This window comes from Papaver somniferum, unplaced genomic scaffold (genome assembly GCF_003573695.1).
Source record: "Papaver somniferum cultivar HN1 unplaced genomic scaffold, ASM357369v1 unplaced-scaffold_21, whole genome shotgun sequence".
Taxonomy (NCBI): Eukaryota; Viridiplantae; Streptophyta; class Magnoliopsida; order Ranunculales; family Papaveraceae; genus Papaver; species Papaver somniferum.
Window position 1 is genome coordinate 144098 of NW_020631041.1, and position 72089 is coordinate 216186.

The following is a 72089-nucleotide window of genomic DNA, read 5'->3' on the forward strand; positions in this document are numbered from 1 at the left end:
TAAAGGCTAGTTATTGGTTGCATTAAGTAAAATTCACGAGGATGGACGTGTTATCACGTCATGTATATATGAAGCAATGAACTCTTACCTCCTAACAGTTTCCTGTCTAGCTAGAGACTAGAAGTTTATTTATAATTTTTCTACAGAGTTGGAGTTTGTCCCTGTTGCATCAGCCATTCTTTAAAAGCTGAATGTGTTCTTGAGAGATCTGTCTGCACAAATGATGCATGGAATGTCAGAGTGGCAAGCCCGTATGGTCTCACACCACCACTTCGCATATACTTTTGCTAAATACCAGCAATTTAACAACGGGTGATATATTCACCGGTTACAAGATCCTCAACTGTGAGTTTATGGTTTTGATACTAAATTATATTCTTCCCATGCATGTTATATCAAAACACGTCCAACTTCTATAAGCATAGAACACGCCTAAGCAGTGTCACGTAAAATCTTGATGCGTGGCAGTAGATTTCTCCGTGACACCAGGAGAAACCTCCACGATATGATAGAGGAATTGCGGTGGGAGTCCAAACTCCAACCTCATAAGTTTGTTAATTAGCAATTCCATTATGTATTCTTTCTTTATTAGTCCCACATTGTATGGAAAATTAAGATCCTGCAGTTTATAATCTTTTAGGGCCTCTCCACTCATTGCCAATTGGGATGCACGAATTCTAACACTGACTCTATCGTATTGTTGTGTTCTAGTAATGCTTTTTTTATGTTTTTTGATCGTATTGTTGTTGGATCTCCAATTTACTGCTCTAGTTGACAATGAAAACACAATCGCGGATACAAGGTCAATATGGCCAAGATCCTAAACAACCAGAACTGCTCAAAGAAAGGAAGAACCTCTATTAACGGTGAGAGCTACTACCTATTAACTACAATAGCCCAGTTATAATGCAGACTCTGATAAGTAATGTCTCTAAAAGATATTGTTTTAGATGTCAAGTACAATGAGAGAGCCTTAATCTTCCTACTCAAATTTTCTTGAGAGTATTATGAATCTTGAAAAATGCACTTATTTCTCTATTTCCACACTCCCCAAACGAAAGCAAAAGGTAGTAACTCCCAAAGAGTCCTGCCATTCTCAGTGAGCCCGCGAGCCGTTTGCTTGATAAACAAGTTTGTAGCGTTTTCGCTGATAACCCAATCCCTATGAAATTCCTTCATGAAGAACATCCAGATGTCATACATTTTTGGGAAGTGAATGAAAAGATGGTCGATCGTTTTTCATTTAACTTACAGAAAATACACCTATTTGCTAACTTCCATCCCTTCTTCTTTAGATTATTTTGAGTTAAAATAGCATCATGATGAATTAACCACATAAAGAAAGAAACTTTAGTTGGTACTAAGCGTTTCCAAATTTGTGTCGAAGGGAATATGATACCTGAGTTCTTCGCCAGTCCTTTGTAGCACGACTTCACCGAAAAGACTCCGCTTGTCTCCCGTCTCCACCTTCTAGAATCTTCCCCATTGCTTAACACGATTCAGAGTGGCAAGCCCGTATGGTCTCACACCACCACTTCGCATATACTTTTGCTAAATACCAGCAATTTAACATCGGGTGATATATTCACCGGTTACAAGATCCTCAACTGTGAGTTTATGGTTTTGATACTAAATTATATTCTATAACTGGAGTTTCGTTCTTTTAATAAGCAGTTTCCTTGTTTGCAATGGTTTCCTATAACTGGAGTTTCGTTCTTTTAATATGAATCATGAATCCCAAATAGACTACGACTTAGCAAGAGAATAGAAGTCAAATAAAATTAGGATTAATAAAACCGAAATAGACTAAGTTTCCATTATACAAAGAGACTTGGACATCAATAAATTTCTACCTATATATAACTAGAGTCAGGGCCAACACAACCTATAATAATTCTTTTTAACGAAAAGAGAAGGAGAGATTTATTGTAAGAGCTAGAGAGGCTCAAGCTAAGAAAGGTATGGTCATAACCTTATAAATCTCTTCTTTGGCTATAATCTGAGTCTCTCTTAGGTCGTATAATCTGAGTTGCATGTTCACTAAACTAAATCATATGTCTCGAAGGTTATATGTCTAAACTAAATCATATTCTTGCAACTTTATTTCAGGATACAATATATTTAGATAAAAGTATTGAATTTGATATGGCACTGGTTGATGAAAAATTTGACTCAATGAACGAGTTATATGCTTCCTTGTTCGGTGATGAAAGTGATGATGAACGTGCGGAAGAGATTATAGAAAAAGTATTTGGTAAAAGTGATGACGATATGGAAGAACTTAAGGTTGAAGAAATAAAGATTCCATCAAAATTTGAGAAAGGACAACAGGTTTATAATGACTTTTCTGAGTCGAAACTTGAAGCTGCCGCTGCCAAGCTACGTGAGAAATATCAAAACCTAGACAAAGGTAACTAATTCAATTATTTATGAATGTAAAGACTAACTACTCTTTTTTGTTGATTCTTATGTTCTCTTGTGCTAATTATTTTTCCTATTTATACACACAGCCAAAAAGCAAAGAAAAATTCAAGTTGTTGAAGATTCTCTTTTCTTTCGCCGGCTACAAAAACCAGAGAAAGTAATCTCTAAAAGACATCCTAAATTCGGGCTTCGTCGAATTGCAATATTCTAGCGGAAGAATCAAGCTCGAGATTATTATTATAAGATTTAATTCGTGATTGAATTTTCTTTAGTAAAAAGGGAACAATATTGAGTTGTAAAGTAGCAAAACTATAAAGAACTATGTCAGTTTTCTTCGATTCTATGCATATATTGGACCATCTCTCTTATAAATTGCGAGTTTGAACAATCTTATGTATTAGAATCATAAGAAAAAAAGAATGACAATTGTTTTGCAAGTAGAAACCAAGCTACAGAAGCTTTCGGAATTATCCAATTAAAAAGCAAAGAAACCAAAAGAGAAGCAAGACTCGAATACAATTGAAAGGCGTGCGTTTATATCTTGTATACATATTCTTCGCTGTTTTGACGCACGTTGCAACGGTTTAGCACTAGTACCTAAGCGACCACAACAAATTTGGGAGCCATACATTGCATCCATGCCTACTACGCACCGCCAGACTAACTAAAACAGCAAATTGAAGTTCTGTCAGAAGTTCTTCTTCTCAAAGTCATGTGCTCTACCACGGAGCTAAGTCGGCTATTCCTGTTAGAAGTTACAATTGCATTCATTCCACATTTATTAGGTAGCTCATCTTAGATAGTGGTAATGCAAGTTTGAAATATAGCAAAGTTCTGTGTTATTTTGTGAAGCGCTTTTCTTATTCACTTGAGGTGGGTCTACTTTGTAATGACTAACAAGGCTAACAAGAGAAATCAATGGACATAGGTGATTAACATACGCAAGCACCTATTAATTAAGTATTTGAACCCCTTCAGCTAGCATCCTAGATTGGGATTTTAATATTGCAAATTTAGAGATGAATTCAAATTGGCTGGATAATCAGAAAATACAAAGAAGAGTAGAAGAGGTCAGCGGAAACCCCAGTCGCAAAGAGGTCAATGTTGTTTCTGATTTAGAAATGGTGGATTTTGTTGTGGTTCTTCTAGATCAACTAGGTTTGAGCCGAGTTACAGTCTGGAAAAAAAAGAAGAAACAATGCAAGCTAACATTTTTTTACTCGGTCAGTTCTGAATCCACCTTTGTTGTTTTTAAAGTCTAGCTGCTCAATACCTAAAATTTGAATCAAGATTATGAAGCTAAGTCTGTAACTTTCTCAATTGGAAATAGATACCCAAATCGTTTTTAACAAGTTATTAGGTATTTTTGACCATCCTAAGATGAGATCTATGTGTAGGTCGGAGAATGCAAGATCTCATTCAAAGATGAAAAAGCCTTTGTTTGAGGATGATGATTACTTGGGAGACTTTGACACCGAATCTTACTATAATGAGCAAATTGATGATGTCAAAAATGGTTCAGGATGAAAATGAGGATTTAGAAATATGGGTTTCTTTTATTTTATGGAGAACTTAGTTTCTTTGGAGAACTGTTGTATGTTTTATGTTTTGTTTTTTTTCAAGGTTTATGAGTTGCTCCCTATTTTCTTTTCCTTTCTCTCTCTTTTTTTTTGTAACCTTGGTGTCATTCTCGTAGTTAGTAAGTTCACGAATGATAGAAGAGATTTGAAGGTGAAGGTGAGAGAGATCTCAAACTCACTAACCAAGCATCTAAACGACTATACCACGTCCTCTTGGACGACTAATGTTGTATATTATTAATACCATCATATTAAGTTTTTTTTTCTTTAAATAACTCACACATATGCATAAAAATTAAGCTATGACCTAATAAATACTAATTATTAATCATATATAGATACTGATTTTTTAGAGCCGAACTCACATTTATAATCGAATTATACACGTACGTATGCCGTTCCGAATTACTGACGAATCACGTCCTGTTGACCGAATTTGATTTTTAAAAAACGTATAATAATCGTACGTTTGTCATTCCATACGTTTGCCGAATTTCGAATTACTAACTAGGATCACTCTCACCTATATCTTTGTCTTTTTAATTAAAGTTGGGTTTAAAAAAGAATGAATATACAGAAACGACAATATTTACCAGAAGAAGCGAAAAAAGATGAAAGAAAAGACTACCAAAACAAAAAAAGTTGTTTCCCTCTAAAACAGAATGAAGAAATTGATATGTAAAGAATGACTCGCAGCTTTTGTCCAAGTAACTAAGTTCTAGCTTCCTAAGCCACATCTCCATCAGTTTTAAAGTATAATCCTTCTCAAATATAAGCTTATTGTAATGGCAAAATCTGACAGTAGCGTTGTTTGAATAAGGTTAACTCCACTCTTTGGTACTCATGTGCCTCCTTGACGCTTTGTTATCAATTTTAACCCTACGCCGTCTTTGGGTAACTAGAGATAGCTCTAGTTGTATGAAGGGTTACATGCATAATTCAATAGAAGATTTGCGCATGCTAAACTATTTTAGAGTTGGACATAGAAGACATACAACAAACTCTACTCATGTGAGTGTACTTCGGAAGATCCGGAAATTGGTGAGCTGAAGATTTGTTGGGATGGTGGAGCTTTGGGCAATACAGGCCAAGCTGGTTAAGCGGTGATTGCCAGGGATGCTACCTGTCCCATTTTAAGGACGCTGTGTGTTATCACTGGCTAAATATTTAATCACATGGTAGATTTAGGCCAATTTTGGGGTCACGAAGTACGATAGCATATCATAAGTCACCATAAAAATTTGGGTTATAATGATATAGATTAGTTCATATTGTGTAATTTCTGGGTTTTAAACTTTTAATACCGGTTACTAGAATTACGTGTATAAAGATCAATCAATCTTTTCTTTTTCAATAAATAAACCAGGGGCTAACTCTAAAAGTTATAACAAGGACAAAACAATAACATACATGACGTGACTTACAGTGATTTCCATAAGTGACCAGAATCTTGCGTAACCAGAATCTCGAGTAACCAGAATCCATAACCAGAATCCAATATTAGTGACCAATCCATAAAACAGTAGCAGTAAAACTAAACCTAATAGTAACACCCCGCATACCTACGGGTGAGCTTGGATCGTTGAAGCGTGATCCACAACTCGGTGATATTTTTTTTGACGATTTGATGAAACTTTCTTCCACAAGGAAAATATGCTGGAAGGCAAACTCTGATCCACGTCTTCCACAACTCGCTGGAAAAATCATCGGGATTTTTCGACTCGTCGGGAAAATATTGATCACACATGGGGTACCAATTCTTCTGACGAAGATCGTCACCGTTCTTAGGACATACAATCACCAGATCCGTAACCGTAACCCATTGAATCACACATACCGAAACGATTATAGGATTAGATGAATCATTTACCCTAGTTGGTAGAGTAAAAACCCATTTTGCAAAGAAATCAAGAATCTTCCAGAGATAACAACAACTGATTACCCAACAACCAGTCTCCCTAGTTGAAGAAGCATGATTTTGCGTTTCTTCAAAGTCAGCCCCCTTCCGGAGAAACTCGCCGTGAATCTTCTGGTCACTGCAAACCACATTTATTACATCCCTACTGACACAACATACTAAGATAGAAGAACCAGTGAAAACCCACACCAAATAGCCGGACAAGCCATTCACAGTATGAGAAACTAGATCGAGACTTTTACAAACTAAACTAGAACAAACGAAATACATGAAACTAAGTACAATACTACAACAAAAATGGAAACTATCAACTGCAAGAGCAAAAAAAGAAAGAGATCTTCCCAGATCTTCTCCAAAAGGAGCCGATCCGAGCAGATGAAGAAGCGCCGGGGAGGGTTTTTTCGTTGAGAGAAAAGAGAAGAGAGAGGGAGGAGAGAGCCGGGGAGGGTGTATAATGATCAATCAAGTAATATTAATCTAACAACTGTTCTGCATACTACTTATGAGTAACAGTTAGGAAAAATCTGAACAGAAGAAACATTAAACAGCTAAAATAGTGTATGGATTGAGTCGGATTTGCCTCATGCCCCTGATTGCTGCTTGATGTAACTATAAAGCTGTTGGTGGAAGGCGTGATCCAAGGAGAAACAGTCGTCCATACTGGCTAAGGAACGCCCTTCTTTTCTACAAAAATGTGGGAGTGATTCATAGTCCATGACTTTCAACAACTCTTCTTTCCCATTACCTTTGAGCACCTGAATTTTCCTCTGCGTCTCTTCCCGCAGTAGTTTCTTCACAATCTTCCATAATTTTGAAAATGCATATGGGGTATTAACAACGTAGTATGTCACGGCTATTTCTGGATAATTGAGGTCATCGATAGTAGCTATTGTGGTCAGTAGCTTTATCTGGCTGATCGCAGAAAGCTTTAAACAAGTCATATCGAAAACTTTGACACAAGTCCCAATATAGCGTCCATATTTCTTTGTTGGCTGAGGAAACACAACTAGGTCACGATATTCATTGATCTGGATATGTGACTGGACATAATAATCGACCGGACCTTTGTCGTATGTACTTTTTCCAACGCCAATGGCAAAAACAGGAAGGCCTTCTTTTGTGTAACCTGACAATCCTAATAATTGGGAGTCTCGCACAGCTTTGTATAATTCAGTGAGAGCTATCGGTCTCATTAATATCTTATCAATCTTGTTTTCCATCCTCCAATTTATACAATCAATTAACATCTGATGTGCTTTGGGAACATTCCAAGCTCTAGCCTTAAGAAACCGCACCAAAGTTTCAGCTGGATATCCTTGGTGCATATTCCGAAAACTTTGCTTTAGAGGTTCTTCAAGTTTTTCTGCTAAATCAAACAACTGTTTGATCGCTTCTTCTTGAGAAACCATCGCTGTAGTTTTTTTCTCTAATCAATTTTTTTTTCTACATAAACCTAACCTAACTTTAACCGTAGAGACGAAGAAATCTTTTCGACTTAATTCTCTTGATCTTTTTGTATTTCTAGGAGAGGTAATACCTATATATATTTTTTCTTGAAGCCTACCTATATTTTTTTTTCCCGTGCTTTTCTGTTTCAAAATCTATGATGGACTATAAAATTCTATTTTGGAGATTACTTTGTTCTCGAGTAAAGTATATTTTGGAGTTTCTTTGTTTGCAATGGTTTCCAATAAGCGGAGTTTGTTTTTTTTTATAGAGGTTATGGTTTGCTTGATGGTCAAGTTATTTCTAGTCCGGCATCAGAAGCAGCTGTCTATAAATAAACACCTTGTCTCTTGCCTATGATATTTCAATCCAAAGATTCAAATTAACCTCGCTCTTAGTCCTTCAACTTTACTGTACATGAAATATGTCGAGCATTCCAGTGGATCTCTATTATGATCCTTTTAAGGTTACCGACAAAATCATTACTTATTTGCAAATCTCTCTGCAAGTATTGGTATGCCCTCATCTCTAACCCTAGTTTTGCTAATATGCACCTTAATTTTATTTTCCAACGAGACAATTTCATAAGTCTAACGCCTAATTATAAGGAAAAAATTAGATGCGAATACGTAGTGCATTCAACAGGTTATGAACATTATTCAGGGAAAGTCATCAAAAAAGTGTTGATGACATGTTGTTTAAAGGTTGTTCAATCTTTTCGTCAGCAGCTCATACTATTGAGTTGTGGTGTTCTTGTAATGGTTTGGTTTGCTTACACTTTCGGGCTGTTAATAAACAATGGATTTGTCTTTGGAACCCTGCCACAAGATAATACAAGAAACTACCCAAAGCGCCAACTAGGCCAGGTTTCCTTGTTGAATTTAGTCAATCTGCTTTGGGTTATGATCATAAAATTAAAGATTACAAGTTTGTAACTATAGTTTGTTTGGGCAACTTCATTCATGAAACACCCTAGTATATACATTAGGATCAAATTCTTGGAAGAAAATTCAAGATACCCCTGACGGAAACCTTTATCAAAGGCAATCTGGGGTGCTTGTCAATGGAGCTTTCCATTGGTTAGGTGCAGGAAACAAAGAGAGTACTCTTTCCGATTTTATAATTTCTTTTGATATCAGCAATGAGAGTTCCAGTGATATACAACTACCCGGCATGGAAGATTTGAATGATGGGTGATGTGTTCGCGTGGGGGTGTTGGAAGGGTGCCTTTGTGTTATTATTGTCGATTATTATTTTGATCAACATCTTTGTGAGCGTCGACCTCAAGTTATAATATGGGTAATGCAAGAGTATGGAGTTCGAGAATCTTGGAGTAAGCGTTTTGTTATTAACCGTGGTTATATGGGCAGCCCTTACGATTTAAGCCTTTTGTGGTATTTTAAGATGGAAAGATTCTTTTTTCTGGTGTTTATCAACTATATATATATGACCTGAAACATGGAGGTACTAGATCACCAAATCTTCCTGATTCGCGCACAACTAATGTTGTAAGTTACTTTGAAACCTTAGCTTCACTAAACTTTGGAATGTACGTAAGGGAAAATGGAGAAATAGAGTTGTCAATTATTGAAGAAGAAGAAGGAGAAGAGGAATCCATTTAATTCAGGTGCATGTATATGTTATTCTTAGTCCTTGTTTCTCTTTTGAATGATTATTAGTCCGTGTTATAATAGATGAAGGTTAGATTTGCTATTTTTATTTTTCTAATCAAGAGCGTTAACCGATGACTCTTAGGAGCAGTAAAAGCAGGAAAATCCCAGAGTACCATCCAACCAAAAGAAATCAAATACCACTCTCTATCTCATTCCACTTATACACCAAACCCTGAAACTGGATGTCCTTGAGATCTGGAGAAGGAATAACTCGGTACAATTGATGGATGGACATCAAAGTTTAGTATTAGAAATAAGCAAGGTGAATAAAAAATCTCTAAGTTTCACTCAGAGTTCCTTAAAAAACTGTAAATTGATGGATGGACATCAAAGTTTAGTATTAGAAATAAGCAAGGTGAATAAAAAATCTCTAAGTTTCACTCAGAGTTGTGTTTTCAAGCACATGTGTACGTAACAGCTAAAAGCTTTCCCCAAGTTGTGATATGAGAATCGTGACATTGATGAAACTCTCCACCTGGGTCAACTTCGAGTATTTTGAAAGGTATATCAACAATAAAAGGATTTTGGAGTACAAAAGAGAACAAACAATTAAGGCTTTTGATAAAGTAAAAGACATGATAGAGAAATGCATGAATGCATATTATGACAATACAATACAATACAATACAAAAAAAAAAAAAAACATCACCTTTCCCTTGCCATGAAGCCTCCTTAATTTTATTCTCTCATTCACCCTTTGACATTCTTACAGTATAATTTAGAAATGAAATTTACCATTATTGTGTTTCTATTTTCTTATTTTAGTGGATCCGTAAATATTTTTCATGAGTAATCCAAAATATATAGATCATCGACTGACTACCAGAATATATATAGTCAAACTAAAATAAGCAGACAATGAAATAACTTTAAGTAAAGGCTAGTTATTGGTTGCATTAAGTAAAATTCACGAGGATGGACGTGTTATCACGTCATGTATATATGAAGCAATGAACTCTTACCTCCTAACAGTTTCCTGTCTAGCTAGAGACTAGAAGTTTATTTATAATTTTTCTACAGAGTTGGAGTTTGTCCCTGTTGCATCAGCCATTCTTTAAAAGCTGAATGTGTTCTTGAGAGATCTGTCTGCACAAATGATGCATGGAATGTCAGAGTGGCAAGCCCGTATGGTCTCACACCACCACTTCGCATATACTTTTGCTAAATACCAGCAATTTAACAACGGGTGATATTCACCGGTTACAAGATCCTCAACTGTGAGTTTATGGTTTTGATACTAAATTATATTCTTCCCATGCATGTTATATCAAAACACGTCCAACTTCTATAAGCATAGAACACGCCTAAGCAGTGTCACGTAAAATCTTGATGCGTGGCAGTAGATTTCTCCGTGACACCAGGAGAAACCTCCACGATATGATAGAGGAATTGCGGTGGGAGTCCAAACTCCAACCTCATAAGTTTGTTAATTAGCAATTCCATTATGTATTCTTTCTTTATTAGTCCCACATTGTATGGAAAATTAAGATCCTGCAGTTTATAATCTTTTAGGGCCTCTCCACTCATTGCCAATTGGGATGCACGAATTCTAACACTGACTCTATCGTATTGTTGTGTTCTAGTAATGCTTTTTTTATGTTTTTTGATCGTATTGTTGTTGGATCTCCAATTTACTGCTCTAGTTGACAATGAAAACACAATCGCGGATACAAGGTCAATATGGCCAAGATCCTAAACAACCAGAACTGCTCAAAAGAAGGAAGAACCTCTATTAACGGTGAGAGCTACTACCTATTAACTACAATAGCCCAGTTATAATGCAGACTCTGATAAGTAATGTCTCTAAAAGATATTGTTTTAGATGTCAAGTACAATGAGAGAGCCTTAATCTTCCTACTCAAATTTTCTTGAGAGTATTATGAATCTTGAAAAATGCACTTATTTCTCTATTTCCACACTCCCCAAACGAAAGCAAAAGGTAGTAACTCCCAAAGAGTCCTGCCATTCTCAGTGAGCCCGCGAGCCGTTTGCTTGATAAACAAGTTTGTAGCGTTTTCGCTGATAACCCAATCCCTATGAAATTCCTTCATGAAGAACATCCAGATGTCATACATTTTTGGGAAGTGAATGAAAAGATGGTCGATCGTTTTTCATTTAACTTACAGAAAATACACCTATTTGCTAACTTCCATCCCTTCTTCTTTAGATTATTTTGAGTTAAAATAGCATCATGATGAATTAACCACATAAAGAAAGAAACTTTAGTTGGTACTAAGCGTTTCCAAATTTGTGTCGAAGGGAATATGATACCTGAGTTCTTCGCCAGTCCTTTGTAGCACGACTTCACCGAAAAGACTCCGCTTGTCTCCCGTCTCCACCTTCTAGAATCTTCCCCATTGCTTAACACGATTCAGAGTGGCAAGCCCGTATGGTCTCACACCACCACTTCGCATATACTTTTGCTAAATACCAGCAATTTAACATCGGGTGATATATTCACCGGTTACAAGATCCTCAACTGTGAGTTTATGGTTTTGATACTAAATTATATTCTATAACTGGAGTTTCGTTCTTTTAATAAGCAGTTTCCTTGTTTGCAATGGTTTCCTATAACTGGAGTTTCGTTCTTTTAATATGAATCATGAATCCCAAATAGACTACGACTTAGCAAGAGAATAGAAGTCAAATAAAATTAGGATTAATAAAACCGAAATAGACTAAGTTTCCATTATACAAAGAGACTTGGACATCAATAAATTTCTACCTATATATAACTAGAGTCAGGGCCAACACAACCTATAATAATTCTTTTTAACGAAAAGAGAAGGAGAGATTTATTGTAAGAGCTAGAGAGGCTCAAGCTAAGAAAGGTATGGTCATAACCTTATAAATCTCTTCTTTGGCTATAATCTGAGTCTCTCTTAGGTCGTATAATCTGAGTTGCATGTTCACTAAACTAAATCATGTCTCGAAGGTTATGTCTAAACTAAATCATATTCTTGCAACTTTATTTCAGGATACAATATATTTAGATAAAAGTATTGAATTTGATATGGCACTGGTTGATGAAAAATTTGACTCAATGAACGAGTTATATGCTTCCTTGTTCGGTGATGAAAGTGATGATGAACGTGCGGAAGAGATTATAGAAAAAGTATTTGGTAAAAGTGATGACGATATGGAAGAACTTAAGGTTGAAGAAATAAAGATTCCATCAAAATTTGAGAAAGGACAACAGGTTTATAATGACTTTTCTGAGTCGAAACTTGAAGCTGCCGCTGCCAAGCTACGTGAGAAATATCAAAACCTAGACAAAGGTAACTAATTCAATTATTTATGAATGTAAAGACTAACTACTCTTTTTTGTTGATTCTTATGTTCTCTTGTGCTAATTATTTTTCCTATTTATACACACAGCCAAAAAGCAAAGAAAAATTCAAGTTGTTGAAGATTCTCTTTTCTTTCGCCGGCTACAAAAACCAGAGAAAGTAATCTCTAAAAGACATCCTAAATTCGGGCTTCGTCGAATTGCAATATTCTAGCGGAAGAATCAAGCTCGAGATTATTATTATAAGATTTAATTCGTGATTGAATTTTCTTTAGTAAAAAGGGAACAATATTGAGTTGTAAAGTAGCAAAACTATAAAGAACTATGTCAGTTTTCTTCGATTCTATGCATATATTGGACCATCTCTCTTATAAATTGCGAGTTTGAACAATCTTATGTATTAGAATCATAAGAAAAAAAGAATGACAATTGTTTTGCAAGTAGAAACCAAGCTACAGAAGCTTTCGGAATTATCCAATTAAAAAGCAAAGAAACCAAAAGAGAAGCAAGACTCGAATACAATTGAAAGGCGTGCGTTTATATCTTGTATACATATTCTTCGCTGTTTTGACGCACGTTGCAACGGTTTAGCACTAGTACCTAAGCGACCACAACAAATTTGGGAGCCATACATTGCATCCATGCCTACTACGCACCGCCAGACTAACTAAAACAGCAAATTGAAGTTCTGTCAGAAGTTCTTCTTCTCAAAGTCATGTGCTCTACCACGGAGCTAAGTCGGCTATTCCTGTTAGAAGTTACAATTGCATTCATTCCACATTTATTAGGTAGCTCATCTTAGATAGTGGTAATGCAAGTTTGAAATATAGCAAAGTTCTGTGTTATTTTGTGAAGCGCTTTTCTTATTCACTTGAGGTGGGTCTACTTTGTAATGACTAACAAGGCTAACAAGAGAAATCAATGGACATAGGTGATTAACATACGCAAGCACCTATTAATTAAGTATTTGAACCCCTTCAGCTAGCATCCTAGATTGGGATTTTAATATTGCAAATTTAGAGATGAATTCAAATTGGCTGGATAATCAGAAAATACAAAGAAGAGTAGAAGAGGTCAGCGGAAACCCCAGTCGCAAAGAGGTCAATGTTGTTTCTGATTTAGAAATGGTGGATTTTGTTGTGGTTCTTCTAGATCAACTAGGTTTGAGCCGAGTTACAGTCTGGAAAAAAAAGAAGAAACAATGCAAGCTAACATTTTTTTACTCGGTCAGTTCTGAATCCACCTTTGTTGTTTTTAAAGTCTAGCTGCTCAATACCTAAAATTTGAATCAAGATTATGAAGCTAAGTCTGTAACTTTCTCAATTGGAAATAGATACCCAAATCGTTTTTAACAAGTTATTAGGTATTTTTGACCATCCTAAGATGAGATCTATGTGTAGGTCGGAGAATGCAAGATCTCATTCAAAGATGAAAAAGCCTTTGTTTGAGGATGATGATTACTTGGGAGACTTTGACACCGAATCTTACTATAATGAGCAAATTGATGATGTCAAAAATGGTTCAGGATGAAAATGAGGATTTAGAAATATGGGTTTCTTTTATTTTATGGAGAACTTAGTTTCTTTGGAGAACTGTTGTATGTTTTATGTTTTGTTTTTTTTCAAGGTTTATGAGTTGCTCCTATATTTTCTTTTCCTTTCTCTCTCTTTTTTTTTTGTAACCTTGGTGTCATTCTCGTAGTTAGTAAGTTCACGAATGATAGAAGAGATTTGAAGGTGAAGGTGAGAGAGATCTCAAACTCACTAACCAAGCATCTAAACGACTATACCACGTCCTCTTGGACGACTAATGTTGTATATTATTAATACCATCATATTAAGTTTTTTTTTCTTTAAATAACTCACACATATGCATAAAAATTAAGCTATGACCTAATAAATACTAATTATTAATCATATATAGATACTGATTTTTTAGAGCCGAACTCACATTTATAATCGAATTATACACGTACGTATGCCGTTCCGAATTACTGACGAATCACGTCCTGTTGACCGAATTTGATTTTTACAAAAAACGTATAATAATCGTACGTTTGTCATTCCATACGTTTGCCGAATTTCGAATTACTAACTAGGATCACTCTCACCTATATCTTTGTCTTTTTAATTAAAGTTGGGTTTAAAAAAAATGAATATAGAAACAGAAACGACAATATTTACCAGAAGAAGAAAAAAAAGAAAAGAAAAGACTACCAAAACAAAAAAAGTTGTTTCCCTCTAAAACAGAATGAAGAAATTGATATGTAAAGAATGACTAGCAGCTTTTGTCCAAGAAAGTAACTAAGTTCTAGCTTCCTAAGCCACATCTCCATCAGTTTTAAAAGTATAATCCTTCTCAAATATAAGCTTATTGTAATGGCAAAATCTGACAGTAGCGTTGTTTGAATAAGGTTAACTCCACTCTTTGGTACTCATGTGCCTCTTTGACGCTTTTTTATCAATTTTAACCCTACGCCGTCTTTCGGGTAATTAGAGATAGCTCTAGTTGTATGAAGGGTTACATGCATAATTCAATAGAAGATTTGCGCATGCTAAACTATTTTAGAGTTTGACATAGGAAGACATACAACAAACTCTACTCATGTGAAGTGTACTTCGGAAGATCCAGAAATTGGTGAGCTGAAGATTTGTTGGGATGGTGGAGCTTGGGGAAATACAGGCCAAGCTGGTTAAGCGGTGATTGCCAGGGATGCTACCTGTCCCATTTTAAGGACGCTGTGTGTTATCACTGGCTAAATATTTAATCACATGGTAGATTTAGGCCAATTTTGGGGTCACGAAGTACGATAGCATATCATAAGTCACCATAAATATTTGGGTTATAATGATATAGATTAGTTCATATTGTGTAATTTCTGGGTTTTAAACTTTTAATACCGGTTACTAGAATTACGTGTATAAAGATCGATCAATCTTTTCTTTTTCAATAAATAAACCAGGGGCTAACTCTGAAAGTTATAACAAGGACACAAAACAATAACATACATGACGTGACTTACAGTGATTTCCATAAGTGACCAGAATCTTGCGTAACCAGAATCTCGAGTAACCAGAATCCATAACCAGAATCCAATATTAGTGACCAATCCATAAAACAGTAGCAGTAAAACTAAACCTAATAGTAACACCCCGCATAATTACGGGTGAGCTTGGATCGTTGAAGCGTGATCCACAACTCGGTGATATTTTTTTTTGACGATTTGATGGAACTTTCTTCCACAAGGAAAATATGCTGGAAGGCAAACTCTGATCCACGTCTTCCACAACTCGCTGGAAAAATCATCGGGATTTTTCGACTCGTCGGGAAAATATTGATCACACATGGGGTACCAATTCTTCTGACGAAGATCGTCACCGTTCTTAGGACATACAATCACCAGATCCGTAACCGTAACCCATTGAATCACACATACCGAAACGATTATAGGATTAGATGAATCATTTACCCTAGTTGGTAGAGTAAAAACCCATTTTGCAAAGAAATCAAGAATCTTCCAGAGATAACAACAACTGATTACCCAACAACCAGTCTCCCTAGTTGAAGAAGCATGATTTTGCGTTTCTTCAAAGTCAGCCCCCTTCCGGAGAAACTCGCCGTGAATCTTCTGGTCACTGCAAACCACATTTATTACATCCCTACTGACACAACATACTAAGATAGAAGAACCAGTGAAAACCCACACCAAATAGCCGGACAAGCCATTCACAGTATGAGAAACTAGATCGAGACTTTTACAAACTAAACTAGAACAAACGAAATACATGAAACTAAGTACAATACTACAACAAAAATGGAAACTATCAACTGCAAGAGCAAAAAAAGAAAGAGATCTTCCCAGATCTTCTCCAAAAGGAACCGATCCGAGCAGATGAAGAAGCGCCGGGGAGGGTTTTTTCGTTGAGAAGAAAAGAGAAGAGAGAGGGAGGAGAGAGCCGGGGAGGGTGTATAATGATCAATCAAGTAATATTAATCTAACAACTGTTCTGCATACTACTTATGAGTAACAGTTAGGAAAAATCTGAACAGAAGAAACATTAAACAGCTAAAATAGTGTATGGATTGAGTCGGATTTGCCTCATGCCCCTGATTGCTGCTTGATGTAACTATAAAGCTGTTGGTGGAAGGCGTGATCCAAGGAGAAACAGTCGTCCATACTGGCTAAGGAACGCCCTTCTTTTCTACAAAAATGTGGGAGTGATTCATAGTCCATGACTTTCAACAACTCTTCTTTCCCATTACCTTTGAGCACCTGAATTTTCCTCTGCGTCTCTTCCCGCAGTAGTTTCTTCACAATCTTCCATAATTTTGAAAATGCATATGGGGTATTAACAACGTAGTATGTCACGGCTATTTCTGGATAATTGAGGTCATCGATAGTAGCTATTGTGGTCAGTAGCTTTATCTGGCTGATCGCAGAAAGCTTTAAACAAGTCATATCGAAAACTTTGACACAAGTCCCAATATAGCGTCCATATTTCTTTGTTGGCTGAGGAAACACAACTAGGTCACGATATTCATTGATCTGGATATGTGACTGGACATAATAATCGACCGGACCTTTGTCGTATGTACTTTTTCCAACGCCAATGGCAAAAACAGGAAGGCCTTCTTTTGTGTAACCTGACAATCCTAATAATTGGGAGTCTCGCACAGCTTTGTATAATTCAGTGAGAGCTATCGGTCTCATTAATATCTTATCAATCTTGTTTTCCATCCTCCAATTTATACAATCAATTAACATCTGATGTGCTTTGGGAACATTCCAAGCTCTAGCCTTAAGAAACCGCACCAAAGTTTCAGCTGGATATCCTTGGTGCATATTCCGAAAACTTTGCTTTAGAGGTTCTTCAAGTTTTTCTGCTAAATCAAACAACTGTTTGATCGCTTCTTCTTGAGAAACCATCGCTGTAGTTTTTTTCTCTAATCAATTTTTTTTTTCTACATAAACCTAACCTAACTTTAACCGTAGAGACGAAGAAATCTTTTCGACTTAATTCTCTTGATCTTTTTTGTATTTCTAGGAGAGGTAATACCTATATATATATTTTTTCTTGAAGCCTACCTATATTTTTTTTTCCCGTGCTTTTCTGTTTCAAAATCTATGATGGACTATAAAATTCTATTTTGGAGATTACTTTGTTCTCGAGTAAAGTATATTTTGGAGTTTCTTTGTTTGCAATGGTTTCCAATAAGCGGAGTTTTGTTTTTTTATAGAGGTTATGGTTTGCTTGATGGTCAAGTTATTTCTAGTCCGGCATCAGAAGCAGCTGTCTATAAATAAACACCTTGTCTCTTGCCTATGATATTTCAATCCAAAGATTCAAATTAACCTCGCTCTTAGTCCTTCAACTTTACTGTACATGAAATATGTCGAGCATTCCAGTGGATCTCTATTATGACATCCTTTTAAGGTTACCGACAAAATCATTACTTATTTGCAAATCTCTCTGCAAGTATTGGTATGCCCTCATCTCTAACCCTAGTTTTGCTAATATGCACCTTAATTTTATTTTCCAACGAGACAATTTCATAAGTCTAACGCCTAATTATAAGGAAAAAATTAGATGCGAATACGTAGTGCATTCAACAGGTTATGAATCATTATTCAGGGAAAGTCATCAAAAAAGTGTTGATGACATGTTGTTTAAAGGTTGTTCAATCTTTTCGTCAGCAGCTCATACTATTGAGTTGTGGTGTTCTTGTAATGGTTTGGTTTGCTTACACTTTCGGGCTGTTAATAAACAATGGATTTGTCTTTGGAACCCTGCCACAAGATAATACAAGAAACTACCCAAAGCGCCAACTAGCTTTCCAACTAGGCCAGGTTTCCTTGTTGAATTTAGTCAATCTGCTTTGGGTTATGATCATAAAATTAAAGATTACAAGTTTGTAACTATAGTTTGTTTGGGCAACTTCATTCATGAAACACCCTAGTATATACATTAGGATCAAATTCTTGGAAGAAAATTCAAGATACCCCTGACGGAAACCTTTATCAAAGGCAATCTGGGGTGCTTGTCAATGGAGCTTTCCATTGGTTAGGTGCAGGAAACAAAGAGAGTACTCTTTCCGATTTTATAATTTCTTTTGATATCAGCAATGAGAGTTCCAGTGATATACAACTACCCGGCATGGAAGATTTGAATGATGGGTGATGTGTTCGCGTGGGGGTGTTGGAAGGGTGCCTTTGTGTTATTATTGTCGATTATTATTTTGATCAACATCTTTGTGAGCGTCGACCTCAAGTTATAATATGGGTAATGCAAGAGTATGGAGTTCGAGAATCTTGGAGTAAGCGTTTTGTTATTAACCGTGGTTATATGGGCAGCCCTTACGATTTAAGCCTTTTGTGGTATTTTAAGGATGGAAAGATTCTTTTTCTGGTGTTTATCAACTATATATATATGACCTGAAACATGGAGGTACTAGATCACCAAATCTTCCTGATTCGCGCACAACTAATGTTGTAAGTTACTTTGAAACCTTAGCTTCACTAAACTTTGGAATGTACGTAAGGGAAAATGGAGAAATAGAGTTGTCAATTATTGAAGAAGAAGAAGGAGAAGAGGAATCCATTTAATTCAGGTGCATGTATATGTTATTCTTAGTCCTTGTTTCTCTTTTGAATGATTATTAGTCCGTGTTATAATAGATGAAGGTTAGATTTGCTATTTTTATTTTTCTAATCAAGAGCGTTAACCGATGACTCTTAGGAGCAGTAAAAGCAGGAAAATCCCAGAGTACCATCCAACCAAAAGAAATCAAATACCACTCTCTATCTCATTCCACTTATACACCAAACCCTGAAACTGGATGTCCTTGAGATCTGGAGAAGGAAAACTCGGTACAATTGATGGATGGACATCAAAGTTTAGTATTAGAAATAAGCAAGGTGAATAAAAAATCTCTAAGTTTCACTCAGAGTTCCTTAAAAAACTGTAAATTGATGGATGGACATCAAAGTTTAGTATTAGAAATAAGCAAGGTGAATAAAAAATCTCTAAGTTTCACTCAGAGTTGTGTTTTCAAGCACATGTGTACGTAACAGCTAAAAGCTTTCCCCAAGTTGTGATATGAGAATCGTGACATTGATGAAACTCTCCACCTGGGTCAACTTCGAGTATTTTGAAAGGTATATCAACAATAAAAAGGATTTTGGAGTACAAAAGAGAACAAGAAATTAAGGCTTTTGATAAAGTAAAAGACATGATAGAGAAATGCATGAATGCATATTATGACAATACAATACAATACAAAAAAAATAAAATAAACATCACCTTTCCCTTGCCATGAAGCCTCCTTAATTTTATTCTCTCATTCACCCTTTGACATTCTTACAGTATAATTTAGAAATGAAATTTACCATTATTGTGTTTCTATTTTCTTATTTTAGTGGATCCGTAAATATTTTTCATGAGTAATCCAAAATATATAGATCATCGACTGACTACCAGAATATATATAGTCAAACTAAAATAAGCAGACAATGAAATAACTTTAAGTAAAGGCTAGTTATTGGTTGCATTAAGTAAAATTCACGAGGATGGACGTGTTATCACGTCATGTATATATGAAGCAATGAACTCTTACCTCCTAACAGTTTCCTGTCTAGCTAGAGACTAGAAGTTTATTTATAATTTTTCTACAGAGTTGGAGTTTGTCCCTGTTGCATCAGCCATTCTTTAAAAGCTGAATGTGTTCTTGAGAGATCTGTCTGCACAAATGATGCATGGAATGTCAGAGTGGCAAGCCCGTATGGTCTCACACCACCACTTCGCATATACTTTTGCTAAATACCAGCAATTTAACAACGGGTGATATATTCACCGGTTACAAGATCCTCAACTGTGAGTTTATGGTTTTGATACTAAATTATATTCTTCCCATGCATGTTATATCAAAACACGTCCAACTTCTATAAGCATAGAACACGCCTAAGCAGTGTCACGTAAAATCTTGATGCGTGGCAGTAGATTTCTCCGTGACACCAGGAGAAACCTCCACGATATGATAGAGGAATTGCGGTGGGAGTCCAAACTCCAACCTCATAAGTTTGTTAATTAGCAATTCCATTATGTATTCTTTCTTTATTAGTCCCACATTGTATGGAAAATTAAGATCCTGCAGTTTATAATCTTTTAGGGCCTCCACTCATTGCCAATTGGGATGCACGAATTCTAACACTGACTCTATCGTATTGTTGTGTTCTAGTAATGCTTTTTTTATGTTTTTTGATCGTATTGTTGTTGGATCTCCAATTTACTGCTCTAGTTGACAATGAAAACACAATCGCGGATACAAGGTCAATATGGCCAAGATCCTAAACAACCAGAACTGCTCAAAGAAAGGAAGAACCTCTATTAACGGTGAGAGCTACTACCTATTAACTACAATAGCCCAGTTATAATGCAGACTCTGATAAGTAATGTCTCTAAAAGATATTGTTTTAGATGTCAAGTACAATGAGAGAGCCTTAATCTTCCTACTCAAATTTTCTTGAGAGTATTATGAATCTTGAAAAATGCACTTATTTCTCTATTTCCACACTCCCCAAACGAAAGCAAAAGGTAGTAACTCCCAAAGAGTCCTGCCATTCTCAGTGAGCCCGCGAGCCGTTTGCTTGATAAACAAGTTTGTAGCGTTTTCGCTGATAACCCAATCCCTATGAAATTCCTTCATGAAGAACATCCAGATGTCATACATTTTTGGGAAGTGAATGAAAAGATGGTCGATCGTTTTTCATTTAACTTACAGAAAATACACCTATTTGCTAACTTCCATCCCTTCTTCTTTAGATTATTTGAGTTAAAATAGCATCATGATGAATTAACCACATAAAGAAAGAAACTTTAGTTGGTACTAAGCGTTTCCAAATTTGTGTCGAAGGGAATATGATACCTGAGTTCTTCGCCAGTCCTTTGTAGCACGACTTCACCGAAAAGACTCCGCTTGTCTCCCGTCTCCACCTTCTAGAATCTTCCCCATTGCTTAACACGATTCAGAGTGGCAAGCCCGTATGGTCTCACACCACCACTTCGCATATACTTTTGCTAAATACCAGCAATTTAACATCGGGTGATATATTCACCGGTTACAAGATCCTCAACTGTGAGTTTTATGGTTTTTGATACTAAATTATATTCTATAACTGGAGTTTTTCGTTCTTTTAATAAGCAGTTTCCTTGTTTGCAATGGTTTCCTATAACTGGAGTTTCGTTCTTTTAATATGATCATGGATCCCAAATAGACTACGGACTTAGCAGAGAATAAGTTCAAATAAAATTAGGATTAATAAAACCGAAATAGACTAAGTTTCCATATACAAAGAGACTTGGACATCAATAAATTTTACCTATATATAACTAGAGTCAGGGCCAACACAACCTATAATAATTCTTTTTAACGAAAAGAGAAGGAGAGATTTATTGTAAGAGCTAGAGAGGCTCAAGCTAAGAAAGGTATGGTCAACCTATAATCTCTTCTTTGGCTATAATCTGAGTCTCTCTTAGGTCGTAAATCTGAGTTGCATGTTCACTAAACTAAATCATATGTCTCTCGAAGGTTATATGTCTAAACTAAAATCATATTCTTGCAACTTTATTTCAGGATACAATATATTTAGATAAAGTATTGAATTTGATATGGCACTGGTTGATGAAAAATTTGACTCAAGAACGAGGTTATATGCTTCCTTGTTCGGTGATGAAAGTGATGATGAACGTGCGGAAGAGATTATAGAAAAGTATTTTGGTAAAAGTGATGACGATATGGAAGAACTTAAGGTTGAAGAAATAAAGATTCCATCAAAATTTGAGAAAGGGACAACAGGTTTTATAATGACTTTTCTGAGTCGAAACTTGAAGCTGCCCGGGCCCGCCCAGCTACGTGAGAATATTCAAAACCCTAGACAAAGGTAACTTAATTCAATTATTTATGAATTGTAAAGACTAAACTACTCTTTTTTTGTTTGATTCTTATGTTCTCTTGTGCATTATTTTTTCCTATTTATACACACAGCCAAAAAGCAAAGAAAAATTCAAGTTGTTGAAGATTCTCTTTTCTTTCGCCGCGGCTAACAAAAACCAGAGAAAAGTAATCTCTAAAAGACATCCTAAATTCGGGCTTCGTCGAATTGCAATATTCTAGCGGAAGAATCAAGCTCGAGTTATTATTATAAGATTTAATTCGTGATTGAATTTTCTTTAGAAAAAAGGGAACAATATTGAGTTGTAAAGTAGCAAAACTATAAAGAACTATGTCAGTTTTCTTCGATTCTATGCATATATTGGACCATCTCTCTCTTATAAATTGCGAGTTTTGAAAATCTTATGTAAATCATAGAGAAGTAAAAAAAGAATGACAATTTTTTGCAAGTAGAAACCAAGCTACAGAAGCTTTCGGAATTATCCAATTAAAAAGCAAAGAAACCAAAAGAGAAGCAAGACTCGAATACAATTGAAAGGCGTGCGTTTATATCTTGTATACATATTCTTCGCTGTTTTGACGCACGTTGCAACGGTTTAGCACTAGTACCTAAGCGACCACAACAAATTTGGGAGCCATACATTGCATCCATGCCTACTACGCACCGCCAGACTAACTAAAACAGCAAATTGAAGTTCTGTCAGAAGTTCTTCTTCTCAAAGTCATGTGCTCTACCACGGAGCTAAGTCGGCTATTCCTGTTAGAAGTTACAATTGCATTCATTCCACATTTTAGGTAGCTCTTAGATAGTGGTAATGCAAGTTTGAAATATAGCAAAGTTCTGTGTTATTTTGTGAAGCGCTTTTCTTATTCACTTGAGGTGGGTCTACTTTGTAATGACTAACAAGGCTAACAAGAGAAATCAATGGACATAGGTGATTAACATACGCAAGCACCTATTAATTAAGTATTTGAACCCCTTCAGCTAGCATCCTAGATTGGGATTTTAATATTGCAAATTTAGAGATGAATTCAAATTGGCTGGATAATCAGAAAATACAAAGAAGAGTAGAAGAGGTCAGCGGAAACCCCAGTCGCAAAGAGGTCAATGTTGTTTCTGATTTAGAAATGGTGGATTTTGTTGTGGTTCTTCTAGATCAACTAGGTTTGAGCCGAGTTACAGTCTGGAAAAAAAAGAAGAAACAATGCAAGCTAACATTTTTTTACTCGGTCAGTTCTGAATCCACCTTTGTTGTTTTTAAAGTCTAGCTGCTCAATACCTAAAATTTGAATCAAGATTATGAAGCTAAGTCTGTAACTTTCTCAATTGGAATAGATACCCAAATCGTTTTTAACAAGTTATTAGGTATTTTTGACCATCCTAAGATGAGATCTGTGTAGGTCGGAGAATGCAAGATCTCATTCAAAGATGAAAAAGCCTTTGTTTGAGGATGATGATTACTTGGGAGACTTTGACACCGAATCTTACTATAATGAGCAAATTGATGATGTCAAAAATGGTTCAGGATGAAAATGAGGATTTAGAAATATGGGTTTCTTTTATTTTATGGAGAACTTAGTTTCTTTGGAGAACTGTTGTATGTTTTATGTTTTGTTTTTTTTCAAGGTTTATGAGTTGCTCCTATATTTTCTTTTCCTTTCTCTCTTTTTTTTTTTGTAACCTTGGTGTCATTCTCGTAGTTAGTAAGTTCACGAATGATAGAAGAGATTTGAAGGTGAAGGTGAGAGAGATCTCAACTCACTAACCAAGCATCTAAACGACTATACCCGTCCTCTTGGACGACTAATGTTGTATATTATTAATACCATCATATTAAGTTTTTTTTTCTTTAAATAACTCACACATATGCATAAAAATTAAGCTATGACCTAATAAATACTATTATTAATCATATATAGATACTGATTTTTTAGAGCCGAACTCACTTTATAATCGAATTATACACGTACGTATGCCGTTCCGAATTACTGACGAATCACGTCCTGTTGACCGAATTTGATTTTACCAAAAACGTATAATAATCGTACGTTTGTCATTCCATACGTTTGCCGAATTCGAATTACTAACTAGGATCACTCTCACCTATATCTTTGTCTTTTTAATTAAAGTTGGGTTTAAAAAAGAATGAATATACAGAAACGACAATATTTACCAGAAGAAGCGAAAAAAGATGAAAGAAAAGACTACCAAAACAAAAAAAGTTGTTTCCCTCTAAAACAGAATGAAGAAATTGATATGTAAAGAATGACTCGCAGCTTTTGTCCAAGAAAGTAACTAAGTTCTAGCTTCCTAAGCCACATCTCCATCAGTTTTAAAAGTATAATCCTTCTCAAATATAAGCTTATTGTAATGGCAAAATCTGACAGTCGTTGTTTGAATAAGGTTAACTCCACTCTTTGGTTCTCATGTGCCTCCTTGACGCTTTGTTATCAATTTTAACCCTACGCCGTCTTTCGGGTAACTAGAGATAGCTCTAGTTGTATGAAGGGTTACATGCATAATTCAATAGAAGATTTGCGCATGCTAAACTATTTTAGAGTTGGACATAAAAGACATACAACAAACTCTACTCATGTGAGTGTACTTCGGAAGATCCGGAAATTGGTGAGCTGAAGATTTGTTGGGATGGTGGAGCTTGGGCAATACAGGCCAAGCTGGTTAAGCGGTGATTGCCAGGGATGCTACCTGTCCCATTTTAAGGACGCTGTGTGTTATCACTGGCTAAATATTTAATCACATGGTAGATTTAGGCCAATTTTGGGGTCACGAAGTACGATAGCATATCATAAGTCACCATAAAAATTTGGGTTATAATGATATAGATTAGTTCATATTGTGTAATTTCTGGGTTTTAAACTTTTAATACCGGTTACTAGAATTACGTGTATAAAGATCAATCAATCTTTTCTTTTTCAATAAATAAACAGGGGTAACTCTGAAAGTTATAACAAGGACAAAAACAATAACATACATGACGTGACTTACAGTGATTTCCATAAGTGACCAGAATCTTGCGTAACCAGAATCTCGAGTAACCAGAATCCATAACCAGAATCCAATATTAGTGACCAATCCATAAAAGTAGCAGTAAAACTAAACCTAATAGTAACACCCCGCATACCTACGGTGAGCTTGGATCGTTGAAGCGTGATCCACAACTCGGTGATATTTTTTTTGACGATTTGATGAAACTTTCTTCCACAAGGAAAATATGCTGGAAGGCAAACTCTGATCCACGTCTTCCACAACTCGCTGGAAAAATCATCGGGATTTTTCGACTCGTCGGGAAAATATTGATCACACATGGGGTACCAATTCTTCTGACGAAGATCGTCACCGTTCTTAGGACATACAATCACCAGATCCGTAACCGTAACCCATTGAATCACACATACCGAAACGATTATAGGATTAGATGAATCATTTACCCTAGTTGGTAGAGTAAAAACCCATTTTGCAAAGAAATCAAGAATCTTCCAGAGATAACAACAACTGATTACCCAACAACCAGTCTCCCTAGTTGAAGAAGCATGATTTTGCGTTTCTTCAAAGTCAGCCCCCTTCCGGAGAAACTCGCCGTGAATCTTCTGGTCACTGCAAACCACATTTATTACATCCCTACTGACACAACATACTAAGATAGAAGAACCAGTGAAAACCCACACCAAATAGCCGGACAAGCCATTCACAGTATGAGAAACTAGATCGAGACTTTTACAAACTAAACTAGAACAAACGAAATACATGAAACTAAGTACAATACTACAACAAAAATGGAAACTATCAACTGCAAGAGCAAAAAAAGAAAGAGATCTTCCCAGATCTTCTCCAAAAGGACCGATCCGAGCAGATGAAGAAGCGCCGGGGAGGGTTTTTTCGTTGAGAAGAAAAGAGAAGAGAGAGGGAGGAGAGAGCCGGGGAGGGTGTATAATGATCAATCAAGTAATATTAATCTAACAACTGTTCTGCATACTACTTATGAGTAACAGTTAGGAAAAATCTGAACAGAAGAAACATTAAACAGCTAAAATAGTGTATGGATTGAGTCGGATTTGCCTCATGCCCCTGATTGCTGCTTGATGTAACTATAAAGCTGTTGGTGGAAGGCGTGATCCAAGGAGAAACAGTCGTCCATACTGGCTAAGGAACGCCCTTCTTTTCTACAAAAATGTGGGAGTGATTCATAGTCCATGACTTTCAACAACTCTTCTTTCCCATTACCTTTGAGCACCTGAATTTTCCTCTGCGTCTCTTCCCGCAGTAGTTTCTTCACAATCTTCCATAATTTTGAAAATGCATATGGGGTATTAACAACGTAGTATGTCACGGCTATTTCTGGATAATTGAGGTCATCGATAGTAGCTATTGTGGTCAGTAGCTTTATCTGGCTGATCGCAGAAAGCTTTAAACAAGTCATATCGAAAACTTTGACACAAGTCCCAATATAGCGTCCATATTTCTTTGTTGGCTGAGGAAACACAACTAGGTCACGATATTCATTGATCTGGATATGTGACTGGACATAATAATCGACCGGACCTTTGTCGTATGTACTTTTTCCAACGCCAATGGCAAAAACAGGAAGGCCTTCTTTTGTGTAACCTGACAATCCTAATAATTGGGAGTCTCGCACAGCTTTGTATAATTCAGTGAGAGCTATCGGTCTCATTAATATCTTATCAATCTTGTTTTCCATCCTCCAATTTATACAATCAATTAACATCTGATGTGCTTTGGGAACATTCCAAGCTCTAGCCTTAAGAAACCGCACCAAAGTTTCAGCTGGATATCCTTGGTGCATATTCCGAAAACTTTGCTTTAGAGGTTCTTCAAGTTTTTCTGCTAAATCAAACAACTGTTTGATCGCTTCTTCTTGAGAAACCATCGCTGTAGTTTTTTTCTCTAATCAATTTTTTTTTTCTACATAAACCTAACCTAACTTTAACCGTAGAGACGAAGAAATCTTTTCGACTTAATTCTCTTGATCTTTTTTGTATTTCTAGGAGAGGTAATACCTATAATATTTTTTCTTGAAGCCTACCTATATTTTTTTTTCCCGTGCTTTTCTGTTTCAAAATCTATGATGGACTATAAAATTCTATTTTGGAGATTACTTTGTTCTCGAGTAAAGTATATTTTGGAGTTTCTTTGTTTGCAATGGTTTCCAATAAGCGGAGTTTTTTTTTTTATAGAGGTTATGGTTTGCTTGATGGTCAAGTTATTTCTAGTCCGGCATCAGAAGCAGCTGTCTATAAATAAACACCTTGTCTCTTGCCTATGATATTTCAATCCAAAGATTCAAATTAACCTCGCTCTTAGTCCTTCAACTTTACTGTACATGAAATATGTCGAGCATTCCAGTGGATCTCTATTATGACATCCTTTTAAGGTTACCGACAAAATCATTACTTATTTGCAAATCTCTCTGCAAGTATTGGTATGCCCTCATCTCTAACCCTAGTTTTGCTAATATGCACCTTAATTTTATTTTCCAACGAGACAATTTCATAAGTCTAACGCCTAATTATAAGGAAAAAATTAGATGCGAATACGTAGTGCATTCAACAGGTTATGAATTATTCAGGGAAAGTCATCAAAAAGTGTTGATGACATGTTGTTTAAAGGTTGTTCAATCTTTTCGTCAGCAGCTCATACTATTGAGTTGTGGTGTTCTTGTAATGGTTTGGTTTGCTTACACTTTCGGGCTGTTAATAAACAATGGATTTGTCTTTGGAACCCTGCCACAAGATAATACAAGAAACTACCCAAAGCGCCAACTAGCTTTCCAACTAGGCCAGGTTTCCTTGTTGAATTTAGTCAATCTGCTTTGGGTTATGATCATAAAATTAAAGATTACAAGTTTGTAACTATAGTTTGTTTGGGCAACTTCATTCATGAAACACCCTAGTATATACATTAGGATCAAATTCTTGGAAGAAAATTCAAGATACCCCTGACGGAAACCTTTATCAAAGGCAATCTGGGGTGCTTGTCAATGGAGCTTTCCATTGGTTAGGTGCAGGAAACAAAGAGAGTACTCTTTCCGATTTTATAATTTCTTTTGATATCAGCAATGAGAGTTCCAGTGATATACAACTACCCGGCATGGAAGATTTGAATGATGGGTGATGTGTTCGCGTGGGGGTGTTGGAAGGGTGCCTTTGTGTTATTATTGTCGATTATTATTTTGATCAACATCTTTGTGAGCGTCGACCTCAAGTTATAATATGGGTAATGCAAGAGTATGGAGTTCGAGAATCTTGGAGTAAGCGTTTTGTTATTAACCGTGGTTATATGGGCAGCCCTTACGATTTAAGCCTTTTGTGGTATTTTAAGTATGGAAAGATTCTTTTTTCTGGGTTTATCAACTATATATATATGACCTGAAACATGGAGGTACTAGATCACCAAATCTTCCTGATTCGCGCACAACTAATGTTGTAAGTTACTTTGAAACCTTAGCTTCACTAAACTTTGGAATGTACGTAAGGGAAAATGGAGAAATAGAGTTGTCAATTATTGAAGAAGAAGAAGGAGAAGAGGAATCCATTTAATTCAGGTGCATGTATATGTTATTCTTAGTCCTTGTTTCTCTTTTGAATGATTATTAGTCCGTGTTATAATAGATGAAGGTTAGATTTGCTATTTTTATTTTTCTAATCAAGAGCGTTAACCGATGACTCTTAGGAGCAGTAAAAGCAGGAAAATCCCAGAGTACCATCCAACCAAAGAAATCAAATACCACTCTCTATCTCATTCCACTTATACACCAAACCCTGAAACTGGATGTCCTTGAGATCTGGAGAAGGAATAACTCGGTACAATTGATGGATGGACATCAAAGTTAGTATTAGAAATAAGCAAGGTGAAAAAAAATCTCTAAGTTTCACTCAGAGTTCCTTAAAAAACTGTAAATTGATGGATGGACATCAAAGTTTAGTATTAGAATAAGCAAGGTGAAAAAAAATCTCTAAGTTTCACTCAGAGTTGTGTTTTCAAGCACATGTGTACGTAACAGCTAAAAGCTTTCCCCAAGTTGTGATATGAGAATCGTGACATTGATGAAACTCTCCACCTGGGTCAACTTCGAGTATTTGAAAGGTATATCAACAATAAAAAGGATTTTGGAGTACAAAAGAGAACAAGAAATTAAGGCTTTTGATAAAGTAAAAGACATGATAGAGAAATGCATGAAGCATATTATGACAATACAATACAATACAAAAAAAAAAAAACATCACCTTTCCCTTGCCATGAAGCCTCCTTAATTTTATTCTCTCATCACCCTTTGACATTCTTACAGTATAATTTAGAAATGAAATTTACCATTATTGTGTTTCTATTTTCTTATTTTAGTGGATCCGTAAATATTTTCATGAGTAATCCAAAATATATAGATCATCGACTGACTACCAGAATATATATAGTCAAACAAAATAAGCAGACAATGAAATAACTTTAAGTAAAGGCTAGTTATTGGTTGCATTAAGTAAAATTCACGAGGATGGACGTGTTATCACGTCATGTATATATGAAGCAATGAACTCTTACCTCCTAACAGTTTCCTGTCTAGCTAGAGACTAGAAGTTTATTTATAATTTTTCTACAGAGTTGGAGTTTGTCCCTGTTGCATCAGCCATTCTTTAAAAGCTGAATGTGTTCTTGAGAGATCTGTCTGCACAAATGATGCATGGAATGTCAGAGTGGCAAGCCCGTATGGTCTCACACCACCACTTCGCATATACTTTTGCTAAATACCAGCAATTTAACAACGGGTGATACATTCACCGGTTACAAGATCCTCAACTGTGAGTTTATGGTTTTGATACTAAATTATATTCTTCCCATGCATGTTATATCAAAACACGTCCAACTTCTATAAGCATAGAACACGCCTAAGCAGTGTCACGTAAAATCTTGATGCGTGGCAGTAGATTTCTCCGTGACACCAGGAGAAACCTCCACGATATGATAGAGGAATTGCGGTGGGAGTCCAAACTCCAACCTCATAAGTTTGTTAATTAGCAATTCCATTATGTATTCTTTCTTTATTAGTCCCACGTTGTATGGAAAATTAAGATCCTGCAGTTTATAATTTTTTAGGGCCTCTCCACTCATTTCCAATTGGGATGCACGAATTCTAACACTGACTCTATCGTATTGTTGTGTTCTAGTAATGCTTTTTTTATGTTTTTTGATCGTATTGTTGTTGGATCTCCAATTTACTGCTCTAGTTGACAATGAAAACACAATCGCGGATACAAGGTCAATATGGCCAAGATCCTAAACAACCAGAACTGCTCAAAGAAAGGAAGAACCTCTATTAACGGTGAGAGCTACTACCTATTAACTACAATAGCCCAGTTATAATGCAGACTCTGATAAGTAATGTCTCTAAAAGATATTGTTTTAGATGTCAAGTACAATGAGAGAGCCTTAATCTTCCTACTCAAATTTTCTTGAGAGTATTATGAATCTTGAAAAATGCACTTATTTCTCTATTTCCACACTCCCCAAACGAAAGCAAAAGGTAGTAACTCCCAAAGAGTCCTGCCATTCTCAGTGAGCCCGCCGAGCCGTTTGCTTGATAAACAAGTTTGTAGCGTTTTCGCTGATAACCCAATCCCTATGAAATTCCTTCATGAAGAACATCCAGATGTCATACATTTTTGGGAAGTGAATGAAAAGATGGTCGATCGTTTTTCATTTAACTTACAGAAAATACACCTATTTGCTAACTTCCATCCCTTCTTCTTTAGATTATTTGAGTTAAAATAGCATCATGATGAATTAACCACATAAAGAAAGAAACTTTAGTTGGTACTAAGCGTTTCCAAATTTGTGTCGAAGGGAATATGATACCTGAGTTCTTCGCCAGTCCTTTGTAGCACGACTTCACCGAAAAGACTCCGCTTGTCTCCCGTCTCCACCTTCTAGAATCTTCCCCATTGCTTAACACGATTCAGAGTGGCAAGCCCGTATGGTCTCACACCACCACTTCGCATATACTTTTGCTAAATACCAGCAATTTAACATCGGGTGATATATTCACCGGTTACAAGATCCTCAACTGTGAGTTTATGGTTTTGATACTAAATTATATTCTATAACTGGAGTTTCGTTCTTTTAATAAGCAGTTTCCTTGTTTGCAATGGTTTCCTATAACTGGAGTTTCGTTCTTTTAATATGAATCATGAATCCCAAATAGACTACGACTTAGCAAGAGAATAGAAGTCAAATAAAATTAGGATTAATAAAACCGAAATAGACTAAGTTTCCATTATACAAAGAGACTTGGACATCAATAAATTTCTACCTATATATAACTAGAGTCAGGGCCAACACAACCTATAATAATTCTTTTTAACGAAAAGAGAAGGAGAGATTTATTGTAAGAGCTAGAGAGGCTCAAGCTAAGAAAGGTATGGTCATAACCTTATAATCTCTTCTTTGGCTATAATCTGAGTCTCTCTTAGGTCGTATAATCTGAGTTGCATGTTGACTAAACTAAATCATATGTCTCGAAGGTTATGTGTTTAAACTAAATCATATTCTTACAGCTTTATTTCAGGATACAATATATTTAGATAAAAGTATTGAATTTGATATGGCACTGGTTGATGAAAAATTTGACTCAATGAACGAGTTATATGCTTCCTTGTTCGGTGATGAAAGTGATGATGAACGTGCGGAAGAGATTATAGAAAAAGTATTTGGTAAAAGTGATGACGATACGGAAGAACTTAAGGTTGAAGAAATAAAGATTCCATCAAAATTTGAGAAAGGACAACAGGTTTATAATGACTTTTCTGAGTCGAAACTTGAAGCTGCCGCTGCCAAGCTACGTGAGAAATATCAAAACCTAGACAAAGGTAACTAATTCAATTATTTATGAATGTAAAGACTAACTACTTTTTTGTTGATTCTTATGTTCTCTTGTGCTAATTATTTTTCCTATTTATACACACAGCCAAAAAGCAAAGAAAAATTCAAGTTGTTGAAGATTCTCTTTTCTTTCGCCGGCTACAAAAACCAGAGAAAGTAATCTCTAAAAGACATCCTAAATTCGGGCTTCGTCGAATTGCAATATTCTAGCGGAAGAATCAAGCTCGAGATTATTATTATAAGATTTAATTCGTGATTGAATTTTCTTTAGTAAAAAGGGAACAATATTGAGTTGTAAAGTAGCAAAACTATAAAGAACTATGTCAGTTTTCTTCGATTCTATGCATATATTGGACCATCTCTCTTATAAATTGCGAGTTTGAACAATCTTATGTATTAGAATCATAAGAAAAAAAGAATGACAATTGTTTTGCAAGTAGAAACCAAGCTACAGAAGCTTTCGGAATTATCCAATTAAAAAGCAAAGAAACCAAAAGAGAAGCAAGACTCGAATACAATTGAAAGGCGTGCGTTTATATCTTGTATACATATTCTTCGCTGTTTTGACGCACGTTGCAACGGTTTAGCACTAGTACCTAAGCGACCACAACAAATTTGGGAGCCATACATTGCATCCATGCCTACTACGCACCGCCAGACTAACTAAAACAGCAAATTGAAGTTCTGTCAGAAGTTCTTCTTCTCAAAGTCATGTGCTCTACCACGGAGCTAAGTCGGCTATTCCTGTTAGAAGTTACAATTGCATTCATTCCACATTTATTAGGTAGCTCATCTTAGATAGTGGTAATGCAAGTTTGAAATATAGCAAAGTTCTGTGTTATTTTGTGAAGCGCTTTTCTTATTCACTTGAGGTGGGTCTACTTTGTAATGACTAACAAGGCTAACAAGAGAAATCAATGGACATAGGTGATTAACATACGCAAGCACCTATTAATTAAGTATTTGAACCCCTTCAGCTAGCATCCTAGATTGGGATTTTAATATTGCAAATTTAGAGATGAATTCAAATTGGCTGGATAATCAGAAAATACAAAGAAGAGTAGAAGAGGTCAGCGGAAACCCCAGTCGCAAAGAGGTCAATGTTGTTTCTGATTTAGAAATGGTGGATTTTGTTGTGGTTCTTCTAGATCAACTAGGTTTGAGCCGAGTTACAGTCTGGAAAAAAAAGAAGAAACAATGCAAGCTAACATTTTTTTACTCGGTCAGTTCTGAATCCACCTTTGTTGTTTTTAAAGTCTAGCTGCTCAATACCTAAAATTTGAATCAAGATTATGAAGCTAAGTCTGTAACTTTCTCAATTGGAAATAGATACCCAAATCGTTTTTAACAAGTTATTAGGTATTTTTGACCATCCTAAGATGAGATCTATGTGTAGGTCGGAGAATGCAAGATCTCATTCAAAGATGAAAAAGCCTTTGTTTGAGGATGATGATTACTTGGGAGACTTTGACACCGAATCTTACTATAATGAGCAAATTGATGATGTCAAAAATGGTTCAGGATGAAAATGAGGATTTAGAAATATGGGTTTCTTTTATTTTATGGAGAACTTAGTTTCTTTGGAGAACTGTTGTATGTTTTATGTTTTGTTTTTTTTCAAGGTTTATGAGTTGCTCCTATATTTTCTTTTCCTTTCTCTCTCTTTTTTTTTTGTAACCTTGGTGTCATTCTCGTAGTTAGTAAGTTCACGAATGATAGAAGAGATTTGAAGGTGAAGGTGAGAGAGATCTCAAACTCACTAACCAAGCATCTAAACGACTATACCACGTCCTCTTGGACGACTAATGTTGTATATTATTAATACCATCATATTAAGTTTTTTTTTTCTTTAAATAACTCACACATATGCATAAAAATTAAGCTATGACCTAATAAATACTAATTATTAATCATATATAGATACTGATTTTTTAGAGCCGAACTCACATTTATAATCGAATTATACACGTACGTATGCCGTTCCGAATTACTGACGAATCATGTCCTGTTGACCGAATTTGATTTTTACAAAAAACGTATAATAATCGTACGTTTGTCATTCCATACGTTTGCCGAATTTCGAATTACTAACTAGGATCACTCTCACCTATATCTTTGTCTTTTTAATTAAAGTTGGGTTTAAAAAAGAATGAATATACAGAAACGACAATATTTACCAGAAGAAGCGAAAAAAGATGAAAGAAAAGACTACCAAAACAAAAAAAGTTGTTTCCCTCTAAAACAGAATGAAGAAATTGATATGTAAAGAATGACTCGCAGCTTTTGTCCAAGAAAGTAACTAAGTTCTAGCTTCCTAAGCCACATCTCCATCAGTTTTAAAAGTATAATCCTTCTCAAATATAAGCTTATTGTAATGGCAAAATCTGACAGTCGCGTTGTTTGAATAAGGTTAACTCCACTCTTTGGTTCTCATGTGCCTCCTTGACGCTTTGTTATCAATTTTAACCCTACGCCGTCTTTCGGGTAACTAGAGATAGCTCTAGTTGTATGAAGGGTTACATGCATAATTCAATAGAAGATTTGCGCATGCTAAACTATTTTAGAGTTGGACATAAGAAGACATACAACAAACTCTACTCATGTGGAGTGTACTTCGGAAGATCCGGAAATTGGTGAGCTGAAGATTTGTTGGGATGGTGGAGCTTTGGGCAATACAGGCCAAGCTGGTTAAGCGGTGATTGCCAGGGATGCTACCTGTCCCATTTTAAGGACGCTGTGTGTTATCACTGGCTAAATATTTAATCACATGGTAGATTTAGGCCAATTTTGGGGTCACGAAGTACGATAGCATATCATAAGTCACCATAAAAATTTGGGTTATAATGATATAGATTAGTTCATATTGTGTAATTTCTGGGTTTTAAACTTTTAATACCGGTTACTAGAATTACGTGTATAAAGATCAATCAATCTTTTCTTTTTCAATAAATAAATCAGGGGTTAACTCTAAAAGTTATAACAAGGACATAAAACAATAACATACATGACGTGACTTACAGTGATTTCCATAAGTGACCAGAATCTTGCGTAACCAGAATCTCGAGTAACCAGAATCCATAACCAGAATCCAATATTAGTGACCAATCCATGAAAGAGTAGCAGTAAAACTAAACCTAATAGTAACACCCCGCATACCTACGAGTGAGCTTGGATCGTTGAAGCGTGATCCACAACTCGGTGATATTTTTTTTGACGATTTGATGAAACTTTCTTCCACAAGGAAAATATGCTGGAAGGCAAACTCTGATCCACGTCTTCCACAACTCGCTGGAAAAATCATCGGGATTTTTCGACTCGTCGGGAAAATATTGATCACACATGGGGTACCAATTCTTCTGACGAAGATCGTCACCGTTCTTAGGACATACAATCACCAGATCCGTAACCGTAACCCATTGAATCACACATACCGAAACGATTATAGGATTAGATGAATCATTTACCCTAGTTGGTAGAGTAAAAACCCATTTTGCAAAGAAATCAAGAATCTTCCAGAGATAACAACAACTGATTACCCAACAACCAGTCTCCCTAGTTGAAGAAGCATGATTTTGCGTTTCTTCAAAGTCAGCCCCCTTCCGGAGAAACTCGCCGTGAATCTTCTGGTCACTGCAAACCACATTTATTACATCCCTACTGACACAACATACTAAGATAGAAGAACCAGTGAAAACCCACACCAAATAGCCGGACAAGCCATTCACAGTATGAGAAACTAGATCGAGACTTTTACAAACTAAACTAGAACAAACGAAATACATGAAACTAAGTACAATACTACAACAAAAATGGAAACTATCAACTGCAAGAGCAAAAAAAGAAAGAGATCTTCCCAGATCTTCTCCAAAAGGAACCGATCCGAGCAGATGAAGAAGCGCCGGGGAGGGTTTTTTCGTTGAGAAGAAAAGAGAAGAGAGAGGGAGGAGAGAGCCGGGGAGGGTGTATAATGATCAATCAAGTAATATTAATCTAACAACTGTTCTGCATACTACTTATGAGTAACAGTTAGGAAAAATCTGAACAGAAGAAACATTAAACAGCTAAAATAGTGTATGGATTGAGTCGGATTTGCCTCATGCCCCTGATTGCTGCTTGATGTAACTATAAAGCTGTTGGTGGAAGGCGTGATCCAAGGAGAAACAGTCGTCCATACTGGCTAAGGAACGCCCTTCTTTTCTACAAAAATGTGGGAGTGATTCATAGTCCATGACTTTCAACAACTCTTCTTTCCCATTACCTTTGAGCACCTGAATTTTCCTCTGCGTCTCTTCCCGCAGTAGTTTCTTCACAATCTTCCATAATTTTGAAAATGCATATGGGGTATTAACAACGTAGTATGTCACGGCTATTCTGGATAATTGAGGTCATCGATAGTAGCTATTGTGGTCAGTAGCTTTATCTGGCTGATCGCAGAAAGCTTTAAACAAGTCATATCGAAAACTTTGACACAAGTCCCAATATAGCGTCCATTTCTTTGTTGGCTGAGGAAACACAACTAGGTCACGATATTCATTGATCTGGATATGTGACTGGACATAATAATCGACCGGACCTTTGTCGTATGTACTTTTTCCAACGCCAATGGCAAAAACAGGAAGGCCTTCTTTTGTGTAACCTGACAATCCTAATAATTGGGAGTCTCGCACAGCTTTGTATAATTCAGTGAGAGCTATCGGTCTCATTAATATCTTATCAATCTTGTTTTCCATCCTCCAATTTATACAATCAATTAACATCTGATGTGCTTTGGGAACATTCCAAGCTCTAGCCTTAAGAAACCGCACCAAAGTTTCAGCTGGATATCCTTGGTGCATATTCCGAAAACTTTGCTTTAGAGGTTCTTCAAGTTTTTCTGCTAAATCAAACAACTGTTTGATCGCTTCTTCTTGAGAAACCATCGCTGTAGTTTTTTTCTCTAATCAATTTTTTTTTTTCTACATAAACCTAACCTAACTTTAACCGTAGAGACGAAGAAATCTTTTCGACTTAATTCTCTTGATCTTTTTGTATTTCTAGGAGAGGTAATACCTATATATATATTTTTCTTGAAGCCTACCTATATTTTTTTTCCCGTGCTTTTCTGTTTCAAAATCTATGATGGACTATAAAATTCTATTTTGGAGATTACTTTGTTCTCGAGTAAAGTATATTTTGGAGTTTCTTTGTTTGCAATGGTTTCCAATAAGCGGAGTTTTGTTTTTTTATAGAGGTTATGGTTTGCTTGATGGTCAAGTTATTTCTAGTCCGGCATCAGAAGCAGCTGTCTATAAATAAACACCTTGTCTCTTGCCTATGATATTTCAATCCAAAGATTCAAATTAACCTCGCTCTTAGTCCTTCAACTTTACTGTACATGAAATATGTCGAGCATTCCAGTGGATCTCTATTTGACATCCTTTTAAGGTTACCGACAAAATCATTACTTATTTGCAAATCTCTCTGCAAGTATTGGTATGCCCTCATCTCTAACCCTAGTTTTGCTAATATGCACCTTAATTTTATTTTCCAACGAGACAATTTCATAAGTCTAACGCCTAATTATAAGGAAAAAATTAGATGCGAATACGTAGTGCATTCAACAGGTTATGAAACATTATTCAGGGAAAGTCATCAAAAAAGTGTTGATGACATGTTGTTTAAAGGTTGTTCAATCTTTTCGTCAGCAGCTCATACTATTGAGTTGTGGTGTTCTTGTAATGGTTTGGTTTGCTTACACTTTCGGGCTGTTAATAAACAATGGATTTGTCTTTGGAACCCTGCCACAAGATAATACAAGAAACTACCCAAAGCGCCAACTAGCTTTCCAACTAGGCCAGGTTTCCTTGTTGAATTTAGTCAATCTGCTTTGGGTTATGATCATAAAATTAAAGATTACAAGTTTGTAACTATAGTTTGTTTGGGCAACTTCATTCATGAAACACCCTAGTATATACATTAGGATCAAATTCTTGGAAGAAAATTCAAGATACCCCTGACGGAAACCTTTATCAAAGGCAATCTGGGGTGCTTGTCAATGGAGCTTTCCATTGGTTAGGTGCAGGAAACAAAGAGAGTACTCTTTCCGATTTTATAATTTCTTTTGATATCAGCAATGAGAGTTCCAGTGATATACAACTACCCGGCATGGAAGATTTGAATGATGGGTGATGTGTTCGCGTGGGGGTGTTGGAAGGGTGCCTTTGTGTTATTATTGTCGATTATTATTTTGATCAACATCTTTGTGAGCGTCGACCTCAAGTTATAATATGGGTAATGCAAGAGTATGGAGTTCGAGAATCTTGGAGTAAGCGTTTTGTTATTAACCGTGGTTATATGGGCAGCCCTTACGATTTAAGCCTTTTGTGGTATTTTAAGTATGGAAAGATTCTTTTTTCTGGTGTTTATCAACTATATATATATGACCTGAAACATGGAGGTACTAGATCACCAAATCTTCCTGATTCGCGCACAACTAATGTTGTAAGTTACTTTGAAACCTTAGCTTCACTAAACTTTGGAATGTACGTAAGGGAAAATGGAGAAATAGAGTTGTCAATTATTGAAGAAGAAGAAGGAGAAGAGGAATCCATTTAATTCAGGTGCATGTATATGTTATTCTTAGTCCTTGTTTCTCTTTTGAATGATTATTAGTCCGTGTTATAATAGATGAAGGTTAGATTTGCTATTTTTATTTTTCTAATCAAGAGCGTTAATCGATGACTCTTAGGAGCAGTAAAAGCAGGAAAATCCCAGAGTACCATCCAACCAAAAGAAATCAAATACCACTCTCTATCTCATTCCACTTATACACCAAACCCTGAAACTGGATGTCCTTGAGATCTGGAGAAGGAATAACTCGGTACAAGAACAGCAGACTTCCTTAAAAAACTGTAAATTAATGGATGGACATCAAAGTTTAGTATTAGAAATAAGCAAGGTGAATAAAAAATCTCTAAGTTTCACTCAGAGTTGTGTTTTCAAGCACATGTGTACGTAACAGCTAAAAGCTTTCCCCAAGTTGTGATATGAGAATCGTGACATTGATGAAACTCTCCACCTGGGTCAACTTCGAGTATTTTGAAAGGTATATCAACAATAAAAAGGATTTTGGAGTACAAAAGAGAACAAACAATTAAGGCTTTTGATAAAGTAAAAGACATGATAGAGAAATGCATGAATGCATATGATAACAATACAATACAAAAAAAAAAAAAAATCACCTTTCCCTTGCCATGAAGCCTCCTTAATTTAGTGGATCCGTAAATATTTTTCATGAGTAATCCAAAATATATAGATCATCGACTGACTACCAGAATACATATAGTCAAACTAAAATAAGCAGACAATGAAATAACTTTAAGTAAAAGGCTAGTTATTGGTTGCATTAAGTAAAAGTCACGAGGATGGACGTGTTATCACGTCATGTATATATGAAGCAATGAACTCTTACCTCCTAACAGTTTCTTGTCTTGCTAGAGACTAGAAGTTTCTTTATAATTTTTCTCCAGAGTTGGAGTTTGTCCCTGTTGCATCAGCCATTCTTTAAAAGCTGAATGTGTTCTTGAGAGATCTGTCTGCACAAAATGATGCATGGAACGTCAGAGTGGCATGCCCATATGGTCTCACACCACCACTTCGCATATACTTTTACTAAATACCAGCAATTTAACAACGGGTGATATATTCACCGATTAGAGATCCTCAACTGTGAGTTTATGGTTTTGATACTCAATTATATTCATCCCATGCATGTTACATCAAAACACGTCCAACTTCTATAAGCATAGAACACGCATAAGCAGTGTCACGTAAAATCTTGATGCGTGGCAGTAGATTTCTCCGTGACACCAGGAGAAACCTCCACGATATGATAGAGGAATTGCGGTGGGAGTCCAAACTCCAACCTCATAAGTTGGTTAATTAGTATATGTCGTGAGAAACTATAAAAACAATTCCATTGCGTATACTCGGAGTCAGAACCTAGATCTATATATATTCTAACTGTTAGAATAAAAGTAATAAGCAGTTTCCTTGTTTGCAATGGTTTCCTATAACTGGAGTTTCGTTCTTTTAATATGAATCATGAATCCCAAATAGACTACGACTTAGCAAGAGAATAGAAGTCAAATAAAATTAGGATTAATAAAACCGAAATAGACTAAGTTTCCATTATACAAAGAGACTTGGACATCAATAAATTTCTACCTATATATAACTAGAGTCAGGGCCAACACAACCTATAATAATTCTTTTTAACGAAAAGAGAAGGAGAGATTTATTGTAAGAGCTAGAGAGGCTCAAGCTAAGAAAGGTATGGTCATAACCTTATAAATCTCTTCTTTGGCTATAATCTGAGTCTCTCTTAGGTCGTATAATCTGAGTTGCATGTTCACTAAACTAAATCATGTCTCGAAGGTTATATGTCTAAACTAAATCATATTCTTGCAACTTTATTTCAGGATACAATATATTTAGATAAAAGTATTGAATTTGATATGGCACTGGTTGATGAAAAATTTGACTCAATGAACGAGTTATATGCTTCCTTGTTCGGTGATGAAAGTGATGATGAACGTGCGGAAGATATTATAGAAAAAGTATTTGGTAAAAGTGATGACGATATGGAAGAACTTAAGGTTGAAGAAATAAAGATTCCATCAAAATTTGAGAAAGGACAACAGGTTTATAATGACTTTTCTGAGTCGAAACTTGAAGCTGCCGCTGCCAAGCTACGTGAGAAATATCAAAACCTAGACAAAGGTAACTAATTCAATTATTTATGAATGTATAGACTAATTACTCTTTTTTGTTGATTCTTATGTTCTCTTGTGCTAATTATTTTTCCTATTTATACACACAGCCAAAAAGCAAAGAAAAATTCAAGTTGTTGAAGATTCTCTTTTCTTTCGCCGGCTACAAAAACCAGAGAAAGTAATCTCAAAAAGACATCCAAAATTCGGGCTTCGTCGAATTGCAATATTCTAGCGGAAGAATCAAGCTCGAGATTATTATTATAAAATTTAATTCGTGATTGAATTTTCTTTAGTAAAAAGGGAACAATATTGAGTTGTAAAGTAGCAAAACTATAAAGAACTATGTCAGTTTTCTTGGATTCTATGCATATATTGGACCATCTCTCTTATAAATTGCGAGTTTGAACAATCTTATGTATTAGAATCATAAGAAAAAAAGAATGACAATTGTTTTGCAAGTAGAAACCAAGCTACAGAAGCTTTCGGAATTATCCAATTAAAAAGCAAAGAAACCAAAAGAGAAGCCAGACTCGAATACAATTGAAAGGCGTGCGTTTATATCTTGTATACATATTCTTCGCTGTTTTGACGCACGTTGCAACGGTTTAGCACTAGTACCTAAGCGACCACAACAAATTTGGGAGCCATACATTGCATCCATGCCTACTACGCACCGCCAGACTAACTAAAACAGCAAATTGAAGTTCTGTCAGAAGTTCTTCTTCTCAAAGTCATGTGCTCTACCACGGAGCTAAGTCGGCTATTCCTGTTAGAAGTTACAATTGCATTCATTCCACATTTATTAGGTAGCTCATCTTAGATAGTGGTAATGCAAGTTTGAAATATAGCAAAGTTCTGTGTTATTTTGTGAAGCGCTTTTCTTATTCACTTGAGGTGGGTCTACTTTGTAATGACTAACAAGGCTAACAAGAGAAATCAATGGACATAGGTGATTAACATACGCAAGCACCTATTAATTAAGTATTTGAACCCCTTCAGCTAGCATCCTAGATTGGGATTTTAATATTGCAAATTTAGAGATGAATTCAAATTGGCTGGATAATCAGAAAATACAAAGAAGAGTAGAAGAGGTCAGCGGAAACCCCAGTCGCAAAGAGGTCAATGTTGTTTCTGATTTAGAAATGGTGGATTTTGTTGTGGTTCTTCTAGATCAACTAGGTTTGAGCCGAGTTACAGTCTGGAAAAAAAAGAAGAAACAATGCAAGCTAACATTTTTTTACTCGGTCAGTTCTGAATCCACCTTTGTTGTTTTTAAAGTCTAGCTGCTCAATACCTAAAATTTGAATCAAGATTATGAAGCTAAGTCTGTAACTTTCTCAATTGGAAATAGATACCCAAATCGTTTTTAACAAGTTATTAGGTATTTTTGACCATCCTAAGATGAGATCTATGTGTAGGTCGGCGAATGCAAGATCTCATTCAAAGATGAAAAAGCCTTTGTTTGAGGATGATGATTACTTGGGAGACTTTGACACCGAATCTTACTATAATGAGCAAATTGATGATGTCAAAAATGGTTCAGGATGAAAATGAGGATTTAGAAATATGGGTTTCTTTTATTTTATGGAGAACTTAGTTTCTTTGGAGAACTGTTGTATGTTTTATGTTTTGTTTTTTTTCAAGGTTTATGAGTTGCTCCTATATTTTCTTTTCCTTTCTCTCTCTTTTTTTTTTGTAACCTTGGTGTTATTCTCGTAGTTAGTAAGTTCACGAATGATAGAAGAGATTTGAAGGTGAAGGTGAGAGAGATCTCAAACTCACTAACCAAGCATTTAAACGACTATACCACGTCCTCTTGGATGACTAATGTTGTATATTATTAATACCATCATATTAAGTTTATTTTTTCTTTAAATAACTCACACATATGCATAAAAATTAAGCTATGACCTAATAAATACTAATTATTAATCATATATAGATACTGATTTTTTAGAGCCGAACTCACATTTATAATCGAATTATACACGTACGTATGCCGTTCCGAATTACTGACGAATCACGTCCTGTTGACCGAATTTGAGTTTTACAAAAACGTATAATAATCGTACGTTTGTCATTCCATACGTTTGCCGAATTTCGAATTACTAACTAGGATCACTCTCACCTATATCTTTGTCTTTTTAATTAAAGTTGGGTTTAAAAAAGAATGAATATACAGAAACGACAATATTTACCAGAAGAAGCGAAAAAAGATGAAAGAAAAGACTACCAAAACAAAAAAAGTTGTTTCCCTCTAAAACAGAATGAAGAAATTGATATGTAAAGAATGACTCGCAGCTTTTGTCCAAGAAAGTAACTAAGTTCTAGCTTCCTAAGCCACATCTCCATCAGTTTTAAAAGTATAATCCTTCTCAAATATAAGCTTATTGTAATGGCAAAATCTGACAGTAACGTTGTTTGAATAAGGTTAACTCCACTCTTTGGTACTCATGTTCCTCCTTGACGCTTTGTTATCAATTTTAAACCTACGTCGTTTTTCGGGTAATTAGAGATAGCTCTAGTTGTATGAAGGGTTACATGCATAATTCAATAGAAGATTTGCGCATGCTAAACTATTTTAGAGTTGGACATAAGAAGACATACAAAAAACTCTACTCATGTGGAGTGTACTTCGGGAGATCCGGAAATTGGTGAGCTGAAGATTTGTTGAGATGGTGGAGCTTTGGGCAATACAGTCCAAGATGGTTAAGCGGTGATTGCCAGGGATGCTACCTGTCCCATTTTAAGGACGCTGTGTGTTATCACTGGCTAAATATTTAATCACATGGTAGATTTAGGCCAATTTTGGGGTCACGAAGTACGATAGCATATCATAAGTCACCATAAAAATTTGGGTTATAATGATATAGATTAGTTCATATTGTGTAATTTCTGGGTTTTAAACTTTTAATACCGGTTACTAGAATTACGTGTATAAAGATCAATCAATCTTTTCTTTTTCAATAAATAAATCAGGGGCTAACTCTAAAAGTTATAACAAGGACATAAAACAATAACATACATGACGTGACTTACAGTGATTTCCATAAGTGACCAGAATCTTGCGTAACCAGAATCTCGAGTAACCAGAATCCATAACCAGAATCCAATATTAGTGACCAATTGTTAAGAATTTTGTGTATATTATTTCATGTCTATTCAAAACTTATTACAAGGATATATATATGTGCGACCACATAATAGAGTCCTAATAGAAATACATTTCATATCAGTCTTGGTTTCCTATAATAAGTCTTTCCTAGACTTTCCTAGTATAAACACATTCCATATCAGTCTCGGTTTCCTAGAATAAGTCTTTCCTAGACTTTCCTAGTATAAATACATTCCATATCAGTCTCAGACTTTCCTAGTTTATGTTCTAAGAGACGTGTACATCTGAGACCTTCCTAATTAGTCTCAGACACATTCTCAATACCCCCCCTCAAGACGGAGCATGCAGGTCACAAATGCCCATCTTGGACAATAGACCATGAAACTGAGCTTTCCCCAATGACTTTGTGAATATATCCGCCAACTGTATTGTGGTAGGAGTATAAGAAGGTGAAATAATCTTCCTTATTATCGCATCCCTAACTAGATGACAGTCCACTTCAATGTGTTTCGTTCTTTCATGAAACACAGGATTCTTCGCAATATATAATGCTGATTGACTATCACAAAGAAGACTCATTGCTTGTGTATGGTGAACTCCCAAATCTCGGAGTAATTGTTTCAACCATTTTAATTCACATGTAGCCGCCGCCATGGAACGATATTCTGCTTCAGCTGAGCTACGAGACACAGTTTGTTGCTTCTTAGTCTTCCAAGATACTGGTGAATCACCAAAAAGAACAAACCAACCCGTCAGTGAGCGTCTAGTTATAGGACAACTTGCCCAATCTGAATCACACCAACCTCTGAATTTGAAATTACTATCAGAGCGCAACAGAATTCCTTGTCCAGGATTCTTTTTCAAATATCTAACCACACGAAGTGCTGCTTCCCAATGCTCCAGTCTAGGTCGCTGCATAAACTGAGATAAGATATGCACTGAGTAAGCAAGATCTGGTCTGGTGACGGATAAATATATTAAACGCCCAACCAATCTTCTATATTTCTCTACATCACTAAGCAAATCTCCTGTTGCTAAGGCAAGACGATGATTTGTCTCCATAGGAAATTCTGCAGGTTTCGCACCCAATAAACTTGTTTCCATTATAATATCCAACGCATATTTTATTTGGCATATGTAGAAACCCTTTTTACTACGTGCCACTTCCAATCCTAGGAAGTATTTCAACTTTCTTAAATCTTTCATCTTAAAACATTGACCCAAGTATGCTTTAAATTGTGTAAGCGCAACCAGATCATTTCCTGCAATAATCAAATCATCAACATACACCAGCACATTAAGTTGCATCTTTCCCTTTAGCATAGTAAAGAGAGAATAATCTGAGTACGATTGCCGAAACCCATAATTCTTCAATGCAGTGGACAGCTTCGCAAACCAACACCGCGGTGCTTGTTTTAGTCCATACAATGATTTCTTCATTTTACACACCATATTAGGATTACCCTTAGCAAATCCAGGTGGTATTTTCATATATACTTCCTCTTCCAAATCTCCATGTAGGAATGCATTATGCACATCCATCTGATGCACATCCCATTGCTTAGCCGCAGCAACAGCCAAAAACATACGAACAGTTGTCATCTTTGCCACTGGTGCAAACGTCTCATTGTAATCCAAACCTTCAACTTGATGATTTCCAAAAATCACAAGTCTTGCTTTTAAACGTACCAAAGTACCATTTTCATCATATTTTTCCGTATATATCCATTTACTTCCTAGAGCCTTCTTACCAGGTGGCAATTCGGTGATATCCCATGTGCCTTGTTCTTCTAAGGCCCGTATTTCTTCCGCCATTGGTTTCCTCCAACCTGGATGTGTCATTGCCTCTCTGAAATTTTTCGGCTCAGACTTTGCCGACAATGCAGCAATATAATTTTTATGCATGTCAGAAAACCTGTCACAACTAACATAATATGTCAAAGGATAAGGTGTACCTGAGGATGATGACTGTGATGATTGAGAGTGAGATGGACTATTTTCTCGAATGGTGTGCGTCACAAAACCTTTCAGCCTACTTGATGGGATATTCTGACGCTTGCCCTTACCCAAATCATTGTTCACAACAACGGTATTTGTGGGTTGTCCATCACCATTTACATCTGCCTTAATTTCTGATGTCGTAGACTTGTGCTTAACAGCGTTATCTTCAGCATATGTCGCAGTCTGTTCTGCTGCAGTTTCTGCAGATGTCGCAGTCTGTTCTGCTGCAGTTTCTGCAGATGTCGCAGTCTGAACTGCAACATTTCCACCAGGCGCTGCAGTATGTACAACGACATCTGCATCTGTCTGTCGTTGTATTTCTGCACCTTCTTCTCCGCCATCTATTACTGAATCTTCATCACTATCATCACTCCATTCTTCACCAACACGATCTGTCTCATGTGTAGTGCCAGCGACATCAGTCGTTATATGAGTTCTAGTTCCATCCAACTCGGTCTTATACGGAAATTGTGTCTCATAGAATTTTACATCTCTAGACACTATAAACCTTCTTGTGTCGAGATCGTACACTTTCCATGCCTTCTTATCGAATGGATATCCTAGAAACACATACCTTCTTCCTCGACTAGCAAACTTATCTCCTTTGCTACTTTGATCATATACATAACACAAACATCCAAAGACCTTCAACTGTTTATATAGAGGTGGTTTTCCAAACAATACTTCATATGGTGTTTTATTATTTAGGATAGGTGTAGGAGTACGATTGATCAAGTACGCCGCTGTCAATGCACACTCTCCCCAAAACCGTTTCGGCAAGCTTGCTTGAAATCTCAAAGCCCGTGCCACATTCATTATATGTTGATGTTTTCTCTCAACTCTTTCATTCTGTTGTGGAGTACCTACACAAGACGTCTCAAAGACTATTCCACTAGTCTTAAAATACCCACGTAATGCATTAAATTCTGTTCCATTATCACTTCTAACAATTTTAATATCCTTGTTAAATTGACGCTTCACAAGAGCAACAAATTCACGAAATATTGATTCAACTTCTGTTTTATTCCGAATTAAATAAATCCAAACACCTCTTGAAAAATCATCAACTATTGTTAGAAAATATTGTGCTCCACATGATGAATGGATCTTATAAGGACCCCATAAATCTATATGAACTAAATCAAAAATACAATTCGATTTACTCAAACTGCTTCTACGATGCTTTGCCCGGGGACAAATATCACAAGCATCATTATTCTTCTTAATTAATCTACTCACACCTTGCAATTTCTGCAAAACTTTTTCTGAAGGATGTCCCATACGCTGATGCCACAACTCATATGAATCTTCATGCACAACCATAACTTCAACATGCGGCACACCACAGAAAATATATAGTCCACCTTGTCTCTCAGCCACTCCAATCATCCTCCTCGTAGACCGGTCCTGTATAAGACATAATTTGTTAGTACATTGAATAATACAACTCATCTCATCAATAAGTTGTGTGACTGAAATTAGGTTACAGGTTATCTGTGGTACATAAAGCACGTTTTCAAGTTTCAATCCACCAGGGAGAATCACGGTTCCAATTTTCTCAGAGTATGCATATTTTCCATTAGGCAATCCAACTGAACATGCCCTAATATCTCGTACACTCCTCATGTTAAGAAGTTCATACGTAACATGATTTGTTGCACCTGTGTCAACAATCCAGGATGTTTTATTCTTTTTACCTTGTAGATGAGAACCAGACTTTCTTGAGTTTAAAAACTCCATCACTTCTTGAACTTGTGCTGCTGTAACTCCTACTAGACCCGTTCCATCAGCTGATGACGTACCAGCACCAGCACTCTCCTTTGCTGCCGAAATATGCAGGTTATGAGCACGAACAGGATTTCCTCCTTGTCCTCTACCTCCTCTTCCAGTACGTCCTCTTCCTCCAGTTCTTCCTCCTCTTCCATTCTTTGGTCTGTCTCCCCACCATTCTGGATATCCAATAATCTTAAAACAGCCATCATCAGAGTGTCCTTGTCTGCTGCAAGTTTTGCAGTACTTGTTGGGATCATAAGCACTATTAAGTAGGCGTTGATCAGATTGCACCTTAAAAGCCATAACATTCTCTTGCATCTCTGTAGTCACAACTCCATCTCCAATTTTCAGGCGTTCTGAGTTCACAATTGTTTGATATGCAACATCCATAGACGGCAATGGTTCTCTTGCAAGCAATTGTTCACGCAAAGAGTTGTATACATAATCTAACCCAATCAGAAAATAATGCAATAAATCTTCTTCTCTCAACAAACTTACCTGAGATGCAATATTACAGGTGCACTTTCCACACTTGCATTGGGGTATCTTCATATAAGTCACCATCTCATCCTATATTTTGTTCAATCTTCCAAAATATATAGCAACTTCCTCCGTTTTCTTCTGTTTGCAGTCACTTAAAGATGCTTCTAGTTGGCATATTCTTGTTCCACTAACAACGCAAAATCTTCTCTTCAAGTGTGCCCATAATAGACTTGCATCCTCATAATCTCCCAGAGTTGATCTCACTGATAACTCCAGCGTGTTACTGATCCATGAGACCAGCATTGATTGCACTGCTATCCATTCTTCCAACTGATCCGGATCTTCAGGTCTTGTAACTGTTCCATCAATAAAACCAAATTTTCTTTTGGCTATTAACGATCTTCTTATGGCTCTAGCCCATTCATCATAATTATTTCCTCTCAAAGTTATTGGCGTGATGATATTTCCTGGTCCATCACTCGAACCTAGGTAATATACAGGGTTCTTCTTTTGTACATCATATTCCACCGTCTTTCCTTTGGATGATTCAATTTCGTTAACCATCTTTAGTTTTTTTTTTTTTAGGTTTCGAAACTGGCTCTTGATGCCATGTTAAGAATTTTGTGTATATTATTTCATGTCTCTTCAAAACTGATTACAAGGATATATATATGTGCGACCACATAATAGAGTCCTAATAGAAATACATTCCATATCAGTCTTGGTTTCCTAGAATAAGTCTTTCCTAGACTTTGCTAGTATAAACACATTCCATATCAGTCTCGGTTTCCTAGAATAAGTCTTTCCTAGACTTTCCTAGTATAAATACATTCCATATCAGTCTCAGACTTTCCTAGTTTATGATCTAAGAGACGTGTACATCTGAGACCTTCCTAATTAGTCTCAGTACCAATCCATAAAACAGTAGCAGTAAAACTAAACCTAATAGTAACACCCCGCATACCTACGGGTGAGATTGGATCGTTGAAGCGTGATCCACAACTCGGTGATTTTTTTTTTTGACGATGTGATGAAACTTTTTTTCCACAAGGAAAATATGCTGGAAGGCCAACTCTGATCCACGTCTTCCACAACTCGCTGGAAAAATCATCGGGATTTTTCGACTCGTCGGGAAAATATTGATCACACATGGGGTACCAATTCTTCTGACGAAGATCGTCACCGTTCTTAGGACATACAATCACCAAATCCGTAACCGTAACCCATTGAATCACACATACCGAAACGATTATAGGATTAGATGAATCATTAACCCTAGTTGGTAGAGTAAAAACCCATTTTGCAAAGAAATCAAGAATCTTCCAGAGATAACAACAACTGATTACCCAACAACCAGTCTCCCTAGTTGAAGAAGAATGATTTTGCGTTTCTTCAAAGTCAGCCCCCTTCCGGAGAAACTCGCCGTGAATCTTCTGGTCACTGCAAACCACATTTATTACATCCCTACTGACACAACATACTAAGATAGAAGAACCAGTGAAAACCCACACCATATAGCCGGACAAGCCATTCACAGTATGAGAAACTAGATCGAGACTTCTACAAACTAAACTAGAACAAACGAAATACATGAAACTAAGTACAATACTACAACAAAAATGGAAACTATCAACTGCAAGAGCAAAAAAAGAAAGAGATCTTCCCAGATCTTCTCCAAAAGGAGCCGATCCGAGCAGATGAAGTAGCGCCGGGGAGGGTTTTTTCGTTGAGAAGAAAAGAGAAGAGAGAGGGAGGAGAGAGCCGGGGAGGGTGTATAATGATCAATCAAGTAATATTAATCAAACAACTGTTCTGCATACTACTTATGAGTAACAGTTAGGAAAAATCTGAACAGAAGAAACATTAAACAGCTAAAATAGTGTATGGATTGAGTCGGATTTGCCTCATGCCCCTGATTGCTGCTTGATGTAACTATAAAGCTGTTGGTGGAAGGCGTGATCCAAGGAGAAACAGTCGTCCATACTGGCTAAGGAACGCCCTTCTTTTCTACAAAAATGTGGGAGTGATTCATAGTCCATGACTTTCAACAACTCTTCTTTCCCATTACCTTTGAGCACCTGAATTTTCCTCTGCGTCTCTTCCTGCAGTAGTTTCTTAACAATCTTCCATAATTTTGAAAATGCATATGGGGTATTAACAACGTAGTATGTCACGGCTATTTCTGGATAATTGAGGTCATCGATAGTAGCTATTGTGGTCAGTAGCTTTATCTGGCTGATCGCAGAAAGCTTTAAACAAGTCATATCGAAAACTTTGACACAAGTCCCAATATAGCGTCCATATTTCTTTGTAGCCTGAGGAAACACAACTCGGTCACGATATTCATTGATCTGGATATGTGACTGGACATAATAATCGACCGGACCTTTGTCGTATGTACCTTTTCCAACGCCAATGGCAAAAACAGGAAGGCCTTCTTTTGTGTAACCTGACAATCCTAATAATTGGGAGTCTCGCACAGCTTTGTATAATTCAGTGGGAGCTATCGGTCTCATTAATATCTTATCAATCTTGTTTTCCATCCTCCAATTTATACAATCAATTAACATCTGATGTGCTTTGGGAACATTCCAAGCTCTAGCCTTAAGAAACCGCACCAAAGTTTCAGCTGGATATCCTTGGTGCATATTCCGAAAACTTTGCTTTAGAGGTTCTTCAAGTTTTTCTGCTAAATCAAACAACTGTTTGATCGCTTCTTCTTGAGAAACCATCGCTGTAGTTTTTTTCTCTAATCAATTTTTTTTTCTACATAAACCTAACCTAACTTTAACCGTAGAGACGAAGAAATCTTTTCGACTTAATTCTCTTGATCTTTTTTGTATTTCTAGGAGAGGTAATACCTATATATATATTTTTTCTTGAAGCCTACCTATATTTTTTTTTCCCGTGCTTTTCTGTTTCAAAATCTATGATGGACTATAAAATTCTATTTTGGAGATTACTTTGTTCTCGAGTAAAGTATATTTTGGAGTTTCTTTGTTTGCAATGGTTTCCAATAAGCGGAGTTTTGTTTTTTATAGAGGTTATGGTTTGCTTGATGGTCAAGTTATTTCTAGTCCGGCATCAGAAGCAGCTGTCTATAAATAAACACCTTGTCTCTTGCCTATGATATTTCAATCCAAAGATTCAAATTAACCTCGCTCTTAGTCCTTCAACTTTACTGTACATGAAATATGTCGAGCATTCCAGTGGATCTCTATTATGACATCCTTTTAAGGTTACCGACAAAATCATTACTTATTTGCAAATCTCTCTGCAAGTATTGGTATGCCCTCATCTCTAACCCTAGTTTTGCTAATATGCACCTTAATTTTATTTTCCAACGAGACAATTTCATAAGTCTAACGCCTAATTATAAGGAAAAAATTAGATGCGAATACGTAGTGCATTCAACAGGTTATGAAACATTATTCAGGGAAAGTCATCAAAAAAGTGTTGATGACATGTTGTTTAAAGGTTGTTCAATCTTTTCGTCAGCAGCTCATACTATTGAGTTGTGGTGTTCTTGTAATGGTTTGGTTTGCTTACACTTTCGGGCTGTTAATAAACAATGGATTTGTCTTTGGAACCCTGCCACAAGATAATACAAGAAACTACCCAAAGCGCCAACTAGCTTTCCAACTAGGCCAGGTTTCCTTGTTGATTTTAGTCAGTCTGCTTTGGGTTATGATCATAAAATTAAAGATTACAAGTTTGTAACTATAGTTTGTTTGGGCAACTTCATTCATGAAACACCCTAGTATATACATTAGGATCAAATTCTTGGAAGAAAATTCAAGATACCCCTGATGGAAACCTTTATCAAAGGCAATCTGGGGTGCTTGTCAATGGAGCTTTCCATTGGTTAGGTGCAGGAAACAAAGAGAGTACTCTTTCCGATTTTATAATTTCTTTTGATATCAGCAATGAGAGTTCCAGTGATATACAACTACCCGGCATGGAAGATTTGAATGATGGGTGATGTGTTCGCGTGGGGGTGTTGGAAGGGTGCCTTTGTGTTATTATTGTCGATTATTATTTTGATCAAGATCTTTGTGAGCGTCGACCTCAAGTTATAATATGGGTAATGCAAGAGTACGTAGTTCGAGAATCTTGGAGTAAGCGTTTTGTTATTAACCGTGGTTATATGGGCAGCCTTACGATTTAAGCCTTTTGTGGTATTTTAAGGATGGAAAGATTCTTTTTTCTGGTGTTTATCAACTATATATATATATGACCTGAAACATGGAGGTACTAGATCACCAAATCTTCCTGATTCGCGCACAACTAATGTTGTAAGTTACTTTGAAACCTTAGCTGCACAAAATGATGCATGGAACGTCAGAGTGGCAAGCCCATATGGTCTCACACCACCACTTCGCATATACTTTTGCTAAATACCAGCAATTTAACAACGGGTGATATATTCACCGGTTACAAGATCCTCAACTGTGAGTTTATGGTTTTGATACTAAATTATATTCTTCCCATGCATGTTATATCAAAACACGTCCAACTTCTATAAGCATAGAACACGCCTAAGCAGTGTCACGTAAAATCTTGATGCGTGGCAGTAGATTTCTCCGTGACACCAGGAGAAACCTCCACGATATGATAGAGGAATTGCGGTGGGATTCCAAACTCCAACCTCATAAGTTTGTTAATTAGCATATGTCGTGAGAAACTATAAAAACAATTCCATTGCGTATACTCGGAGTCAGAACCCAGATCTATATATATTCTAACTGTTAGAATAAAAGTAATAAGCAGTTTCCTTGTTTGCAATGGTTTCCTATAACTGGAGTTTCGTTCTTTTAATATGAATCATGAATCCCAAATAGACTACGACTTAGCAAGAGAATAGAAGTCAAATAAAATTAGGATTAATAAAACCGAAATAGACTAAGTTTCCATTATACAAAGAGACTTGGACATCAATAAATTTCTACCTATATATAACTAGAGTCAGGGCCAACACAACCTATAATAATTCTTTTTAACGAAAAGAGAAGGAGAGATTTATTGTAAGAGCTAGAGAGGCTCAAGCTAAGAAAGGTATGGTCATAACCTTATTAATCTCTTCTTTGGCTATAATCTGAGTCTCTCTTAGGTCGTATAATCTGAGTTGCATGTTGACTAAACTAAATCATATGTCTCGAAGGTTATGTGTTTAAACTAAATCATATTCTTACAGCTTTATTTCAGGATACAATATATTTAGATAAAAGTATTGAATTTGATATGGCACTGGTTGATGAAAAATTTGACTCAATGAACGAGTTATATGCTTCCTTGTTCGGTGATGAAAGTGATGATGAACGTGCGGAAGATATTATAGAAAAAGTATTTGGTAAAAGTGATGACGATATGGAAGAACTTAAGGTTGAAGAAATAAAGATTCCATCAAAATTTGAGAAAGGACAACAGGTTTATAATGACTTTTCTGAGTCGAAACTTGAAGCTGCCGCTGCCAAGCTACGTGAGAAATATCAAAACCTAGACAAAGGTAACTAATTCAATTATTTATGAATGTAAAGACTAACTACTCTTTTTGTTGATTCTTATGTTCTCTTGTGCTAATTATTTTTCCTATTTATACACACAGCCAAAAAGCAAAGAAAAATTCAAGTTGTTGAAGATTCTCTTTTCTTTCGCCGGCTACAAAAACCAGAGAAAGTAATCTCAAAAAGACATCCAAAATTCGGGCTTCGTCAAATTGCAATATTCTAGCGGAAGAATCAAGCTCGAGATTATTATTATAAGATTTAATTCGTGATTGAATTTTCTTAATAAAAAGGGAACAATATTGAGTTGTAAAGTAGCAAAACTATAAAGAACTATGTCAGTTTTCTTCGATTCTGTGCATATATTGGACCATCTCTCTTATAAATTGTGAGTTTGAACAATCATATGTATTAGAATCATAAGAAAAAAAGAATGACAATTGTTTTGCAAGTAGAAACCAAGCTACAGAAGCTTTCGGAATTATCCAATTAAAAAGCAAAGAAACCAAAAGAGAAGCAAGACTCGAATACAATTGAAAGGCGTGCGTTTATATCTTGTATACATATTCTTCGCTGTTTTGACGCATGTTGCAACGGTTTAGCACTAGTACCTAAGCGACCGCAACAAATTTGGGAGCCATACATTGCATCCATGCCTACTACGCACCGCCAGACTAACTAAAACAGCAAATTGAAGTTCTGTCAGAAGTTCTTCTTCTCAAAGTCATGTGCTCTACCACGGAGCTAAGTCGGCTATTCCTGTTAGAAGTTACAATTGCATTCATTCCACATTTATTAGGTAGCTCATCTTAGATAGTGGTAATGCAAGTTTGAAATATAGCAAAGTTCTATGTTATTTTGTGAAGCGCTTTTCTTATTCACTTGAGGTGGGTCTACTTTGTAATGACTAACAAGGCTAACAAGAGAAATCAATGGACATAGGTGATTAACATACGCAAGCACCTATTAATTAAGTATTTGAACCCCTTCAGCTAGCATCCTAGATCGGGATTTTAATATTGCAAATGTAGAGATGAATTCAAATTGGCTGGATAATCAGGAAATACAAAGAAGAGTAGAAGAGGTCAGCGGAAACCCCAGTCGCAAAGAGGTCAATGTTGTTTCTGATTTAGAAATGGTGGATTTTGTTGTGGTTCTTCTAGATCAACTAGGTTTGAGCCGAGTTATAGTCTGGAAAAAAAAAAGAAACAGTGCAAGCTAACATTTTTTTACTCGGTCAGTTCTGAATCCACCTTTGTTGTTTTTAAAGTCTAGCTGCTCAATACCTAAAATTTTGAATGAAGATTCTGAAGCTAAGTCTGTAACTTTCTCAATTGGAAATAGATACCCAAATCGTTTTTAACAAGTTATTAGGTATTTCTGACCATCCTAAGATGAGATCTATGTGTAGGTCGGAGAATGCAAGATCTCATTCAAAGATGAAAAAGCCTTTGTTTGAGGATGATGATTACTTGAGAGACTTTGACACCGAATCTTACTATAATGAGCAAATTGATGATGTCAAAAATGGTTCAGGATGAAAATGAGGATTTATAAATATGGGTTTCTTTTATTTTATGGAGAACTTAGTTAGTTTCTTCGGAGAACTGTTGTATGTTTTATGTTTTGTTTTTTTTCAAGGTTTATGAGTTGCTCGTTTATTTTCTTTTTCGTTTTCTCTCTTTTTTTTTTTGTAACCTTGGTGTCAATCTCGTAGTTAGTAAGTTCGCGAATGATTCACGAATCATTCCCGAATTTTCCCGTAACACGAATTTTACTGTTTTATTCGTGCACGTTTGCAACTCCGAACCCGAGACGCGTATTACGTGGCATTCCTGGATTATTCGCGAATCGTTCACGAACTTTACGTATCCCGAATGATACGTCCGCTTAATTCGCCAGAAATTCTTTAGCTTTTACATTTTCAAAGGCCCCACTTTTTGGGCTGTACTGCCTACCAAGCATATACGGCCCAATATTAGACATTGTAATTTTTATGGAAAAAAATGACAGAAGAGATTTGAAGGTGAAGGTGAGAGAAATCTCAAACTCACTAACCAAGCATCTAAACGACTATACCACGTCCTCTTGGATGACTAATGTTGTATATTATTAATACCATCATATTAAGTTTATTTTTTCTTTAAATAACTCACACATATGCATAAAAATTAAGCTATGACCTAATAAATACTAATTATTTATCATATATAGATACTGATTTTTTAGAGCCGAACTCACTTTTATAATCGAATTATACACGTACGTATGCCGTTCTGAATTACTGACGAATCACGTCCAGTTGACCGAATTTGAGTTTTACAAAAACGTATAATACTCGTACGTTTGTCATTCCATACGTTTGCCGAATCCCGAATTACTAACTAGGATCACTCTCACCTATATATTTGTCTTTTTAATTAAAGTTGGGTTTAAAAAAAAATGAATATACAGAAACGACAATATTTACGAGAAGAAGCGAAAAAAAGATGAAAGAAAAGACTACCAAAACAAAAAAAGCTGTTTCCCTCTAAAACAGAACGAAGAAATTGATATGTAAAGAATGACTCGCAGCTTTTGTCCAAGAAAGTAAATAAGTTCTAGTTTCCTAAGCCACATCTCCATCAGTTTTAAAAGTATAATCCTTCTCAAATATAAGCTTATTGTAATGGCAAAATCTGACAGTAGCGTTGTCTGAATAAGGTTAACTCCACTCTTTGGTACTCATGTGCCTCCTTGACCCTTTGTTATCAATTTTAATCCTACGCCGTCTTTTGGGTAACTAGAGATAGCTCTAGTTGTATGAAGGGTTACATGCATAATTCAATAGAAGATTTGCGCATGCTAAACTATTTTAGAGTTGGACATAAGAAGACATACAAAAAACTCTACTCATGTGGAGTGTACTTCGGAAGATCCGGAAATTGGTGAGCTGAAGATTTGTTGGGATGGTGGAGCTTTGGGCAATACAGGCCAAGCTGGTTAAGCGGTGATTCCTAGGGATGCTACCTGTCCCATTTTAAGGACGCTGTGTGTTATCACTGGCTAAATATTTAATCACATGGTAGATTTAGGCCAATTTTGAGGTCACGAATTACGATAGCATATCATAAGTCACCATAAAAATTTGGGTTATAATGATATAGATTAGTTCATATTGTGTAATTTCTGGGTTTTAAACTTTTAATACCGGTTACTAGAATTACATGTATAAAGATCAAGTTTTTTTCTTTTTTAATAAATAAACCACGGGTTAATCCTGAAAGTTATAAAAAGGACACAAAACAATAACATACATGACGTGACTTACAATGATTTCCATAAGTGATCAGAATGTTGCGTAACCAGAATCTCGAGTAACCAGAATCCAATATTAGTGACCAACCCATAAAACAGTAGCAGTAAAACTAAACCTAATAGTAACACCCCGCATACCTACGGGTGAGCTTGGATCGTTGAAGCGTGATCCACAACTCGGTGAGAATTTTTTTTTTTTTGACGATTTGATGAAACTTTCTTTCACAAGGAAAATATGCTGGAAGGCCAACTCTGATCCACGTTTTCCACAACTCGCTGGAAAAATCATCGGGATTTTTCGACTCGTCGGGAAAATATTGATCACACATGGGGTACCAATTCTTCTGACGAAGATCGTCACCGTTCTTAGGACATACAATCACCAGATCCGTAACCGTAACCCATTGAATCACACATACCGAAACGATTATAGGATTAGATGAATCATTAACCCTAGTTGGTAGAGTAAAAACCCATTTTGCAAAGAAATCAAGAATCTTCCAGAGATAACAACAACTGATTACCCAACAACCAGTCTCCCTAGTTGAAGAAGCATGATTTTGCGTTTCTTCAAAGTCAGCCCCCTGCCGGAGAAACTCGCCGTGAATCTTCTGGTCACTGCAAACCACATTTATTACATCCCTACTGACACAACATACTAAGATAGAAGAACCAGTGAAAACCCACACCAAATAGCCGGACAAGCCATTCACAGTATGAGAAACTAGATCGAGACTCTTACAAACTAAACTAGAACAAACGAAATACATGAAACTAAGTACAATACTACAACAAAAATGGAAACTATCAACTGCAAGAGCAAAAAAAGAAAGAGATCTTCCCAGATCTTCTCCAAAAGGAGCCGATCCGAGCAGATGAAGAAGCGCCGGGGAGGGTTTTTTCGTTGAGAAGAAAAGAGAAGAGAGAGGGAGGAGAGAGCCGGGGAGGGTGTATAATGATCAATCAAGTAATATTAATCAAACAACTGTTCTGCATACTACTTATGAGTAACAGTTAGGAAAAATCTGAACAGAAGAAACATTAAACAGCTAAAATAGTGTATGGATTGAGTCGGATTTGCCTCATGCCCCTGATTGCTGCTTGATGTAACTATAAAGCTGTTGGTGAAAGGCGTGATCCAAGGAGAAACAGTCGTCCATACTGGCTAAGGAACGCCCTTCTTTTCTACAAAAATGTGGGAGTGATTCATAGTCCATGACTTTCAACAACTCTTCTTTCCCATTACCTTTGAGCACCTGAATTTTCCTCTGCGTCTCTTCCTGCAGTAGTTTCTTCACAATCTTCCATAATTTTGAAAATGCATATGGGGTATTAACAACGTAGTATGTCACGGCTATTTCTGGATAATTGAGGTCATCGATAGTAGCTATTGTGGTCAGTAGCTTTATCTGGCTTATTGCAGAAAGCTTTAAACAAGTCATATCGAAAACTTTGACACAAGTCCCAATATAGCGTCCATATTTCTTTGTTGCCTGAGGAAACACAACTCGGTCACGATATTCATTGATCTGGATATGTGACTGGACATAATAATCGACCGGACCTTTGTCGTATGTACTTTTTCCAACGCCAATGGCAAAAACAGGAAGGCCTTCTTTTGTGTAACCTGACAATCCTAATAATTGGGAGTCTCGCACAGCTTTGTATAATTCAGTGGGAGCTATCGGTCTCATTAATATCTTATCAATCTTGTTTTCCATCCTCCAATTTATACAATCAATTAACATCTGATGTGCTTTGGGAACATTCCAAGCTCTAGCCTTAAGAAACCGCACCAAAGTTTCAGCTGGATATCCTTGGTGCATATTCCGAAAACTTTGCTTTAGAGGTTCTTCAAGTTTTTCTGCTAAATCAAACAACTGTTTGATCGCTTCTTCTTGAGAAACCATCGCTGTAGTTCTTTTCTCTAATCAATTTTTTTTCTACATAAACCTAACCTAACTTTAACCGTAGAGACGAAGAAATCTTTTCGACTTAATTCTCTTGATCTTTTTTGTATTTCTAGGAGAGGTAATACCTACATATATATTTTTTCTTGAAGCCTACCTATATTTTTTTTCCGTGCTTTTCTGTTTCAAAATCTATGTTGGACTACAAAATTCTATTTTGGAGATTACTTTGTTCTCGAGTAAAATATATTTTGGAATTTCTTTGTTTGCAATGGTTTCCAATAAGCGGAGTTTTGTTTTTTTATAGAGGTTATGGTTTGCTTGATGGTCAAGTTATTTCTAGTCCGGCATCAGAAGCTGCTGTCTATAAATAAACACCTTGTCTCTTGCCTAAAATATTTCAATCCAAAGATTCAAATTAACCTCGCTCTTAGTCCTTCAACTTTACTGTACATGAAATATGTCGAGCATTCCAGTGGATCTCTATTATGACATCCTTTTAAGGTTACCGACAAAATCATTACTTATTTGCAAATCTCTCTGCAAGTATTGGTATGCCCTCATCTCTAACCCTAGTTTTGCTAATATGCACCTTAATTTTATTTTCCAACGAGACAATTTCATAAGTCTAACGCCTAATTATAAGGAAAAAATTAGATGCGAATACGTAGTGCATTCAACAGGTTATGAAACATTATTCAGGGAAAGTCATCAAAAAAGTGTTGATGACATGTTGTTTAAAGGTTGTTCAATCTTTTCGTCAGCAGCTCATACTATTGAGTTGTGGTGTTCTTGTAATGGTTTGGTTTTGCTTACACTTTGGGGCTGTTAATAAACAATGGATTTGTCTTTGGAACCCTGCCACAAGAGAATACAAGAAACTACCCAAAGCGCCAACTAGCTTTCCAACTAAGCCAGGTTTCCTTGTTGATTTTAGTCAGTCTGCTTTGGGTTATGATCATAAAATTAAAGATTACAAGTTTGTAACTATAGTTTGTTTGGGCAACTTCATTCATGAAACACCCTAGTATATACATTAGGATCAAATTCTTGAAGCCTACATGTATTTTTTTTTCCCGTGCTTTTCTGTTTCAAAATCTATGATGGACTATAAAATTCTATCTTGGAGATTACTTTGTTCTCGAGTAAAGTATATTTTGGAGTTTTTTTGTTTGCAATGGTTTCCAATAAGCGGAGTTTTGTTTTTTTATAGAGGTTATGGGTTGCTTGATAGTCGAGTTATTTCTAGTCCGGCATCAGAAGCTGCTGTCTATAAATAAACACCTTGTCTCTTGCCTATGATATTTCAATCCAAAGATTCAAATTAACCTCGCTCTTAGTCCTTCAACTTTACTGTACATGAAATATGTCGAGCATTCCAGTGGATCTCTATTATGACATCCTTTTAAGGTTTCCGACAAAATCATTACTTATTTGCAAATCTCTTTGCAAGTATTGGTATGCCCTCATCTCTAACCCTAGTTTTGCTAATATGCACCTTAATTTTATTTTCCAACGAGACAATTTCATAAGTCTAACGCCTAATTATAAGGAAAAAATTAGATGCGAATACGTAGTGCATTCAACAGGTTATGAAACATTATTCAGGGAAAGTCATCAAAAAAGTGTTGATGACATGTTGTTTAAAGGTTGTTCAATCTTTTCGTCAGCAGCTCAAACTATTGAGTTGTGGTGTTCTTGTAATGGTTTGGTTTTGCTTACACTTTGGGGCTGTTAATAAACAATGGATTTGTCTTTGGAACCCTGCCACAAGAGAATACAAGAAACTACCCAAAGCGCCAACTAGCTTTCCAACTAGGCCAGGTTTCCTTGTTGATTTTAGTCAGTCTGCTTTGGGTTATGATCATAAAATTAAAGATTACAAGTTTGTAACTATAGTTTGTTTGGGCAACTTCATTCATGAAACACCGTAGTATATACATTAGGATCAAATTCTTGGAAGAAAATTCAAGATACCCCTGATGGAAACCTTTATCAAAGGCAATCTGGGGTGCTTGTCAATGGAGCTTTCCATTGGTTAGGTGCAGGAAACAAAGAGAGTACTCTTTCCGATTTTATAATTTCTTTTGATATCTGCAATGAGAGTTCCAGTGATATACAACTACCCAGCATGGAAGATTTGAATGATGGGTGATGTGTTCGTGTGGGGGTGTTGGAAGGGTGCCTTTGTGTTATTGTTGTCGATTATTATTTTGATCAACATCTTTGTGAGCGTCGACCTCAAGTTATAATATGGGTAATGCAAGAGTATGGAGTTCGAGAATCTTGGAGTAAGCGTTTTGTTATTAACCGTGGTTATATGGGCAGCCCTTACGATTTAAGCCTTTTGTGGTATTTTAAGGATGGAAAGATTCTTTTTTCTGGTGTTTATCAACTATATATATATGACCTGAAACATGGAGGTACTAGATCACCAAATCTTCCTGATTAGCGCACAACTAATGTTGTAAGTTACTTTGAAACCTTAGTTTCACTAAACTTTGGAATGTACGTAAGGGAAAATGGAGAAATAGAGTTGTCAATTATTGAAGAAGATGAAGGAGAAGAGGAATCCATTTAATTCAGGTGCATGTATATGTTATTCTTAGTCCTTGTTTCTCTTTTGAACGATTATTAGTCCGTCTTAATAGAAGAAAGTTAGATTTGCTATTTTTATTTTTCTAATCAAGAGCGTTAACCGATGACTCTTAGGAGCAGTAAAAGCAGGAAAATCCTAGAGTACCCTCCAACCAAAAGAAATCAAATACCACTCTCTATCTCATTCCACTTATACACCAAACCCTGAAACTGGATGTCCTTGAGATCTGGAGAAGGAATAGCTCGGTAAAAGAACAGCAGACTTCCTTAAAAAACTGTAAATTGATGGATGGACATCAAAGTTTAATATTAGAAATAAGCAAGGTGAATAAAAAATCTCTAAGTTTCACCCGGAGTTGTGTTTTCAAGCACATGTGTACGTAACAGCTAAAAGCTTTCCCCAAGTTGTAATATGAGAATCGTGACATTGATGAAACTCTCCACCTGGGTCAACTTCGAGTATTTTGAAAGGTATATCAACAATAAAAAGGATTTTGGAGTACAAAAGAGAACAAGAAATTAAGGCTTTTGATAAAGTAAAAGACATGATAGAGAAATGCATGAATGCATATGATAACAATACAATACAATACAATACAATACAAAAAAAATAAAATAAACATCACCTTTCCCTTGCCATGAAGCCTCCTTAATTTTATTCTCTCATTCACCCTTTGACATTCTTACAGTATAATTTAGAAATGAAATTTACCATTATTGTTTTCTATTTTCTTATTTTTGTGGATCCGTAAATATTTTTCATGAGTAATCCAAAATATATAGATCATCGACTGACTACCAGAATATATATAGTCAAACTAAAATAAGCAGACAATGAAATAACTTTAAGTAAAAGGCTAGTTATTGGTTGCATTAAGTAAAAGTCACGAGGATGGACGTGTTATCACGTCATGTATATATGAAGCAATGAACTTTTACCTCCTAACAGTTTCTTGTCTTGCTAGAGACTAGAAGATTCTTTATAATTTTTCTCCAGAGTTGGAGTTTGTCCCTGTTGCATCAGCCATTCTTTAAAAGCTGAATGTGTTCTTGAGAGATCTGTCTGTACAAACTGATGCATGGAACGTCAGAGTGGCAAGCCCAAATGGTCTCACACCACCACTTTGCATATACTTTTACTAAATACCAGCAATTTAACAACGGGTGATATATTCACCGGTTAGAAGATCCTCAACTGTGAGTTTATGGTTTTGATACTCAATTATATTCTTCCCATGCATGTTACATCAAAACACGTCCAACTTCTATAAGCATAGAACACGCATAAGCAGTGTCACGTAAAATCTTGATGCGTGGCAGTAGATTTCTCCGTGACACCAGGAGAAACCTCCACGATATGATAGAGGAATTGCGGTGGGAGTCCAAACTCCAACCTCATAAGATTGTTAATTAGCATATGTCGTGAGAAACTATAAGAAGAATTTAATTGCGTCTACTCGGAGTCAGAACCCAGATCTATATATATCCTAACTGTTAGAATAAAAGTAATAAGCAGTTTCCTTGTTTGCAATGGTTTCCTATAACTGGAGTTTCGTTCTTTTAATAGAAGTGGTGGTTTGCTTGATAGTCAAGCAAGTTGTTTCTAGTCCCACATCACAAGCTGCTCTCTATAAATAATAATAAACACTTTGTCTCTTACTTGTGATTTCAATCAAAGCTCTCTTTTAGTCCTTGAAACTTTTCTGTGCGTGAAATTTGTCGAGCATTCCAGAGAAGCTCTGCTATGATATCCTTCTAAGATTACCGATGAAGTCATTCCTTATTTGCAAATCTGTCTGCAAGCATTGGTTTGAACTGATCTCTAACCCTAGTTCGTTAATAGGCACGCTAAACTTTTTCCCCATAGAAACAATTTTATAAGTCTAATGCCTGGCAGCAGAATTAGAGACGAGTACGTAGTGCACTCAATAGGTTACGAAGCATTAGGGTCCTTGAGTGAAAGTGATCAAGTTGATGATGATGAGATACCTCATTGTTGAGATTATTAGTCCCACATTGTCTGGGAAAATAAGATCCTCCGGTTTATAATCTCTTAGGGCCTCTCCACTCATTGCCAATTGGTTTTGAGTTGGATGCCCTAATTCTAACATGGTATCAGAGCAGGCTATTTGTGTCGAGTCGACCGCACCTTTACTCCGCGTCACCCGATTTATTATCCACGTGTTAAACCCAACGAGGCTACACGTGAGGGGACGTGTTGAGATAATTAGTCCCAGATTGTATGGAAAATTAAGATCCTGCGATTTATAATCTCTTAGGGCCTCTCCACTCATTGCCAATTGGTTTTGAGTTGGATGCACGAATTCTAACACTCACCCTATCGTATTGTTGTGTTCTAGTAATGCTTTTTTTATGTTTTTTGATAAATACAACAAAGAATTTTATAAATAAATAAAGAATATTACGAGGAGGAACAGAGAGAAGAAGTGGGAAAAAGAAGAAAAGATAAACTGGAGAATTTCTGATCTAGTTGACAATGAAAGCACAATCGCGGATACAAGGTCAATATGGCCAAGATCCTAAACAACCGGAACTGCTCAAAGAAAGGAAGAACCTCTACTAACGGTGAGAGCTACCACCTATTAACTACAATACCCCCGTCATAATGCAGACTCTGATAAGTAATGCCTCTAAAAGATATTGTTTTAGATGTCAAGTACAATGAGAGAGCCTTAATCTTCCTAATCAAATTTTCTTGAGAGTATTCTGAATCTTGAAAAATGCACTTATTTCTCTATTTCCAGACTCCCCAAACGAAAGCAAAAGGTAGTAACTCCCACAGAGTCCTTCCATTCTCAGTGAGCCCGCGAGCCGTTTGCTTGATAAACAAGTTTGTAGCGTTTTCGCTGATAACCCAATCCCTATGAAATTCCTTCATGAAGAACATCCAGATGTCATACATTTTTGGGAAGTGAATGAAAAGATGGTCGATCGTTTTTCATTTAACTTACAGAAAATACACCTATTTGCTAACTTCCATCCCTTCTTCTTTAGATTATTTTGAGTTAAAATAGCATCATGATGAATTAACCACATAAAGAAAGAAACTTTAGTTGCTATAAGCGTTTCCAAATTTGTGTCGAAGGGAATATGATACCTGAGTTCTTCGCCAGTCCTTTGTAGCACGACTTCACCGAAAAGACTCCGCTTGTCTCCCATCTCCACCTTCTAGAATCTTCCCCATTGCTTAACACGATTCCTTCTAGAAGATGAGAAAGAGTTTCTGCCTCGTTAATCTCCAAATCCGTAAGTCTTCTTTTAAAATCCAAGTCCCAATTAATACCCCTTATGTGTTGCTTTTGTCCAGTTCGCTTACCCAACTCCCTTGCGAACTTTATACAGTTTAGGAAAGTCAAAAAACAAGAAACTACCCAAAGCACCAACTGGTCAAAATAAATTTTGAAAGTCAAAAGAAAACTGTTCTTGTAATGGTTTGGTTTGCTTAAACTTTGAAAGTCAAAATAAAACGAGGATTTGTCTTTGCAACTCAGCCACAAGAGAATACAAGAAACTACCCAAAGCACCAACTGGTCAAACTAGGTCACGTTTCGACGATTTTTATCAATGTGCTCTGGGTTATGATGATAAGATTAATGATTACAAGTTGGTAATTTTAGTAAGTTTGGCCCCCTCATATACTCATAAAATCCTAGTGTATACATTAGGATCAAATTCGTGGAGGAAAATTAAGAATACCTTTAGTGGAAGCATTGAAACTGTTGATCAGAGACCAACTGGGGTGCTTTGTAATGGAGCTTTTCATTGGTTAGGTACACGAAACAAAGACAACAATCATTCCGATTTTATAATTTCTTTTGATATTACCAGCGAAAGATCCACTGATATACAACTACCTGGGGAAGCTTTGGATAAAGGGTGGTGTGTTCGTGTGGGGTTGTTGGAAGGGTGCCTTTGTGTTATTGATGTTGTTAAGAAATATTATTTTGATCCTGATCTATGTCAGAGTCGACCTCAAGTTATAGTATGAGTAATGCAAGAGTACAGAGTTGGAGAATTTTGGAGTAAGCGTTATGTCATCAACCAAGGTAGAGTTTCGAGGGACTCTTATTATCTGAATCTTATATGGTGTTTTAAGAATGGTGAGATTCTTTTTTCTGGTTATAAAATGACATTAACGAGTCCCCTATTCATATTGAACCCAAAGGATGGAAATGTTAGAGCACCAAATCTTCCTGATTCGCGCATAACTAAAGTTATAAGTTATTTTGAAACCTTAGTTTCACTAAAATCTGGAAGGTACATAGGGGAAAATGGAGAAATAGATATGTCAACTGAAGATGAAGGAGAAGAAGAGGAATCCATATGATTCAGGTGAGGGAATACGTTATTACTAATACAAGTTTTTCTTTTCAACGATTATTAGTCCTTATTATGGTAGCGGAAGAAAGTTAGAATGCATTTGGGATATATAATAAAGTCGTTTACTTATTAGTTTAATTTCTGACTCATTATTGTACTTTTGCTTCTTTTTTTTAACTAATACGTGACACTAAAGCATAGTAGAAGCAGTAAAATTCTATAGAAAATAGCTACAATAAATCATCTATAAAATAATAGGTTTGGGATCACCCAAATTAGAGCTGTCAATTTAGCTTGCGGGTTGACCCTAACCCGGCTTGTTTCAACCCGGTCCGGCTTGGCTTGTTGTCTAAACGGGCCGGGTTAGGGTTGGCATATACAAGCCGGGCTAGGGCCAACCCGCGGGTTACCCGTCAACCCGTCAAAATTAATAAATATATCCCTCAATCCCACCAACTCTTTAAAATCCATGATTTGCAAACATATATTAGAATTAGTTAATTTTAAATCAATAAATAAAGCTAATTTTGGATATATCCAAACAAATATAACAATTTTTAGATTTTAAATAATCAATCAATAAATTAAATTACATCTTAGATTCATCAATCACATATTTATTCGGGATGTCCTAAATTAATAAAAGGACTAGAATAATTTAAACAGTGAGTTAGTCTTACTCACATTAATTTAAACTTATAAAATCATAAAAAAAAAGTAAAATGCTTAGTTGATGTTAGGGTTCTCTGCCTAAGAAAACTAAAGCGCCATAACCGGCTATATCGTTGATTAAGTGGCAATAAAAACGTCCACTTTACAACTCAGTGGTGGGGCTTCTAGTTTAACACCAAATTGACCTAGGTTCGACCTTTACTAAATGAATAATCCTAAACAATCCTAAATTTTAAATTTAATTTTTAAATTGATAACATTAACAAGCCAACCCGCCAACCCGTCAGGGTTGACCCGTCTAGGGTTAGGGTTGGGGTTTTGAGCTTGTTCGTGAATAGTACTAGGGCTAGGGTTGACCCTAACCCTAGTACGGGTTGGCAAGCTAGGGCCGGGTTGACCCTAGCTTGCCCGTTTGACAGCTCTAACCCAAATCCTATTATGTTAAAGAAATATTACTTAATCGATAAAATAATAATTTATTATTATATACATATAGTAATAATATATTAATTTAAAGAATAATTCTTAAGTTAAAAAAATTCTTTGGAAAAAAACGAGAATTTCCATATTAAAAACATAAAAATAAAGTATGTTAGGATAAATACCGAAATAGATTTTTAAAAGTGGAAAATATAGAAAAATAAAAAAAAAACCATTAAGGGAAATATTTTTAGAACGACATGCATTTGTTTTTAAAGTACTAAATATTAATTTCCATGAAAAAAATTTGTACAAAAGATTATTATTTGAACTTCAGAACAGAATTATTGTTTTATATAATATTTGGGACCTATAAATGTTTAAGGAGAACTTTTAAAATGTATTATATTATAATTTTATCGAATTTATTATTTTAGCACTAAGGGTCTGAGTCGGGACTGAAGAATTTTATTATTTTTATATTATCGAGGATTATTTTAAAAAAAGTTTTATTGTACATTGATTAGGGAAATAATCGTTGGGTTCTTTTTTACGTGGTCCCAAGACTATTTGGTCTAGTGGAAAAATCCGTTTCATGTTTTCTCCATAATTATGAAAATATAAAATGGACAAAAATATCATTCTGTGTTAAATCCTTTTTATTTTTATTTTGTTCGATGAATTATCAGACTTTTTGTAGATTTGACTCATTTTGTTTCATGAATACTCTACACTTCATTATATTCTATGAACTTCATTACACTTCATTATATTTTACAAAACTTTTGTTATCAAGAAAGAAAAATCAGAGTTCATTCTTTCAAATGAACATACAATAAAAACTCCACTATTATGAACAAAAACAAGAGTTCATTATTTCAAATAAACACCTTATAAAACCTATATGAATACAGAGTTCAAATGAACACCTAATAAAACCAATAAGAAAACCAAGTTCATTCTTTCAAATGAACACCTAATAAAACCTATATGAAAACCAAATGAACGCCTAATAAAACCTATATGAAAACCTAGTTCAAATGAACACCTAATAAAACCTATATGAAAATAGAGTTCATTCTTTCAGACGATCATCTAATCAAAGTTCATTATTATGAACAAAAAGTATAGTTCATTCTTAAAAGTGAATGCACAACAAAACCTAAATCATCAAAAATCAAATCGAATAATAAAAAAAAATGATGAAAACAAACATAGATCTACACGAAATCATCATTGTATCGTCTTCATCTTCATCGTGTTCATTGTCTCCATCATCTTCAACAACAGCACCAAATCAAAACAGAGTCCATCTTCATCGTATTCATCATCATCTTCAAAATATCATCAAAACAGAATCATCGTCATCTTCAAAACCCTAACAAAACAGAGTTCTTGTTCATCGTCTTCGTCTTAAAAAACCAAACCAAAACAGAGTTCATCTTCATCATCTCCATTGAGAGAAAGTATATCTGAAAAATAAAGAAGAGAGAAGTAAACAAGAGAGGAAAATAAATTTGAAAAAATGATTTTATTCTCTCTCAATAATTGAATGCATATATATATATATATATATATACATGGTCTCAAAAGAATATTTCTGCCACTACCAATTAAACGACAATTACATCATCCCATGTAATATTGCTCATCCTTGGACCAAACAATAATTTTTAGGATCAAACAATAATATATATTTTTTAACTAACATGATTAAAAACGCTACAGTTTACATAACTAAGATGAGCTAAACAGAAATTCTTAGCAAAAATCGATATCAAAACTTTTTTTTTTCTTTTAAATAGATTTATATTAGAATTGTAACGTACAAAAAACTTGTTGTAAGTAACCCAAACACAAGTTACAACCCACATTGATATAAATGCCTATAAGATCCCAAAATGGAAAACCCCATTACAAAAGACCAAAACAGATGAATGCCTGGCCATAACTCATATACCTTAAGAATGCTCAAAAAAAAAGAGAAACGATCGCAAATAAATACTGTGTAAAACACTTTGAAAATCCCAAATATCATATGGACATAATCAATCAGTATCCCTTGACCTAAAACAAAAACTAGATTTCTGTGGAGATTTTATGAGTAAATGAATATGGAAGAGGGAGAAGCAGATGGAGTTGCAGGCAAACAACTAACTAGAACCCAGCTCCACCATCAACAACCGCCATCATCAAACATCAAATATATCAACACACTTTGAAACCGCTTCAAGAAGGATAGGATATTTTTACACAAAGGCTTGACAAAGTATGATGCTGAAGAAGGTGGGAAAGAGAGATGAAGAAGACAAACAAATTACCAAGTTCGGGATCCAAAAGGATAAGGATTTTAAGTTTTAATGATAGAAAAAAAAACAAGGCAACACCCACTTCACTCCAGACTTTCATGACAACACCCAAATGAACCCAACAAACATAAATGAGGAATCCTTGCTCGGATCTAGTCCGAGGACTACATCCGAGCAAGGAAGGTGGAGGCGATTGCTGATTAAGATCCATGTCAAAACCTTGTTGCGCCAAAACTATTAAGTTTGTCAACCCATTGATAAATTTCTCATGACTTCTCATACGTACAGGTTGTTGTACTATAGATAAGTCCTCCTAATTTTATGTTGTAACAACTATCAGTTGCCCTGTTATATAGCCTATTAGGTTTAGTCTTTCTGTTCTTCAGCTGCACCTATTCTTTAGTCACTTTGTTATGTATTCTTATTTCAGCACCATGTAATTAATATAAATATCTCTTAATGAAATTCATCTCTACACAGTTGTGAGAGAAAACAACCCTGTCACTCATATTTCTTTAAAAATAGAAGAGGAGATATAACCTAGTTTAGCCGCTATCTCGGTCCATCTCAAACGCCAACTAGACAACATAAATTTGAATCGAAAAGTTATTTTTCCAGTAAAATAATTATGGATTTTAAAACAAAATGCAGATAATGTAAAGAGAATGAGGGACCTCGTCTAAGTTGAAAGTTCTAGCCATGGTCAGCCTGTCTTGTATAATGTTGGGAAGGAACAAGCTGGAGAGAATTATTGGGACATTAATAAAGCTTACCCCAAGCTGTGAACTGAGAATTGGGACATTCATGAAAGTCTCCTCCGCTAGGGTTAAACTTTCGAGTACATGAAATGTAAAAGAAAAACCCAAGAACAATTTGGACTTCGGAGATAAAGAGAACAAAAGAGACTAGCATTAGTTTATGGCTTTTGATAAAGTAAAAGAAATGAGAAGGAAGTTTGTGAATGTTTATAATAGACAATAAACAATCAAAATGAAAGTACACAAAATTAAATATCACATGTGCCTTTCCTTCAAGCTTCCTTTGGTTCTTTCCCTCCCTCTTGAATATTTTATAGTACAGTTCGGAAATTGAATCTAATTTTATAAACTTGGTAATCCAAATTAAATCTAATTTTGTTAGGATAACATGTCAAAAAGATGGAAAATATCTCCAGTTTTTTTTTATTTTTTTTGAAACTAGGCATAGGCCCGTCCTGCCCCTGGCAGCGTAGCCACCGGCCTACTCCCCACTAAGCAGACTCAGCCCCCTTACCCCATAGTTAGTATAATTACACGAGATCTCCAATATTTGAACGAAGACTCGAGCTGCTGACCTCCTACTTGAGAATCAGACTCCTGGCCAACTGGACTAACCCCAGATGGTTATATTTAGAGTATATTAGTCGGGAACCTCCTTCCAAACCAATATGAGAAGGTCATGTTGGGTTGTAGGGCTCGAGAACTTTATATTTTATAAAGCATTGCGAAATAATTAACATCAGTCCTTTTGCACCTATTGTGAACTGGCTTCCCACATAACATTTTTCTAAGAGCATGTCTCATGGTGCCATCCACAGTTTTTTTAAGTTGTGTCTCATGCGTTTTATGGAATGGCACTTGGAATCTGATTAAAAAAAAAAATGTTATCCTAAATAGAATAGCACGGTGGAACATGAAAAATACTATTCTAAAATAGAGCCAATATAAATTAAAAGACAAAATTCAATTATGTACATAATTTAGTCAAATACCATCATGACCAAGCCCATCTTTTTTTCCTTATAGCGTTTCTAAGATGTGAAAACTACAGCCACACCCATTTTTAAGATTTGGACACTGTGAAACCCATCGACAAAAAAATTCAGACGCGCATCCATTTTTTTGGTCAAAATTATTCTTAACTCAGAATTCTTAGAATTTTGTTTCCTTTTTTTAACAGATCAATCTCCTCTTCTCCAAAACAAGGAAGGAATAAGAAACTAATCAGAAGAAGGAATAGAAGAAGAAAATCAGATCTGATCTGATTGTTTGATTTGTTAAAAAGAAATTTTTGTAGTAAGTTGAATCGCTTTTGTTAGCTATGAAGGTGGTTAGTGAAAGAAAACATTGTTTTGCTGATGGATTTTGTGAAATCAGGGGTTGGTACGGTCGAGATCTAATAAGAGAATTTGAAATCAAAAGACAGAAACCAAATTTTAATATATTTCACTTTTTTTATTACGCATTTGTGTTTTTTTTAGTTCCAATTTCATTTTTAGATTTCATTTTTGGTTTTGTTTTATGTCAAGATGAACGGGGTTAAAGAAAAAATACACGACTATTGCATTAGCGTTGCGACTTTTGTATGTTCAAATGGATTTTGAGGTTTTTGTATGTGCTTTTTCTCGTTTCAGTCGGTGATTGGGCGTGTGCTTGGTGCAGCTGGTGGATTAGAGCTTGGAAGCCATAGCTACAATCAAAGCTATCTACAATGGATCATCCAACCATTAACCAAGATATGTGTATACCTCCATTAAGATTACCTTTAGTTTTCTGGCCTCATTTCAAAATATTTTGATTATGATGCAGAATTTGGAGTATAAAGTTACAATCGACGCCACCGTTGTACTGTCTCTATCTCATGATATTGACCGATTATGTTCACCTGGAAGTTACCCATGAATGGTAGGAAAAGCTTTAAAAGAAGCATTTCAGGTTGGATAAATATGTCAAAGCTGTAAAAGAAGAAG

At 35.9% G+C, this 72089-nt stretch overlaps 5 protein-coding genes and 1 pseudogene across 5 annotated transcripts; all 6 read right to left on the reverse strand.

Annotated features, from left to right (window-relative positions):
• Positions 1-6503: 6503 nt before the first annotated feature.
• LOC113340097 (phosphatidylinositol/phosphatidylcholine transfer protein SFH2-like) lies at positions 6504-8445 on the reverse strand. Its single transcript, XM_026585316.1, has 2 exons — positions 8388-8445; positions 6504-7348 (listed from the first exon to the last, which is right to left on the reverse strand). Exons 1-2 carry the CDS (start codon positions 8443-8445, stop codon positions 6504-6506), a joined length of 903 nt encoding a protein of 300 aa, XP_026441101.1.
• A 7984-nt stretch (positions 8446-16429) lies between these two features.
• Positions 16430-25419, reverse strand: LOC113340100 (phosphatidylinositol/phosphatidylcholine transfer protein SFH2-like). Its single transcript, XM_026585317.1, has 3 exons — positions 25286-25419; positions 25183-25235; positions 16430-17274 (listed from the first exon to the last, which is right to left on the reverse strand). The coding sequence occupies exons 1-3, from the start codon at positions 25417-25419 to the stop codon at positions 16430-16432; spliced, it is 1032 nt and encodes a 343-aa protein (XP_026441102.1).
• A 938-nt stretch (positions 25420-26357) lies between these two features.
• On the reverse strand, positions 26358-28309 carry LOC113340101 (phosphatidylinositol/phosphatidylcholine transfer protein SFH2-like). The gene is made up of 2 exons (XM_026585318.1): positions 28252-28309; positions 26358-27202 (listed from the first exon to the last, which is right to left on the reverse strand). The coding sequence occupies exons 1-2, from the start codon at positions 28307-28309 to the stop codon at positions 26358-26360; spliced, it is 903 nt and encodes a 300-aa protein (XP_026441103.1).
• Positions 28310-36279: 7970 nt separating this feature from the next.
• LOC113340104 lies at positions 36280-38233 on the reverse strand (annotated as a pseudogene).
• An 11981-nt stretch (positions 38234-50214) lies between these two features.
• On the reverse strand, positions 50215-52172 carry LOC113340105 (phosphatidylinositol/phosphatidylcholine transfer protein SFH2-like). The gene is made up of 2 exons (XM_026585321.1): positions 52115-52172; positions 50215-51059 (listed from the first exon to the last, which is right to left on the reverse strand). The coding sequence occupies exons 1-2, from the start codon at positions 52170-52172 to the stop codon at positions 50215-50217; spliced, it is 903 nt and encodes a 300-aa protein (XP_026441106.1).
• A 6021-nt stretch (positions 52173-58193) lies between these two features.
• Positions 58194-59585, reverse strand: LOC113340106 (phosphatidylinositol/phosphatidylcholine transfer protein SFH2-like). Its single transcript, XM_026585322.1, has 2 exons — positions 59531-59585; positions 58194-59038 (listed from the first exon to the last, which is right to left on the reverse strand). The coding sequence occupies exons 1-2, from the start codon at positions 59583-59585 to the stop codon at positions 58194-58196; spliced, it is 900 nt and encodes a 299-aa protein (XP_026441107.1).
• Between the last annotated feature and the right edge of the window lie 12504 nt (positions 59586-72089).

Coding starts and splice junctions, on each gene's coding strand:
- LOC113340101 (XM_026585318.1), bottom strand. CDS start 28,309: ATGGAAAGCTCCATTGACAAGCACCCCAGATTGCCTTTGATAAAGGTT. Junction 27,203..28,251: donor GATAAAGGTTTCCGTCAGGG/GTATCTTGAATT, acceptor AAAATTGATTAG/AGAAAAAAACTACAGCGATG.
- LOC113340100 (XM_026585317.1), bottom strand. CDS start 25,419: ATGCGGGGTGTTACTATTAGGTTTAGTTTTACTGCTACTTTTATGGAT. Junction 25,236..25,285: donor GGTCACTTATGGAAATCACT/GTAAGTCACGTC, acceptor TATAACTTTCAG/AGTTACCCCTGTTTATTTAT. Junction 17,275..25,182: donor ATTGATTGATCTTTATACAC/GTAATTCTAGTA, acceptor AAAATTGATTAG/AGAAAAAAACTACAGCGATG.
- LOC113340106 (XM_026585322.1), bottom strand. CDS start 59,585: ATGAGGGCATACCAATACTTGCAGAGAGATTTGCAAATAAGTAATGAT. Junction 59,039..59,530: donor AATAAGTAATGATTTTGTCG/GTAACCTTAAAA, acceptor AAAATTGATTAG/AGAAAAGAACTACAGCGATG.
- LOC113340097 (XM_026585316.1), bottom strand. CDS start 8,445: ATGGAAAGCTCCATTGACAAGCACCCCAGATTGCCTTTGATAAAGGTT. Junction 7,349..8,387: donor GATAAAGGTTTCCGTCAGGG/GTATCTTGAATT, acceptor AAAATTGATTAG/AGAAAAAAACTACAGCGATG.
- LOC113340105 (XM_026585321.1), bottom strand. CDS start 52,172: ATGGAAAGCTCCATTGACAAGCACCCCAGATTGCCTTTGATAAAGGTT. Junction 51,060..52,114: donor GATAAAGGTTTCCATCAGGG/GTATCTTGAATT, acceptor AAAATTGATTAG/AGAAAAAAACTACAGCGATG.